Source organism: Lissotriton vulgaris, chromosome 2_1 (assembly GCF_964263255.1).
Source record: "Lissotriton vulgaris chromosome 2_1, aLisVul1.2, whole genome shotgun sequence".
Classification (NCBI taxonomy): domain Eukaryota; kingdom Metazoa; phylum Chordata; class Amphibia; order Caudata; family Salamandridae; genus Lissotriton; species Lissotriton vulgaris.
In genome coordinates this window covers 3,255,052-3,327,140 of record NC_141687.1, presented here as the reverse complement: position 1 = coordinate 3,327,140, position 72,089 = coordinate 3,255,052, and the positions used below count along the sequence as shown (strand labels likewise).

At 45.3% G+C, this 72,089-nt stretch overlaps 1 long non-coding RNA gene across 1 annotated transcript; it reads right to left on the bottom strand.

Annotated features, from left to right (window-relative positions):
• Positions 1 to 37,245: 37,245 nt before the first annotated feature.
• Positions 37,246 to 38,299, bottom strand: LOC147729444 (uncharacterized). Its single transcript, XR_015308545.1, has 3 exons — positions 38,199 to 38,299; positions 38,015 to 38,109; positions 37,246 to 37,512 (listed from the first exon to the last, which is right to left on the bottom strand). It is a non-coding gene; the product is annotated as an uncharacterized LOC147729444 (long non-coding RNA).
• Between the last annotated feature and the right edge of the window lie 33,790 nt (positions 38,300 to 72,089).

The following is a 72,089-nucleotide window of genomic DNA, read 5'->3' as shown; positions in this document are numbered from 1 at the left end:
AGTCAGTTCAAATATGCCGCTGTTTTCGAAATTACGTCAGATAGGAACCAGGAAAGGGATACTCGAAGAGGCCGTTCCCGTCCCGCCTAGGGATACTCCCGGACATTTTATGTACCATAAACATGGCTTAGATGCCATACTGTACTTAGATTTATGGGTTGACTACACTAAAGATCTGGAAGAAAAATATAGATGGCCTGTCTCAGGGACATGGGATGCTGATTGCATCATGAGAGTAGAGGAAGCACTATGGAAAAAGAAAGCCAGACAATCCCAGAAAGATGCCATAGAATTGTGGCGTTAAGAAGCGCATAGAAGAACAGAGAAAGAAATTAGGAAAGCAGAGAAAAAGCCCAAGAAAAAGAATTACTAGAAGAAGGTGAACGAGTTAGAACAGAACAATTAGACAGACAAAGAAATGCCCTTATTAAAGGCATGTACCCCCTTCTCGCCGAGGGCCTACCTAAGGCGACCCCGGAAGTACCCAGTAACTTGCCGCAACCACTGGTCCCGACTAAACTCCATCATAAACAGACCGCAGCGGACATTTTCCTTTCTTCCTATTTAGATGACGCTGCTCCAGAGTATGTAAATGTACGTGTACCACCTACTAATCGTCCTCCTCCCCCTGTTAATAACACGAATCCCCCTACTGTTTCTCCTGTTACCAATCCACCTCCCAATCCTTTTTCCTCAGCACCCGTAGTCCAAGATCAACCTGCCATACCAGTGACAACGTTACCAGTTGCTACAGCTACACTACCAGCGACAGCACAGCCAGTAAAGGTTGACCCAGGCCTAGGCGATCTCAGCTTAGGAGCAGCGGGTGGAGGCCCCTCCACCCCGCCTCAGTTAAAACGAACATCACTACGAGAACTAGCATTACAGCGCACGCCGAAAGCAGCTACTCACGCAACCCTTAGACAGTCCCTTACTGATTGTATATATGATCCAGTACCAGGTGAAGGCCAAATGCTCATATACTCATTACGTGTAAGACGCGTTTCAAACTATTTGAGTGTTCTACCAGACATGAAGGAACATTTAGATAAAATATGCCACTTCATTAGAACGGGGGAGGGACCAGAATGTATTCACGCGGCCATGGCACAAAGGAAAGCGGAGGTTCAACGTTTGATCTTACAGTTTTTGATTAATTGTTTGATAAGGGAACAAGATCAGCCAAGTAAAGATAAAGATGAGATGAGAACTCTGACAAAATGGAGTGATAACAAGCTGATGGTAAACATGATAAACAGAGTTGTATAGAAGCCATGTATAAAAAGATTCGTAAAGAAATCCTTGAGATACACGAGAGGGAAAGGGCAGAGAGAGAGGCCGAAAAAGAGGATGATGAAGTCTCAGAAGACGATGATATAGAAATTGAGAACCCGGATAGAATACAGTACGTAGGAAGGGCAAGACTCTTTGATAGACCTATACGCCTAGAATACAAGAAACGTTCTCTTTCTCCCATACCAGAACAGTATTCCCTCGAACACATATTCCAAGCCACTGACCAAGCATTAAAAAGACGAATAGGGAGTAGCGAACTTAGTACCATGCATGAACAGGAACTAGCCCGGTCAGCAGTACAATGGGCTGGCAATACTAGCGTATATAAAGATGATATAGTAGCGCAAACATTTTTGAGTCTTCCTCCGGAAGAACAGCGATTAACTGGTATGTACATGATTCAACATCTCATTATATTGTACGAGAGTCAGCATTATGATCCAGGTCCCCTATATAAATTATTGGACGATTTACTCCTAGCAAGATGGAGAGGTCTAGGTACTGAATTAATTAATGTCATCTGTGGTAAATATTTTACCGTATACGAGTTTGCCATATAATTTCAGACAGGTATAAAGAATAGCTCAATCAAATGAGAGGCAGAGTCCGTGGTGTCTGAGTCTTAAGGGCTCCATTCAGAATGACTCGAGTCATGGAAATCAATTCCATCAATACAAGGGCTCGGGGGTATATGCAATGATGGCAAAAAGATGTCAACGATTTATTAGCAGTACATGACATATATAGTAAAATGACACAATGGCAGTGAATACAGTAGGCGTGACAAGTGAAATGTATATGATAAGAACACATGTGCGTAGCAAAAAGGCGTGATCAAGGGTGTGCACAGAGGCGTGTACTAGAAACGTCACAGAAAAGTGTCATAAGTGGGTGGATACATAGAGAATTCTGCAGAGTCAGCTGGAAACTGTAACTTGGGTGCGCGCGCAGCTGGTATGACGTGTGATTGACGTGTATCTGGAGAAAGCTAAGGGTCTGACTTTTAGCACTAGTAGAAGGGACAGACGTCTGGCATGTCAGACCGACCTGTTCCTATAACATGTCTGATATCTGGTATTTGGGGTAGGCGTAATCTGAAGTAAAAGGTCTCTCGGGCAGAGGCTATTCTATACGAGATGCATATGTGTCTAAGTGCAATGCGCGGGCCATGGGCCTACCATGGTAACGGGAGCTATGAATTACATGAGGGAGACAGGGAGGCTTGGCCCTTTGTTCTGCAGCCGGGGAGCTGTTTACCTATTTCACTAGACAGGAAAGTGTTTGAGGAGGCTGAGCCGGCTACACTGATATCTTGAAGGCAAAATACTGTTTGGCAGGCAGGCCAGGCCGAGCCAGGCACCGCTTCGCTTGACAGGAAGTAAGGCAGAGGTCAGGGATGCATCTTCACGCTGCAGCTTTCGGAGAAAGACAAAAAGTGGTTCGAGGGCAGGAATCAGGGCCCAGCTCTGCAGAGCCAGGAAAACGTGAAAGTACACCATGTAAAGACGGTGGCACGGCATACTTAGGAACTGAATTATCAATCCATTCATGGTGGATCTGATAGAGGACATGTTAACATTGGACGCAAATGTATTTGCGTCTTCAAATTTGGTTGCGGAGGGAAGTTACATGCACCTTAATCTCGTACATGGAGACGATGGGGTACTCGTTAGGGGACATACCTGACCATAAAAATTTCAATTACCTCATTCCCTCCTTGTCCCCTACGGACCCATTAGGATATATCTATTTTCATGAGACCATCTATTTGTTCATATAACATCATCTGTTCTTCTTTCTTTAATCGGGAGTGGGAACGTGAACTCGAGCGGGGAATACAAGCTGTGGCGCACAAGCCGCAAATCGCTGGCCCACATTGGAGACATGGACAACAACTGAATACTATGGCCAATATAATCCCTAGGAATGACAATAGCTTCCATCCCCAGGCTGTTATTACACTCCAGAGCCAACCGGACCAAGTCCAGGAGCCTGGATTCTGGTGTATCTGATGGGCAATTTCGTGAAGTCTGGTGATGGCCTTATAGACTGATGGCGCGTTATTAGGAATAAACACGCAACAACTGGATCCGATGACTCTACAAGCTCCGCCCCTATCGGCCAGGATGACGTCAAGGACAAGGCGGTTCTGAAGAACAACAAGTCTCATAGCAGACTGCTCCTCTGTTAAGTTGCCCAAAGCTGAAGTAGTCTCATTCAGTACTGCTTCGAGAATTCTGGTTAATTTGCGTATCAGTTTACTATTGGAGACAGTGCCTAAATAGGGAAAGAATCCTTTATTGAAATCTGTATATTGTTCCCATGCGGTTTCAGTCTGATCTACTAATGGGAGATCTCTCTTGTGCCTAACAAGATTGAGGCGGGAATTCCTGTGATAGTCAGATGGGGCTAGAAAAACTGGTGGCAATAGGAATGCAATGAAACAAGTACCATCCCAGTCTAGAGGTAAACGTACATAAGCTGTATGGCCACAAACGAAATAGGAATGTCGGGTAGCTTTGAATGTAGACTTGCCTTCATCACTAAATTCGACCACAGTAGTACAGTCACTATGGCCTAGATGTACTGAACCATTCTTTCTGACGCATAATACACCCTTTGCTGGTAAAACTGATATAGATGGCAAGTCTGGACTAGTTTCTGACTGAACATTTAGAATCATGAGGTTGAGTGTAAAGTTGCCTAATCCATATACTTCATTTTCTAAATCGGTCCCTGTCATTTGTGGAAGACCTTCTTCATCTGGGAAACATGCTTTGTTCATGACTGTGTTCAGGTTTCCCCATATCCATTTGCCTTGGGAAACCCTTGATTCAGTGTCTAAAGAGGATATTAAACTAAACCATGCACCACAGGAACCATTATGTGTAAATGGGTAAGGAAAGAGGGGCAGAGCTCCCTTGTAATTCTGATAGGGAGGGAGTCGGCCACATATCCAACAGTTAGTAGCATTGTTGATCTGGTGTGAATGGTGTAACATACGAATGAATGTATTGTTGCGCAGCGCAAGTCGATAAGATAATTTGTGTGGGGGTAGTTCACTAAACGTGTGCTCTGCAGTGTCATTAGAAAATGAATGTGCAAGAGGAAAATACATGTATAACATCCAACTCATAGCAATAATCGTGAGACTCAGAAAAAACATAATAAGTAGTGTGCAGACGCATCTGCTCTGGAGACTTTTACGATATTTTTGTTTCTTGGTCTCCTGTCTATCTCTCTCTCTATTTGGGTCTAACTTGTACATTGTCAGAAACTGCCTAACCGCTTCACCCAGGAGGGGACTTAAACAATTAAACTGTCTGACTTACTAGACCTCAACTTCATGCGGAACTCCTGCTGAGAAGTTTTCTCTACCAGGGGGAGTTTAGTATCAGTCTCTGGAATGTGGCAGGGCTGGGAATCAGTCTTTGGCGGAAGTCCATGAAAGCGTTTCACATGACTGGAGTGAACCCAGCCCTTCCTCCCCTCCAATTTAACTGCAGTCCTGGTTGTTAACAAAACGATCTTCGGCTCCTTCCAGCGGGGCTCCAGAGGGCTTGACCTGTCGAAATTTCGGACTACAACGACGTCCCCAGGGACCAGTTCATGTGGTTTCACCTCGGTGTTTTCCGGGAAGGCTGCCGCAACCTGTGAACAACATGATTGTAGTGCAGACATCAAGGAAGCAAGGTAATCTGTCAGCATATTACTGTCCACATTAGTGATTTTGCGCGGCAGAGGCGTCCCCCACATATTAGGAGGTCTACCGAAGACCACCTCATACGGGGATAGCCCTGTCCTAGAATGGGCTACCATTCGCATATAAAAAAGAGCAACAGGTAAAGCTACTATCCAATCTACGCCCTTCTCGTTACATACTTTAGCAAGACGTGTTTTCAGAGTCTGATTATGACGCTCCACGAGACCTGCTGCCTCGGGATGTCGGACACAGTGGAATTTCCACTGATATCCCAAAAGAAGGGAGACCTGCTTCATAAGTTCAGATGAGAATGGCTGACCGTTATTTGAATACACGACACGGGGCAAACCGTATCGAGGGAAAAACTCACGAACCAGCTGCTTGGCAGTGGTCGGGGCAGTGTAATCTGGGACGGGATATGCTTCTGTCCATCGGGATAAGGCACATCCAACTACGAGGACATATTTAAAACCTCGACATCTTTCCATCTGGATATAATCCATCTGGAGGACTTCAAAAGGATGGTCGGGAGGATGAAATCCACCTCGTTCCACGGGAATACCTTTTCCTGGGTTGAACTGACAACAGATCATGCAGGTACGCACTTTCTGTTTTGCTGCTGCTCGTAAATGTTTGTTGAACCAGAGGTTCTGTAAACTGTCTAACATGGCTTTTTCTCCTAAATGTGCTGGACTATGTGCTGTGTTGATGATAACCTGCACCATAGGGTCGGGGAGAAACCATGTGGTATTGCCCCTCGTCATCCATCCCTGGTCTGTCTGGACCCCTCCTTGTTCAGCCCATTTCTTTATTTCGTCTGGAGTAGCATGTGTCTGTATGTAAATGACATCTTGTGTGGGGTCTCTGACTGTCATGCAATGTGTCAGTGATGATACGTCAGTCTTTGTCATGTCAGTCGTATGAGTATGAGTCTGTGCTGTATGTTTCGCTGTTCGATCTGCAAAGTCGTTGCCCTGAGAAATCTTGTCTGTGACCTTTGTATGTGCCTTGCACTTCATGATGGCTATGGCTATAGGCAGATGTATTGCTTCTAACAGAGCTTGAATGAGGGGCCCATGCTGGATTTTGGCTCCATGAGAGGTCAGAAAACCTCTTTCTTGCCAGAGGACACCGAAGTCGTGTACGACTCCGAATGCATAACGTGAATCTGTATATATGTTTACTTTAAGGTTCTTGGCTCGTATGCAGGCTTGGGTCAGAGCAATGAGCTCTGCTGCTTGAGCTGACAGGGTGTCAATGCGATGCGTTTCTAAGACTTCAGTTTCAGTGGTCACTGCATATGCGGCCACTAACTCTCCGGTACTTGTTCTCATACATGAACCGTCCACATAAAGTGTCAGGTCTGGATCGGGTAAGGCCACATCTGTCAAGTCTTGTCTGGGCTTCGTGATAGTATCAATGACTTCCACGCAGTCATGCGGAGTAGGATCTGAATTGTTCGATGGTAAAAGTGTAGCAGGATTTAGTGTATTGCAACGTCTGATTTCTATGTGTGGTTGGAATAATGTCAGTTCATAACCTGTCAGTCGTGCTATGGTCAAGTGTTGAGTCTGTGTTCTGTTTAGGAGGACTTCCACAGAGTGTGGAACTTGTACTGTCAATTGATGTCCTAACACAATGGAGTCACTTTGTCTGATTGCTAGAGCTGTTGCTGCAACTGATTTTAAGCACGCAGGCAAGGCCTGGGCTACTGGATCCAATGTACTCGAAAAATAAGCACACGGTCTGTGTTTGTCTGCTTGAAGCTGAGTGAGAACCGACAATGCTGTGCCATCGCGTTCTGTGACAAACAGTGTAAAAGGTTTGCTGTAACATGGTGTCGCTAAAACAGGTGCTTGACATAAGGCTTTCTTTAACTCGTCAAAGGCTTGTGTATGTTCCTGAGTCCATGGGAGGACAGCCGAAGCCGCTGCCTCTTGTGTTGTCAACTGTATAAGTGGTTTAGCTAGAAATGCGTATTGGGGAATCCATTGTCTGCAATAGGAAGTGAGTCCAATAAAGGCTCGTACTTCTTTCTGTGTCTTGGGTTGTGTAAGATGTGCTATTAACTGTATACGATCTGGTGTCAACTGTCTTCCTTCCTTGGATAGCAAGCGCCCAAGGTACACCACTTGCTGGGCACAGAATTGTAGCTTCGAAGGAGACACCTTGTGTCCCTTGTCCGCCAGGAAAAACAAAACTGTCAGTGATGCTTGTTCGCATTCTGGTTCACTTCGGGCGGTGATCAATAGATCATCGACATATTGGAGCAGGGCAGTATTAGGAGGCATGTGAATATTGTCAAGTTGTCGTTTCAATGCTTGGCTATAGATGCTGGGGCTTTCTGTGAATCCTTGAGGGGCGCGTGCAAATTTGAAGCTTCGGCCATTTAAACAGAATCCGAAAAGATACTGGCTTTCCGGATCAATGGGGACACTAAAGAAGGCGTTCTTGAGATCGATTACAGTAAAGAACGTCGCCTCTGAATCAATAGATGTCAATAATGAAGAGATGTCTGGGACCACAGGATACTGTGGTATAATGCATTTATTCAATTCTCGTAAATCAATCACCAGTCGATAAACTGGAGGTGCATTTGGATCAGTACGTTTAAGAATCAGGATGATAGGGGAATTACAAACATTGGAGTCGGTCTCTACAACCACTCCTTGTGCAATGAGCTCGGCAATGATTTTCAGTAAAGCCACTACAGCATCAGGTGGTAACTTGTATTGTCGGATTCGGGGCAGTACTACTCCTGGCTTGAGTGTGACACGGTATGGTGTAATGTGCATACAACCTACATCAGTGGGGCCTTGTGCCCATAAATGTGCAGGAACATTCTGTAACCTGGGATCAAAATCTCTCAACACATAATGGCCCTTGAAATCACGAAGAAACAACCTTACTCCTTCCGGAGAACAACAAATTACAGCTCCTAGAGCTTTCAGAGTTTTTATACCAAGCAAGTTTTCTGGACATGATTTCGTAAGCAACAGATCAGTAGTACGGGATAATGGACCAACTGCAAGGGGAACAGGTTTCGATACTTCGTTAACGATGGGCTTTCCTGAAAATCCAAGGGAAACGTTCTGTGAGCCTGAGAGGGGTGCCCCTGGGACCTCGTCATGACTGATGGTAGTTCTGCTTGCCCCTGTGTCAATCAAAAACTTTCTATCCTTCCCTAATACCTGACTATGTACATAAGGACCCTCTTGATCTACAGGAACTTCAATAAGAGGCAAGCCAACCTCCCTCTCTAGGCTGTTTCATGTGTACTGCTGATAATCAGGGTAATCAGATTGTGCATACTGGTACATCTGTTGTGTAACATGCTGGGTTGCGGCAATGGAATGGGGCTGTGGTACCGCTACGGTCTGTTGTGGAACATGCATAGGTTGTACATTTTGTGGAACATGTTGTTGGACCTGGTGTTGGACCTGGTCCTGTCTGAGCGGACGTGGTCTTTCTTTAGTTTTACCTGTAGCTATGTTGTGTTTCAAAACTGCACAGTCGTTTACATAATGGCCTGGCTGTTTACAATAATTGCATGTCCCTTTAACGGGAGCCGCCGAATTATTGGACTGTGTCGTACCCTTTTTCTGACCATCAGCTGGAACTGACTGAGCAACTAGCATTTTCATTTTCGTGTCTTTCATTCGTCTTTGTTCGTGATCATGTTCCTCCCTGATTCTGTTCTGGTGGTACTGTAACATTTGTAACATTTGGGAAGGTGTATTAGCTTGCCATGTGCTCTCGACTTTCAATACACGGTTCTTAACCTGGGGCAAGGAATTCTCGACTAATTTGGTTACAAACAGATGTGGGTATGACTCGCTACTTGTTTTCAGGCCACTATTAATGATAAAACATTTCTCGAATCTGGAGTAAAAGTCACTAGTGTCTTCATCGTGTTTCTGTTTACAGGCTGAGATCGCATCCCAGTCCTCCTTTTTAGTTGTCAACAATCTTGGTAAGACCTGTACTAATAATCCTGGTAAAGCTTTAGTTTTCTCCCCAAGACCTAAACCTGGGGTTCGACCAGTTTCTTCGTTTTCCAATTCAGTCCAATTAATCTTTTTGTCTCCCACCTCCCATTCTTTTTCTTTGAGTTTCTCGTAGATACCGGCAGGCAATAGTACTTTCAATATTTTCATAATGTCGGGATAGGTGTAATCTCCCATGAGTAACATGTCTTTTATTTCACGGTGAAAACCAGCAGGGTCTTTATCATGACTTGGCACTATTTTCTTTATTTCCAATAATTCCATTTTAGTTATGGGCGTGTATACAAACACGCGTTCCTATGTATTATCTGGTTTCCTGACTGGATGTACTTCTCGTAAAGGATTCTGTTTGTCTAGGTGATATGATTGCCTAACTGGGGGTGGGACGGAAACAAGATGTGGAGTCAATAAAGTTCTATATTTGTGACGTTGTTCCAAAATGATGTCAATTAAATCGGTACCTAGACCTCTCCATCTTCTCAGGAGCAAGTCTTGCAATAAATTATATAATGACCTGGATCAGATGCTTGATTTTCATACTGTACAATGAGATGTTGAGTCATGTATATACCAGCCAATCGCTGTTCTTCTGGAGTAAGACTTAAAAATGTTTGCACTACTGAATCGTCTTTATATATGCTGTCATCCCCGGCCAACTGGACTGCGGACCGGGCTAGTTCCTGATCACGTAAGGTATTGAGTTCTTGATAACCTACTCGTTCTTTCAGCATTTTATCAGTGATTTGGAAAATATGCTCAAGAGTACATCGCTCTGGTATCGGACAAAGGTAACGTTTCTTGTTTTCTAAACGAATGGGTCTGTCAAAGGGCCTATCAAGAGGATACTGTCTAGGGAGTTTCTCTCTACCTACGTATGCTAACAGGTCTCCCCTCGCCGGTTGCGAGGTTTCTGCGGCATCCTCTGGTTCTTCCTCATCTGAGGTTTCCTTATCGTCTGACTCGAGATGTCTTTCAGACTCTCGTCGGGCATGTATTGCTACTATTACTTTTCGGATTTTTCTAGTCATAGCCTCTATACATTTCTCTTTATCATGTTTACACTCTGCAATATTCTGACTCCATTTTGACAATCCCTCCATCTCTTCTTGCGGAAAATTGGGCTGGTCTTGTTCCCTTATCAAACAATTAATTAAAAATCGCATTATTAAAGTTTTTGTCTCGACTTTCTGATGTGCCATGGCTTCACGAATACTCTCTGGTCTCTCTCCTGTTCTGATAAAATGATATATGTTGTCTAGATGTTCTGGCATTTCTGGTAGTAACATCAAATAATCTGTAACCCGCCTTAAACGTAATGAGGCTAACATCATGGGTCCTACTCTGCCAGGCACTGTATCATATCTGCAATCTGTAAGATATTCTTTAAGTTTTTCGGCTGGGGTTGCTTTAGGTGTACGCTGCATTGCTAATTCTCTCATTGTCATACGTCGTACATGTGGCGGGGTGTGATAACCTCCTGTAGCACCTCCTGAGGCGGAAGCTTGAGCATAACCTGTCTGTTGGGTCGGTATCTGTAACGGAGTTGAACCCTGAGTAGCAGCGGGCCCAAAAGGATTAAGCGGATGAATACCAGGAGGAACAGTAGGGGCAGTAACAACAGGTGCGGGAAGTTGGTGATGTGGAGGGGTCATGGCTTGATCAGCAGGAATCTGCTGTTGCAGGTTATTATTAACAGGCGGAGGCAGATTATCGTTAACAGGTTGTACGGGTATATTGGTATATGCGGGAGCTACATCGTCTAAATAAGAAGAAAGGAAAATGTCTGTTGCGGTCTTTTTATGACGTAATTTAGTTGGAACCAATGGAGGGGGCAGATCTTTCGGTATTTCCGGGGTCGCCTTGGGCAGGCCCTCGGCCACAACTGGATACAGTCCTGTTATAATTGCATTACTCTGCCTGTCGTGTTGTTCCATTCTGACTCGCTATCCTTCTTCTAGTAGTTCTTTTTCTTTAGCTTTTTCAGAATCCTCTCTACTTTTCTCTGCTTTTCTGAGTGCTTTCTCTGTCCGTCTATGTGATTCTTTACGCCACAATTCAATGGCGTCCTTCTGTGACTGTCTGGCTTTCTTTTTCCATAACGCTTCTTCAACTCTCATGATGCACTCGGCATCCCATGTCCCTGTAACGGGCCATCTCTGATTCTCTGCCAGGTCTTTAGTATAGTCTACACATAAGTCTAAGAACAGTATGGCATCTAAGCCATGTTTGTGGTACATAAAATGTCCTGGAGTGTCCCTAGGTGGGATGGGAACTGCTTCTTCAAGTATCCCTTTCCTAGTTCCTATCTGTCGTAACTTCGAAAACAAAGGCATTGCTGCCTCTAAATTGGACGCAAACACAATGAACACAGTAAAATATGCAAACAATCACTCATACCACGACATTAAACACATTGAAACATTTTGAACAGATATTGACTACCCATAAGTTCTATAACGAGAACAAAACTGAATCGTTGAATAATTGTATTACTCGATGTACTGCTAAACAGCACAGACACTCTGCTAAAACAGTGCAGACCGGATCTGTGTACCCAAACCCGTCTTAACCGGATACAAATTAATGCACCCGTCTTGATGCGTCCCCAGCAACGGTACTCACCGGGAAGCACGGAACGGAAGGCCTCGGAAACTCGACTGGACTGGACCGCTACGACGTCACTGCTGCTGCTGCGCACTACGCATGCGCCTCGACACTACAGGTGGGCCTCTCGATACCTCGGACACTGCTCTCTCGGCTGGGCTCTGGTCGGGATCCTCCGCACTCCTCACCGTCTCGTCTGGATGTCGACCACAGTCTCCGTCACCTCCGTAGGCCTGAGGGAGATACAGGAAAACCTGCAGATGCGCATGAGGTCCGTCACGGCTGTAGTCGGGAGCAAAGCCTGCGACGCATCACCGGCGCGTGGGGTGGGGGAGGGGTCCCTGTTTGGGCGCCAAATTATGTGGTAAATATTTTACCATATACGAGTTTGCCATATAATTTCAGACAGGTATAAAGAATAGCTCAATCAAATGAGAGGCAGAGTCCGTGGTGTCTGAGTCTTAAGGGCTTTAATTCAGAATGACTCGAGTCATGGAAATCAATTCCATCAGTACAAGGGTTCGGGGGTATATGCAATGATGCCAAAAAGATGTCAACGATTTATTAGCAGTACATGACATATATAGTAAAATGACACAATGGCAGTGAATACAGTAGGCGTGACAAGTGAAATGTATATGATAAGAACACATGTGCGTAGCAAAAAGGCGTGATCAAGGGTGTGCACAGAGGCGTGTACTAGAAACGTCACAGAAAAGTGTCATAAGTGAGTGGATACATAGAGAATTCTGCAGAGTCAGCTGGAAACTGTAACTTGGGTGCGCGCGCAGCTGGTATGACGTGTGATTGACGTGTATCTGGAGAAAGCTAAGGGTCTGACTTTTAGCACTAGTAGAAGGGACAGACGTCTGGCATGTCAGACCGACCTGTTCCTATAACATGTCTGATATCTGGTATTTGGGGTAGGCGTAATCTGAAGTAAAAGGTCTCTCGGGCAGAGGCTATTCTATACGAGATGCATATGTGTCTAAGTGCAATGCGCGGGGCCATGGGCCTACCATGGTAACGGGAGCTATGAATTACATGAGGGAGACAGGGAGGCTTGGCCCTTTGTTCTACAGCCGGGGAGCTGTTTACCTATTTCACTAGACAGGAATGTGTTTGAGGAGGCTGAGCCGGCTACACTGATATCTTGAAGGCAAAATACTGTTTGGCAGGCAGGCCAGGCCGAGCCAGGCACCGCTTCGCTTGACAGGAAGTAAGGCAGAGGTCAGGGATGCATCTTCACGCTGCAGCTTTCGGAGACAGAGACAAAAAGTGGTTCGAGGGCAGGAATCAGGGCCCAGCTCTGCAGAGCCAGGAAAATGTGAAAGTACACCATGTAAAGACGGTGGCACGGCATACTTAGGAACTGAATTATCAATCCATTCATGGTGGATCTGATAGAGGACATGTTAACATTGGACGCAAATGTATTTGCGTCTTCAAATTCGGTTGCGGAGGGAAGTTACATGCACCTTAATCTCGTACATGGAGACGATGGGGTACTCGTTAGGGGACATACCTGACCATAAAAATTTCAATTACCTCACATCCTAGAACAACGACACAAATACAGGACTTTCCTGACTCCACATTTCGTTCCTGTTTCACACCCTGAACAGAAGACCTATTACATAGACAGACAGAATCCTTTACATGAGGTTCATCCCGTCAGAAATGACGCGGGTACGCTTCAACGAGTATTCGTATACACACCCTTGACGAAAATGGAATTACTGGAAATGAAAAAATTACTGCCCTGTCATGATAAAGATCCAGCAGGGTTCCACCGTGAATTAACAGACGTGCTCCGTATGGGAGAATATACATATGCTGATACACTTAAAATGTTAAAAGTCCTGTTACCTGCAGGCATTTACGAAAAACTTAAAGAGAAAGAAAGGGAGGTGGGAGAGAAAAAGATTAATTGGACAGAATTGGAAAACGAAGAAAATACACGGGTCCCTGGAAGTGGTCTCGGGGATAGAGCTAGAGAATTACCAGAGCTATTGATACAGGTTTTGCCGAGATTATTGATTACCAAAAAGGAAGATTGGGATGCCATTTCAGCCTGTAAACAGAAACAAGATGAAGACACTAGTGATTTTTATTCTAGATTCGAAAAATGTTTTATTATTAATAGCGGCCTAAAAACAAGTAGTGAATCTTATCCACATTTGTTTGTGACCAAATTAGTAGAGAATTCTATACCCCAGGTTAACAATAGAGGACTAAAGGTTGAGAGTACCTGGCAAGCTAATTCCCCTTCCCAAATGTTACAAATGTTACAGTATCATCAGAACCGAATTAGAGAGGAGCAGGAACACGAAAAGAGACGCATGAAAGACACGAAAATGAAAGTATTAGTTGCCCAAACTGTTCCGACAGCTGATGGTCAGAGAAAAGGCGCGCCACCTGTAAAAGGGACGTGCAACTATTGTAAACAGCCAGGTCACTATATAAATGAATGCGCCGTCCTGAAACACAATATAGCTACAGGCAGGACAAAAGGAAGACCGCGTCCTCCTAGCAGGAACACATCGCGCAGAACACGCAACCTCCTCAGACCGCCCAACAGACAGTAGCCGTACCTCAGCCCATAGCTGCCACACAACACGTTACACAGCAAATGTACCAGTATGCTCAGTCAGATTACCCGGATTATCAACAGTACTCATGAAACTGCCTAGAGAGGGAGGTTGGCTTGCCCCTTATCGAGGTTCCTGTAGATCAAGAGGGTCCCTATGTACATAGCCATGTATTAGGGAAAGACAGAAAATTTTTGATTGACACAGGGGCGAGCAGAACTACCATCAGTCATGACGAGGTTCCAGGGGCACCCCTCTCAGGCTCACGAAATGTTTCCCTGGGATTTTCAGGAATGCCTATTGTTAACGAAGTGTCAAAGCCAGTTTCCCTAGAAGTTGGTCCATTGTCCCGCACTACAGACTTGCTACTTACGTAATCATGGCCAGAAAACTTGCTTGGTATAAAAACGTTGAAAGAACTAGGAGCAGTGATTTGTTATTCTCCGGAAGGAGTGAGATTGTTTTTACGTGATTTTAAAGGACATTATGTGTTAAGAGATTTTGATCCAAGATTACAGAATGTACCACAGCATTTATGGGCGCAAGGTCCGGCTGATGTAGGTTGCATGCACATTACACCATACCGTGTCACTCTCAAACAAGGAGTTGTACTACCCCGAATCCGACTATACAAGTTACCACCTGAGGCTGTAGTGGCCCTACTGAAAATTATTGACGAACTCATTGCACAAGGAGGGGTTGTAGAAACTGACTCCAATGTGTGTAATTCTCCTATCATCCCGGTTCTTAAACAAACTGACCCTAATGCACCACCGGTCTACAGACTGGTGATTGACCTTCGAGAATTAAACAAATGCATAATACCCCAGTACCCAGCGGTCCCAGACATTTCTTCCCTATTGACTACCATTGATTCCGAAGCTGCGTTCTTCACTGTAATTGATCTCAAGAACGCCTTCTTTATTGTTCCCATCCATCCGGAAAGCCAGTATCTTTTCGGATTCTGTTTAAATGGCCGAAGCTTCAAATTTGCAAGGGCTCCTCAAGGGTTCACAGAAAGCCTCAGTATTTACAGTCAAGCACTGAAACGACAACTAGACAGTATTCACATGCCTACTGACACTGCCCTACTCCAGTACGTTGATGATCTCTTGATCACAGCACGAACAGAACGAGACTGCGAACGTGCATCACTGACAGTCTTGTATTTCCTGGCTGAAAAAGGGCATAAAGTGTCCCCTTCGAAGCTACAATTCTGTGGCCAGCAAGTGGTTTACCTTGGACACTTGCTGTCCAAGAGGGGTAGACAGCTGACACCTGATCGCATCCAGTTAATTGCGCATCATTCACAGCCCAAGACACAAAAGGAAGTACGGGCCTTCATTGGCCTCACTTCTTACTGCAGACAATGGATTCCCCAGTATGCATATCTAGCCAAACCACTTATACAGTTGACAACACAGGAGGCAGCGACTTCGACTGTCCTCCCTTGGACTCAGGAACATACACTTGCTTTTGACGAATTGAAGAAAGCCCTATGTCAAGCACCTGTTTTAGCAACACCATGTTACAGCAAACCTTTTGCACTTTTTGTCACTGAACGCGATGGCACAGCATGATCTGTTCTCACACAAGATCAAGCAGGAAAACACAAGCCTTGTGCTTATTTTTCTAGAACATTGGATCCAGTAGCCCAGGCTTCGTCTGCGTGCCTGAAATCAGTTGCAGCAACAGCTCTAGCAATCAGACAAAGCGACTCTATAGTGTTAGGACATCCCCTGACAGTACAGGTTCCACACTCCGTGGAAGTTCTCTTAAACAGAACAAAGACTCAGGACTTGACCATAGCACGACTGACAGGATATGAACTGACACTGTTCCAGCCACACATAGAGATCAGACGTTGCAACATATTAAACCCTGCTACACTGTTACCCTCTATTACAGCAGACCCTACGCCACATGACTGTGTGGAAGTCATTAACACCATGACGAAGCCAAGACAAGACTTGACAGACATTGCATTACCCGACCCAGACCTGACACTTTATGTGGATGGTTCATGCATGAGAACAAACACAGGAGAGTTAGTGGCCGCATATGCAGTGACCACTGAAACTGAAGTCATTAAAACACATCTTATTGACACCCTGTCTGCCCAAGCAGCAGAGCTCATCGCTCTGACCCAAGCCTGCATACGAGCCAAGAACTTGAGAGTAAACATATACACAGATTCACGGTACGCATTCGGAGTCGTTCACAACTTCGTTGTCCTCTGGCAAGAGAGAGGTTTTTTGACTTCTCATGGAGCCAAGATACAGCATGGTCCCCTCATTCAAGCTCTGTTAGATGCAATACACTTGCCTACAGCCATAGCCATCATGAAGTGCAAAGCACATACGAATGTTACTGACACTATTTCCCAGGGTAACGACCTGGCAGATCGAACAGCCAAGCTTACAGCTCAGACTCATACAGACATTCCAGTTGACACGACAAAGACCGAAGTACCATCACTGATGAATTGCATGACAGTCAGGGATCCCACACAAGATGTACTCGACATACAGACACATGCCACTCCAGACGAAATCAAGAAATGGACTGAACAAGGAGGGGTCCAGACAGATCAGGGATGGATGACAAAGGGAAAAGCCACATGGTTTCTCCCCGACTCTATGGTTCAAGTTATCATTAATACAGCACATAGTCCAGCACACTTAGGAGAAAAAGCTATGTTAGACAGCATACAGAACATTTGGTTCAACAAACATTTACGTGCAGCAGCAAAACAGAAAGTACGTACCTGTATGATCTGTTGTCAGTTCAATCCAGGCAAAGGCATTCCCGTGGAACAAGGTGGATTTCATCCTCCTGACCACCCTTTTGAAGTCCTCCAGATGGATTATATCCAGATGGATCGATGCCGAGGATTCAAGTACGTCCTCGTAGTTGTATGTGCCCTATCCAGATGGACAGAAGCTTACCCAGTCCCAGATTACACTGCTGTGACCACTGCCAAACAGTTGGTTCGTGAATTCTTCCCGCGAGTCGTGTACTCAGATAATGGACAGCCATTCTCTTTTGAACTCATGAAACAAGTATCTCTTCTGTTGGGGTACCAGTGGAAGTTCCATTGCGTACGACATCCAGAGGCAGCTGGCCTCGTAGAAAGACACAATCAGACTCTGAAAACACGACTAGAAAAGATCTGTGCAGAAAAAGGCGTAGATTGGATGGTAGCCTTGGCGGTTGCCCTCTTTTACATGCGTATGGTAGCTCAGTCCAGAACCGGACCATTTCCTTGAGGAAATAGAAATTTTATGGTCAAGAATGTTCCCTAACGTGTACCCCACCGTCTCCATCTACGAGCTTAAAGTGCATGTAACTTCCCTCCTGTGCCAGCTATGAAGACGCAAATACATTTGCGTCTAACGTTAACATGTCCTCTTTCAGATCCACCCTGAATGGGTCGGATATTCCGTTCCTAAGTATGCCTTGCCACCGTCTTTGTATGGTGCACTTTCTGTATTCCTGGCTCTGTGTGAGCTAGGCCCCGATTTCTGCCATCGAGCCTTTTTCTTTTTCAAAATCATCTTTGCCTCCTGAAACTGCAACGTGGGATGCCCCCATGAACTCTGTCCTACTCCCTGCGAGGCGAGCGGGGCCTGGCTCGGCCTGCTTGCCTGCCAAAGACAGTATTTTACCTTCACGTTATCAGTATAGCCAAGCTCAGCTTCCCGAAAACACATTCCAGTCTAGCAGGGTAGATAAACAACCCCTCAGCTGCAGAGCAAAGGGCCCGGCCTTTCTGTCTCCATGCAAGTAATTCATAGCCCCCGTTACCATGGTAGGCCCATGGCCCCCTCGCTTTACCCACAGACACGTAGGCACATATGCACGCATTCATAGTCAGTATAGGATAGCCTCTGCCCAAGAGACCTTTCCTTCCAGATAATATGGTTCCCAAACATCAGATATCAGATATGATATAGGAACGAGTTGATCTGACATGTCAGACTTCTGTCTCTTTCCTCTAGTGTAAATGTCAAGTCCCCTGCACCCTCCAGCTTCACGTCAATCACACGTCATGCAGCTGCGCCCGCATCCAGACCTCAGATTTCCGCTGACATTGCAAGATTCTGCTATGTACACACTCTCTTGTGACACTTTCATGTGACGTTTCTAGCACACACCTCTGTGCACGCCCTAGTTCACGCCTTCTGATTACGTATTGCTAACACGTGTGTGTTCTTATCTTGTTTCTCTCAGCTGTTACGCCTTCTGTATTGGTTTCCATTATGTGCTTTAAGTATAAAAGTTATGTATTGTCAATAAAGTATGCTCTATCCCTTCCTGAACCCCAGCGGTGTCAGGAACATGATATCCGGTTCTGAACCATTCCTTTTTAAGGAATAAAACCCCTAAGAACTCTAACACCACAGACTCTGTCTCTTTCTTTCCGACTGAGTTATTTTATAGTACTTACCTGCATAGAAATTAGGACGGTAATTAAATATTTACCACATTAATTTGGCGCCCGAATAGGGACCCCTCCCCCACCCCACGCGCCGGTAGGTGCGTTGCAGCCTTTGCCCCCTGCCACAGTCAAGACGGACAATTACGCGTACCCGCAGGATTTCCTGTATCTCCCTCAGGCCTACGGAGGTGACGTAGACTGTGATCAGCACCCAGATGAGGCGGTGAGAAGTGCGGAGGATCCCGACCAGAGCCTAGCCGAAAGAAACAAGGTCCGAGGTGTCAAGAGGCCCACCAGTTCCGAAGTTTTCACGTATCGAGTCGAGCCGAGTCCGGTCCAGTCCAGTCGAGTTGTCCGAGGCCTTCCGTTCCGTGTTTCCCGGTGAGTACCGTTGCTGGGGACGCATCTAGACGGGTGCATTATTATGTATCCGGTAAAGACGGGTTTGGGTACACAAACACGGTCTGCACTGTTTTAGACAGTGTATCTGTACTGTTTAGCAGTATATAAAGTATTCAAGGGTTCGATTTTTTTTTTGTTCTCGTTTTCTGGAGTTCAAGGATAGTCCATATGGGTTCAAAAAGTTTTATGTGATTAATGTCGTGGTATGAGTGACTGTTTTGATGTACATTATTGTGTTTTTGTATATTAACTGTGTCCGAGGTAGAGTAAGTAACAAGTATCAAGTATCAAGTACCAAACAACAGGATGCCATTATTCAATAAATTAAGACAGTTAGGAACTAGGAAAGGGATACTAGAGAAAGCAGTTCCTGTCCCACTTAGGGACACTCCCGGAAATTTTATGTACCATAAGCATGGCCTAGATGCCATACTGTATCTAGATTTATGGGCCGACTATACCAAGCACCTAGAAGAGAAACATAGGTGGCCTGTTACAGGGACATGGGATGCCGAGTGCATCATGAGAGTAGAGGAAGCACTATGGAAAAAGAAAGCCAGACAATCTCAGAAAGACGCCATAGAATTGTGGCGTAAAGAATCGCATAAACGTGCCGAAAAAGCATTCCGAAAAGCAGAAAAACATAGAGAAGAGTCGGATGAGGTCCGAGAAAACGAATTAGTTGCTGAAGGTATCCGAGTACAACCAGAACAAGTAGACCGTATGCGAAACACTCTTGCAAATGGCATGTATCTAGTGGCCGAGGGTTCGCCTAAAGCCACTCCAGAAATACCGAAAGATCTGCCGCCACCATTGGTTCCGACTAAAGTAAGGCACAAGACCACAAAAGACATATTCCTTTCTTCCTATCTAGACGATGTAGCTCCCGCTTATACAAATCCACGTGCCCACGTACCGCCTACTGACGGTGACGGAGATAGCAACCGACTCCAAGACAATGCCCAGCCAGTACCGCAACAAGCTACACCCGTTCATCATCATGTACCACCTATTCCCCCACCACTTCCCGCTCCTACTATTAATCCACTAAATCCTTTCGGGTCTGATCCTGGTAAAAGACAAGTTCAGTTACACATACAGACTCCACAGACAAGCCATGCTCAAGCCTCCGCTTCAGGAGGTGCGACAGGAGGTTACCAGACCCCGCCACAAACACACAGATTAACCCTTAGGGACCTAGCAAAGCAATGTACACCCCAAATACAGACTTACAACTTCCTTAAAGAACCCCTTCCAGATTGCAGATACGATCCAGTACCCGGTAAAACCGATAGAATGGAGTTAGCATCACTACGCCTACGACGAGTTACAGATTATTTAATGTTATTACCAGGAATGACTGACCATCTAGACAGAATATACCATTTTATCCAGACAGGGGAAGGTCCTGAAAGTATTAAAGAGGCCATGGCTCATCAGAAAACTGACACCCAAGGTTGTATATTACGTTTCTTCATAAATTGTCTAATAAGAGAACAAGACAGGCCTGGTGTAGACAAGGACGATATGGATGCACTAAACAAGTGGGTCCAGAATATAGCCGAGGGAAAGCATGATAAACAGAGCAGTATAGCAAATATGTACAAAAGAATCAGGAAAGCAGTAATAGAAATACATGAAAGAAAGGAACCAGAAAAGGAAGGAGATAGCGACAAGATTGAATCTTCAGAGGAGGAAGAACCAGAGGATAACGACTCGACCAAAGAAATGATAGCATATGTAGGTAAGGGAAATTACCTTAAGAAAGGCATCCGTCCAGAAAGCAAGAGAGTTTTTCTCTCTGGCATCTCAAAAACGAGCTCTCCTGAATATCTGTTTCAGGTTACTGATAAAATACTTCAAGAACGAATGGGGTACCATGTACTCAATTCTATGGATGAACAAGAACTAGCCCGGTCAGCAGTACAATGGGCTGACAATCCCAGCACATATAGTGATGATACAGTAGCTCAGACATTTTTAAATCTTCCCCCAGACGAGCAGAAATTAGCTGGTATGTACATGATTCAGCATCTCATCACGTTATACAGAAATCAACATTTTGATCCAGGGCCCCCTACCTGATACATTAGAAGCACTACTTTTGAATAGATGGAGAGGCCTAAGTACCAAGTTAATTAAAATAATTCTAGAACAACGGCACAGATATAACGCTTTCTTAGGCCCACAATATGTTTCAGCTCCGCCCCCAGAAAGAAAAATGTTTCACCTCGACAGACAGAATCCTTTACGAGAAGTACATCCAGTAAGAAAAAATGATGACACGCTAGAACGTGTATTTGTATATACACCTTTAACTAAAATGGAATTACTGGAAATGAAGAAACTAGTACCCTGCCACGATAAAGATCCGGCAGGTTTCCACCGAGAAATTAAAGACATGTTACTCATGGGAGATTACACGTATACGGATATTATGAAAATGTTAAAAGTACTGTTGCCCACAGGCATTTACGAGAAACTCAAGGAAAAAGAATGGGAGGTGGGAGATAAAAAGATTATTTGGACTGAAATAGAGGACGAGGAAAAAGGTCGCACTCCAGGGCTAGGCCTTGGGGACAAAGCTAAAGCATTACCAGGTTTAATAGTACAGGTTTTGCCAAGACTACTGACAACTAAAAAGGAAGACTGGGACGCAATCTCAGCCTGTAAACAGAAACACGATGAAGACACTAGTGATTTCTATTCAAGATTCGAGAAATGTTTTATTATTAATAGTGGCCTGAAACCAAGTAGCGAGTCATACCCGCACCTTTTTGTAACAAAATTAGTCGAGAATTCCCTGACACAGGTTAAGAATCGTGTATATAAAGTCGAAAGCACTTGGCAAGCAAATACGCCATCCCAGATGTTACAAATGTTGCAATATCACCAGAACAGAATTAGAGAAGAACAAGATCACGAACAGAGACGTATGAAAGACACGAAAATGAAAATGCTAGTTGCTCAGTCAGTTCCAGCTGACGGTCAGAAAAAGGGTCATACACAGACAAGTAATTCAGCGGTTCCCGTTAAAGGGACATGCAACTATTGCAAGCAGCCAGGTCACTACGTACATGAATGTTCGGTCCTAAAATATAATATAGCAACAGGTAAAACTAAAGAAAGACCACGTCAGCCTAGACAAGATCAGGTCCAGCAACAGACTTCCCAGAACATACAGCCTACGCATGCTCCACCTCAGACAGTACAGACTGTAGCGGTATCACAGCCACAGCCTATTGCCGCGACGCAGCAAGTTTCACAGCAGATGTACCAGTATGCCCAATCTGATTATCCCGATTATCAGCGATACACATGAAACAGCCTAGAGAGGGAGGTTGGCTTGCCTCTTATTGAAATTCCTGTAGATCAAGAGGGTCCTTATGTACATAGTCAAGTATTGGGAAAAGACAGAAAGTTTCTAATTGACACAGGGGCAAGTCGCACGACGATCAGTCATGACGAAGTTCCAGGGGCACCCCTCTCAGGCTCACAGAATGTTTCCCTTGGTTTTTCAGGACAGCCTATTGTAAATGAAGTATCAAAACCTGTCCCCCTAGCAGTAGGTCCATTATCACGTGTTACAGACCTGTTACTCACGAAGTCATGTCCAGAAAACTTGCTAGGTATCAAGACACTGAAGGCTCTAGGAGCAGTGATATGTTGTTCTTCGGAGGGAGTTAGACTTTTCTTACGAGACTTTAAAGGTCACTATGTACTACGAGAATTTGATGTCAGATTGAAAAATGTACCGAAACACCTGTGGGCACAAGGCCCAACCGATGTAGGTTGTATGCACATCACACCATACCGTGTTACACTCAAACCAGGAGTTGTATTACCCCGAATCAGACAATACAAGTTACCACCCGATGCTGTAGTGGCTTTACTGGAAATCATTGAAGAGCTCATTGCCCAAGGAGTGGTCGTAGAAACCGACTCCAATATCTGTAATTCCCCTATCATTCCGATTCTTAAACGTACTGATCCCAATGCACCGCCTGTATATCGGCTGGTGATTGATTTACGAGAACTAAATAAATGCATTGTACCACAGTATCCTGTGGTTCCCGACATCTCATCATTATTGACTGCTATTGATTCAGAGGCGACGTTCTTTACTGTAATTGACCTCAAGAACGCCTTCTTCAGTGTACCCATTGATCCGGAGAGCCAATATCTCTTCGGATTCTGTTTAAATGGCCGAAGCTTCAAATTTTCACGCGCACCTCAAGGATTCACAGAAAGCCCCAGCATCTATAGCCAAGCACTGAAAAGACAACTTGATTGTATCCAAATGCCAGTTAACACTGCCTTACTACAGTACGTCGATGATCTGCTGATCACCGCACGAAGTGAACCCGAATGTGAACAAGCATCACTGACAGTTTTACATTTTCTGGCTGACAAGGGACACAAGGTGTCTCCTTCGAAGCTACAATTCTGTGTTCAGCAAGTGGTGTACCTTGGGCACTTGCTGTCCAAGTGGGGGAGACAGCTCACACCTGATCGCATTCAGTTAATTGCACAGTCACCACAACCCAAGACACAAAAGGAAGTGCGGGCCTTTATAGGCCTCACCTCGTACTGCAGACAATGGATTCCTCAGTATGCATTTCTAGCTAAACCACTGATACAGGTGACAACACAGGAGGCAGCGACTTCGACTGTCCTCCCTTGGACTCAGGAACATACACAGGCTTTTGAGGAATTAAAGAAAGCTTTATGTCAAGCACCAGTTCTAGCGACACCATGTTACAGCAAACCTTTTACACTTTTTGTTACAGAACGTGATGGTACAGCGTTGTCTGTCCTCACACAAGATCAAGCAGGTTCACATAAGCCTTGCGCTTATTTTTCAAGTACATTAGATCCAGTGGCCCAGGCTCTGCCTGTGTGCTTAAAATCAGTTGCAGCGACAGCCCTAGCAATCAGACAAAGCGACTCAATAGTATTAGGACATCCATTGACAGTACAAGTTCCACATTCTGTAGAAGTCCTGCTAAATAGAACACAGACACAACACCTGACTATAGCACGACTGACAGGTTATGAACTGACGTTATTCCAGCCACACATAGAAATCAGACGCTGTAACATACTCAATCCTGCCACATTGTTACCCTCGATTATGACAGATTCAGCCCCGCATGATTGTATAGAGATCATTAATGCAGTAACAAAGCCCCGATGAGACTTGACAGATGTTGCACTGACTAATCCAGACCTGACACTTTATGTGGACGGTTCATGTATGAGAACAAGTACAGGAGAATTAGTGGCCGCATATGCAGTGACCACAGAAACTGAAGTCAAAGAAACACACCGTATTGATATACTGTCTGCACCAGCAGCCGAGCTTATCGCTCTGACCCGAGCCTGTATACTAGCCAAGAACAGGAATGTTAACATATATACAGATTCACGTTATGCCTTCGGAGTTGTACACGACTTCGGAATGTTATGGCAAGAACGAGGTTTCTTGACCTCTCACGGAGCCAAGATCCAACACGGTCGCCTCATTCAAGCACTGTTAGAAGCAATACATCTGCCTTCAGGCATATCCATCATGAAGTGTAAAGCACACACTAGAGTTACAGATTCTATTTCCCAGGGTAACAACCTGGCAGACCAAACAGCAAAACATACAGCATTGACTCACACCCAGACAACTGATGTGACAAAGACAATAGTACCGACACATTGTATGACAGTTAGGGATCCCACACTAGATGTAATTGACATTCAGACACATGCTACTCCAGACGAAATCAAGAAATGGACTGAACTAGGAGGGATACAGACAGACCAGGGATGGGTGACAAAAGGGAAAGCCACATGGTTTCTCCCCAACTCTATGGTTCAAGTCATAATTAATACAGCACATAGTCCAGCACACTTAGGAGAAAAAGCTATGTTAGACAGTTTACAGAATCTCTGGTACAACAAACATTTACGAGCAGCAGCAAAACAGAAAGTGCGTACTTGCATGATCTGTTGTCAGTTCAATCCAGGTAAAAGCGTCCCTGTACAGCAAGGTGGATTTCATCCTCCCGATCACCCTTTTGAAGTCCTCCAGATGAATTATATCCAGATGGAACGTTGTCGAGGATTCAAGTACGTCCTCGTAGTTGTTTGTGCACTTTCCCGTTGGACAGAAGCATATCCAGTCCCAGATTACACTGCCCCGACCACTGCCAAGCAGCTGGTTCGAGAATTCGTCCCACGGTACGGCTTGCCTCGTATCGTGTACTCAGATAACGGACAGCCATTCTCATCCGAGCTTATAAAGCAGGTTTCACTCTTGCTAGGATATCAGTGGAAATTCCATTGTGTCCGACATCCCGAGGCAGCTGGCCTTGTAGAGAGGCACAACCAGACACTGAAAACACGCCTTACTAAAATATGTAAAGAGAAAGGGGTCGACTGGATAGTCGCCCTGCCAGTTGCACTATTCTATATGAGAATGGTCCCACATTCGAGATCAGGACTATCCCCGTATGAGGTGGTCTTTGGCCGGCCACCAAATATTTGGGGGACGCCCATGCCTAAGAAAATAACCGATGTTGACTGTAATATGCTGACAGATTACCTTGCCTCCTTGATGTCTGCACTCCAATCATGTCATTCACAGGTTGCTGCAGCCTTTCCCGACAACACTGATGTAAAGCCACACGATGTCCATCCAGGAGATACTGTCCTAGTGAGAAATTTCGATAGGAGGAGTCCGCTGGAGCCCCGCTGGCAGGAGCCGAAGCTCGTCCTTCTGACCACGAGGACTGCAATCAAAGTTGAAGGCCGTAAGGGGTGGATTCATTCGAGTCATATTAAAAAATGTAATGAACTGTTGCCAGAGACTGACTCTTCCACCCCTTCAAAGGACTGCCCAGATTCTAGTGACTCTAAACTTCCCATCGTAGAGAAAACTCCGCAAGAGGAGTATAAATCAAAGTTGCGGTCTAGCAAGTCAGACAGTTTAAATGTTTAAGTCCTCCCCTAGGTGAATCGGTTAAATAGTTTCTGACATGTATCCCCTAGACCCCAATAGAGAGAGAGATAGAGAGAAACAGATCAAGAAGCAACGATATTGCAAATCCCTCAAAAGTTACTGTATTGTTACCTTATGAATCATGTTTTCTTTAAGTCTTACGATTATTGTCACAAGTGTAATTTTGCATATCTATTTTCCTATTGCTACACGTGCACATTCTTCTTCTAATAACACTGCCGAGCATTCTTTTAGCGAGTTACCCCCTCACGAGTTGTCTTACCGACTTGCGCTGCGCAACAATACATTCATTAGTATGTTACATCACTCTCATCAGACCAGCAACGCTACAAATTGTTGGATATGTGGCCGACTCCCCCCCTACCAGAAATATGAGGGAGTTCTGCCCCTCTTCCCGTACCCGTTCACACACAATGGTTCATGTGGCGCATGGTTTAGTTTGATTAATTCTTTAGATTCAAATTCCGTAGTTTATCAGGGTAACTGGGTATGGGGAAACCTGAACACAGTTCTGCATAGAGTATGTTATCCTGACAAGGAGGGACTTCCCAAAAGGACAGGGACTGATCTAGAAAATGAAGTATATGGATTAGGAAATTTTACACTTAACCTCATGATTCTGAATGTTGAATCCGAAACCAAGCCAGACTTGCCCACTATGTCAGTATTACCAGTCAAGGGTGAATTATGTGTCAGAAAGAATGGTACAGTACACCTGGGTCATAGTAAATGTACTACTGTGATCGAATTTAGTGATAAGGGCAAGTCCACATTCAAAGCCACTCGTCATTCCTATTTCATTTGTGGTCAGACAGCATACATACGTTTGCCACTAGATTGGGATGGTACCTGTTATATTGGATTCTTACTGCCACCTGTTTTCCTAGCCCCACCCGATTATCATAGAAATTCCCGTCTAGTTCACAGACCCAAAAGAGATCTCCCAATTGTCGACTATACTGAGACAGATTGGGAACAGTACACAGATTTCAATAAAGGTTTCTTTCCCTATTTAGGTGCAATCTTTAATAGTAAGTCTATCCGTCACTTGACCAGAACTCTCGAAGCAGTAGTGAAAGAGACTACTTCTGCCCTAGGTAACTTGACCGAAGAACAGTCTGCTATGAGACTTGTCGTTCTTCAAAATCGTCTTGTCCTTGACGTCATACTAGCCGATCGAGGAGGAGCCTGTAGGGTCCTCGGGTCAGCTTGTTGTGTTTTCATTCCAGATAATGCTCCGTCCGTATATGAGGCTATTACCCGTCTCCATGAGATAGCTAGTCAGATACATCAGAACCCAGGCACCTGGACTTGGTCCGGTTGGCTCTGGACTACTATTTCAGCTTGGGGATGGAAAATACTGTCACTCCTTGGAACAATACTACTTATAGTATTCAGTTGCTGTCTATGTTTACAATGTGGGCCAGCGATTTGCGGCTTGTGCGCCACATCCTGCACTCCCCATTCAAGTCAACGTTCTAAGTCCCGTTTGAGAAAGGATGAGCAAATGATGCTCACTACACAGATAAATGGATTAATGAAGATTGATATATCATGAAGGGTCCGTAGGGAACAAGGAGGGAATGAGGAAATAGAAATTTTATGGTCAAGAATGTTCCCTAACGTGTACCCCACCGTCTCCATGTACGAGCTTAAAGTGCATGTAACTTCCCTCCTGTGCCAGCTATGAAGACGCAAATACATTTGCGTCTAACATTAACATGTCCTCTTTCAGATCCACCCTGAATGGGTCGGCTATTCCGTTCCTAAGTATGCCTTGCCACCGTCTTTGTATGGTGCACTTTCTGTATTCCTGGCTCTGTGTGAGCTAGGCCCCGATTTCTGCCATCGAGCCTTTTTCTTTTTCAAAATCATCTTTGCCTCCTGAAACTGCAACGTGGGATGCCCCCATGAACTCTGTCCTACTCCCTGCGAGGCGAGCGGGGCCTGGCTCGGCCTGCTTGCCTGCCAAAGACAGTATTTTACCTTCACGTTATCAGTATAGCCAAGCTCAGCTTCCCGAAAACACATTCCAGTCTAGCAGGGTAGATAAACAACCCCTCAGCTGCAGAGCAAAGGGCCCGGCCTTTCTGTCTCCATGCAAGTAATTCATAGCCCCTGTTACCATGGTAGGCCCATGGCCCCCTTGCTTTACCCACAGACACGTAGGCACATATGCACGCATTCATAGTCAGTATAGGATAGCCTCTACCCAAGAGACCTTTCCTTCCAGATAATATGGTTCCCAAACATCAGATATCAGATATGATATAGGAACGAGTTGATCTGACATGCCAGACTTCTGTCTCTTTCCTCTAGTGTAAATGTCAAGTCCCCTGCACCCTCCAGCTTCACGTCAATCACACGTCATGCAGCTGCGCGCGCATCCAGACCTCAGATTTCCGCTGACATTGCAAGATTCTGCTATGTACACACCCTCTTGTGACACTTTCATGTGACGTTTCTAGCACACACCTCTGTGCACGCCCTAGTTCACGCCTTCTGATTACGTATTGCTAACACGTGTGTGTTCTTATCTTGTTTCTCTCAGCTGTTACGCCTTCTGTATTGGTTTACATTATGTGCTTTAAGTATAAAAGTTATGTATTGTCAATAAAGTATGCTCGATCCCTTCCTGAACCCCAGCGGTGTCAGGAACATGATATCCGGTTCTGAACCATTCCTTTTTAAGGAATAAAACCCCTAAGAACTCTAACACCACGGACTCTGTCTCTTTCTTTCCGACTGAGTTATTTTATAGTACTTACCTGCATAGAAATTAGGACGGTAATTAAATATTTACCACATCCTTATGAGGTTATCTTTGGTCGACCCCCGAATATTTGGGGTACACCTATGCCTAGGAGAATAACGGCTGTTGACAGTAATATGCTGACAGATTACCTGGCTTCCTTGATGTCTGCACTACTCTCTTGTCGTTCGCAGGTTGCCGCCGCCTTTCCAGACAACACCAAGGTTAAGGATCACGCCATTGTCCCGGGCGACGTCGTTTTTGTACGGAATTTTGACAGGTCAAGCCTCCTGGAGCCGCGCTGGAAATCACCGAAACTTGTGTTGTTAACTACGAAGACGGCAGTAAAAGTAGAAGGTCGCAAGGGCTGGATCCATGCCCATCATGTAAAAAGATTCCATGGACTTGACTCAGATTCCAAAGACTGTTTTGCGAAGGTTTCTGAGAACATTTCTGATAATGACACTAAACTCCCTTTGTTAGAAAAAACTCCGCAGCAGGAGTACAGAACTATGCTACGGTCTAGGAAGTCAGGCAGCGTTTAATTGTTTAAGTCCCCCTCGGGTGAAGCGGTTAGACAGGTTCCTGATATGTATGAGACTGTAGACCCAAATAGTGAGAGAGATAGACAGGAAATAATGAAAATGAAATATTGTAAAAATCTACGTAGTAGATGCATCGTTACCTTGCTTATTATGTTTTTTCTGAGTATTACGATTATATGTATAAGCTTGATGCTACATGTTTTCTTTCCTCCTCTTGGTTCACATGTACATTCTTCTTCCAATGACACTGTAGAGCATACATTTAGTGACCTGCCACCTCACGAACTATCCTATCGACTAGCACTGCGCAACAACACTTTTATCCGTATGTTACACCATTCTCACCAGACCAGCAATGTCACGAATTGCTGGGTATGTGGCCGACTCCCATCTTACCAGAAAATGAAGGGAGCTCTGCCTCTCTTTCCTTATCCGTTTTCACACAATGGTTCGTGCGGAGCATGGTTTGCTTTAATGTCCTCACTAGGCAGTAAGTCCACAGTTTCCCAGAGCAATTGGATATGGGGAGACCTGAATACAGTTATGAATAAAGCCTGTTTCCCAGACAAAGACGGTCTTCCCCAAAGGACAGGGACCGATCTAGAAAATGAAGTGTATGATTTAGGTAATTTTTCCCTTAACCTCATGATTCTGAACGTCCAGTCCGAGACTAATTCGGACTTACCGTTTATAACAGTTTTACCCGTGAAAGGGGAAGTATGCGTTAGGTAAAATGGTTCAGTACACCTAGGACACAGTGATTGTAATACTGTGGTCGAATTCAGTGATAAAGGAAAGTCTACTTTCAAAGCTTCCCGCCATTCTTATTTTATTTGTGGTCTGACAGCTTATGTACGTCTGCCCTTAGATTGGGGTGGAACGTGTAATATTGCGTTTCTACTGCCACCAGTCTTTCTAGCCCCATCCAATTATCATCGAGATTATCGACTCGTACACGTCAGACACAAGAGGGAGATCGAGTCCCCAATTGTCGATCAGACTGAGACCACATTGGAGCAATATGCAGATTTCAATAAAGGATTCTTTTTTTTCATAGGTCCCATTCAAAATAGTAAATGAATACTTAGATTAACCAGAAATTTGGAAGCAGTAGTGAATGAGACTACTTCTGCCTTAGGTAACTTAACCGAAGAGCAGTCTGCTATGAGACTTGTTGTTCTTCAGAACCGCCTTGTTCTTGACGTCATCCTGGCCGATAGGGGCGGAGCTTGTAGAGTGATCGGCTCCAGTTGTTGTATTTTCATTCCAAATAATGCACCATCAGTGTATTCAGCAATAACAAGGCTTCATAAAATAGCTCATCAGATACACCAGAATCCAGGCACCTGGACTTGGTCCGGTTGGCTCTGGAGTGTGATATCAGCCTGGGGATGGAAAGTACTGTCATTCTTAGGACTAGTATTGCTTATAGTATTCAGTTGCTGTCTCTGTCTACAATGTGGCCCAGCGATTTGCGGCTTGTGCGCCACGGCTTGTATTCCCCGTCCACGTTCACGTTCCCGTGCTCGAATGAAAAAAGACGAGCAAATGATGTTATATGAACAGATAGATGGTCTCATGAAAATAGATATATCCTAAGGGGCGCAGTAGGGGCCAAGGAGGGAATGAGGAAATAGAAATTTTCAGGTAGTCAGTGTGTCCCCCCCTCGCACCCTATCCATGTACCTATGTCCCATGTATGTCCATATTATCATGTAATTCCTTTTCCGTGCCTGTTTTTATAATGCTCCTGCATTTCCGTCAAATGTTAGCATGTCAGCTAGTAGGCCCGCCATGGTTTTAATGTCAATTCCGCATCCAGGCCTACGTTTCCAATGCATTTACATGGTGCACTTTTAATATCGCGAAACACACGTTTTTGTGGCTCAATGGAGCCAGACCCTTAATTCAGGCTCCGAGCCTCTTCTGTGTCAGAAAGCTGCAGTTTAGGTATGCATCCCTGACCTCTACCTTACTTCCTTTTCAGCCAAGCAGTGCCCGGCTCGGCCTGGCCTGTCTGCCAAGACGGTATTTTGCCTACAGTTATCTGCTCAGCCTCCGCAAAAACACATTCCAGTCTAATGAAATAGGTAAACATATTCCCGCCTGCAGAGTAAAGGGCCCGGCCTTCCTGTCTCCTTGCAAGTAATTTACTGCACCCGTTGCCATAGTAGGCCCATGGCCCCGCGCATTGCACGAAGACACGTATGCACCCACTAGCATTCAGTGATGAACGGCCTCTGCCTGAGAGACCTTTTACTTCAGACAACACATCCTCCAAACACAAGATACCAGATATGCTATAGGTGCAGGTCGTTCTGACATCCCAGACACCAGACTCCTCTACTAGTGCTAAAGTCAAGCCCCCCAGCTCTCCCCAGTTACACGTCAATATACGTCATGCTCAGTTGCACGCGCATGTATGTTAAAGGTTTCTGCTGACCCTGCAGATTTCCTCTATGCATCCACCCACCTATGACACTTCTGTGACTCATCCAGCACACACCTCCGTGTATGCCCCTTTACACGCCTTCTTTTACGCCCATGTGTTCTTATCTCTCTCTTTTCACTTGTTACGTCTACTGTATTCATTGCAAGTGTAGTTTTACTATATATAATGTGTGATGTTAATATAGCATTAGATATCCCTTCCTGAACCTTAGTGGTGATGGAACCCGATTCTCAGTGACTCGAGTCATCTTAATTAAAGCCCGTATGACTCAGATACCACGGACTCTGCCTCTCATTTTTATGAGCTATCCTTATTGTCATTTAATGTATAGAAAAATAGCCCCGGTAATTTTATTTACCACAGCTTGAATATTGATTTCTCCAGGAACTCAGTTATTTTGCAATGAACATCTATGCCTTAGGGGTTCATTCATGATGTTCATATGCCCGACTTTACGTCAAAGGTGGCATTCCTAAACACCTTCAAGGTATAAATATACCGTCACTTGCTATAGCAAAGCACGGTGTGGTTCGGTGTAGTCCGACGACCTACTTGCCAGACGCAGCTCGCTACAGAAGGTGCGAAAGGAAGCTGACTCTCTAGCTAATGCACTGAAAGGAAGCTGTACTCCTCTGTCGAGATTCCAGCTTGAGTGTTTTTGACTCCCCTTGCGTGGTGTTGGGAAATCTAGTCCGAGACAGAGATACCAAACCTCCTTCATTCTAAGGTATGAAGCTGATTAGAACCTAGAGAAACCTTTTTCAGTTCTTGTCATAAACTAAACCTATGCTAAAGACAATACTTACTTCTTCCCTCGTACTAGACCTAGGGTAGGTATATTAGGGTGGGCTTATTTTAGAAGCACCAGTTGAATATGTTAGCCTGTGTTTTTTTATGTATGTATTTGTATATGGCTTAGAAACCATACAATGCTATTAAAGTGGAGAAGTGTGGCTCAATGGTTAGAGCAGCAGACCCTGATGCAGAGGTCTAGCCCTGGACCAGCGTTCAATCCCCCGCCTCGGCGGGTCTTGGGCTCAAAATTCCACTGATCTGATAATTCTCGCCTCGGTGCCTATTCCAATCATGGAGTCCCACTCTGCAACTTGCTTAATCTCCACAACAGCCCCCACAACGCTTAGGATGCCTGGCATCCACCTTGGGGGTGCCCAGGAGTAGACGCCTCACAGGGAAAGCCAGGATGGGTTCTACAGCGGTATTCTTACAAGCGCCTTGAGACCCTTGCGGGTGAGTAGTGCGGTATACAAGTATCAATTTACATTACAGTATAATTTTATATTACTGTTTACGCTGTACGCATTATACTTTGCAATCTGTCTAACGATTGTAGCAGTTCACCTCTCTTGTATAAGAAAGAAGACTGTTCAATAAACCCTTTTTATTGAAACACCTGTCTCTCTATGTTTCTCTGCAACTCTGTAGAAACGAAGCATGCACGATTGACTTAGTAAAATAGTTATGTTATTTCCACGACTCTCAAGATATTTGTTCCAGTCCTCGGGAAACAAAGTGGTCATGTTTATGCTGTTGTCAGAAACTAATCCCTTCTTGTGTATTCGAGAAAGTTTCTAGTGACCTCTGAGCTAGCTGGCACTCACAATTAAGTTTAGTATATTCGATAGAGACATACAGACCTCAGTCCTATGTCACATCTAGAGGACATATTATTCCAATGTGCAGAGCCTATTGAGAATATATAGAAACTACAGCACAGTGCAATCTGGTGTCCTTGCCGAGGCAGCCGCACATAGATTGCCCGTTGCCATCCATGCCATTGCAGCCTCTCACAGAGTGCACACTGCCATCCCTGCCATGGCAGCTTCACACTGAATGCACTCTGCCATCCTTGTCATGGTAGTCTCACACTCAATGCACTCTGCCAACCTTCCAATGGCATCCCCTCACTGAATGCACTCTGCCATCCTTGCCATGGCAGTCTCAAACAGAGTGCCCTCTGTCATCCATACAATGGCAGTCTCACACACAGTGCCCTCTGCCAACCATCCCATGGCAGCCTCACACTGAATGCACTTTGCCATCCTTGCCACAGCAGCCTCATACAGAGTGCACTGCCTTCCTTACCATGGTAGTCTCACACCGAGTGCACTTTGCTTGGCAGTTCGGGCTAGACCTAGGAAGCTTGTTTCAGGTCCAGGGAAGGCATGGCTTGGCAGTTCGGGCTGGACTGTTCCCATAAGGCACAGGGTCACACTGATTTGCATATGGCCATGTCTGAACTGGGGTGGCAGAGTGGGCTAAAGAACGATGATAGATTAAACCCAGTCTGTTGACTGGATGTGAGCGTTTGATTGGTTCAGATGCTCCGTCCATCACCACCCCCTTTTTACCGCTTTGTTTGCCATAAGTTGGCATGGTATGCTCCAGACGTGAGTCCCTTGCTCACTTTGCCACTGGATTCAAGCAAGCCTGGCAGAAGACGACTGCAATGCCCAAAACCGGTCCTAGGAAGCTTGTTTCCGGTCTAGAGAAGACATGGCTTGGCAGTTTGGGCTGGACTGTTCCCATGAGGCACAGGTCAGACTGATTTGCATATGGCCATGTCTGAACTGGTGTGGCAGAGTGGGCTAAAGAACGGTGATGGATTAAACCCAGATCTGTTGACTGGGTGTGAGCGTTTGATTGGTTCAGATGATCCGTCCATCACCACCCCCTTTTTACCGCTTTGTTCGCCATAAGTTAGCTGGGTATGTTCAGACGTCAGTCCCCTGCTCACTTTGCCACTGGATTCAAGAAAGCCGGGCTGAAGACAGCTGTAATGCCAGAAACCGGTCCTAGGAAGCTTGTTTCCTGTCGAGGGAAGGCATGGCTTGGCAGTTTGGGCTGGACTGTTCCCATGAGGCACAGGGTCAGACTGATTTGCATATGGCCATGTCTGAACTGGGGTAGCAGAGTGGGCTAAAGAACGGTGATGGATTAAACCCAGATCTGTTGACTGGGTGTGAGCGTTTAATTGGTTCAGATGCTCCATCCATCACCACCCCCTTCTTACGTCTTTCCATGGCAGCCTCACACAGAGTGCTCTTTGCCATCCTTGCCATGCCAGCCTCACACAGAGTACACTCTGCCAGTCTTTCCATGGCAGTCTCAAACAAAGTGCACCCTGCCATCTTTCCATGGCAGCCTCACACTGAGTGCCCTCTGTCATCCTTGGTATGCCAGCCTCACCAGAGTCCCCTCTGCCATCCTTCCATGGCAGCCTCACCCAGAGTGCACTCTGCCATCCTTGCCATGCTAGCCTCACACTGAGGGCACTCTGCCATCCTTGCCATGCTAGCCTCACACTGAGGGCACTCTGCCATCCTTGCCATGCTAGCCTCACAGTGACTGCCCTCTGCCATCCTTGCCATGGTAGTCCCACACTGAGGGCACTCTGCCATCCTTGCCATGCTAGCCTCACAGTGACTGCCCTCTGCCATCCTTGCCATGGTAGTCCCACACTGAGTGCACTCTGCCATGTTTGACACTGCACCTTTACATAGTCCACAGTGGTGGCACATCGTGCCCTCTCCACTGGTTGTCCGGCCTCACCTTCCATGTATCCCTGAGTTAGCTGCTACCCCTGGCACATGTAGAGGCAGTACCTGAGATGTCTCTGCCAGCCTCACGCCCACCGTCCGTGAAGCCCTAATTCTGACAGCACAAGCAGGAGGCTGAGACAGAGATGCTGAGAAAACGTAGAATAAAGTCTACATCCCTCAGGAGCTGATTTTTTAGATTTTGTTGTGCCATTAAAAGTGATAGAGGATTATGTTACCAATTTTAAAAAGACCAATAAACGGCGAGGTGCAACATGCAGTGCGCAGGCGAGGTGGTCACTGGTGCCCTCTTACCAGGCCTACGTCCAGGTCCCCACAAGAGCCTGCCTTCTTTCCCAATCTAAGACTGTCAGTCAACAAAGGAAAAGAAAACCAGGAAAATACCTCCGGATTCATGAACCATGAAATACCATGTGGAAGATAGAAATTACGTCAAAATATTTACCTCTGCATGGGTAAAACCTCTCTATGCTTCCACCATAGTGAGAAGTGGACTCTCCAGGACTTGTAACCTGGCCCGCTGCACCTCACTGAACTCTACTCACAGCACCAAGTGTAGGACACATTACAAAGTACTCACTGTTCTAGCTGCAAACACAGTCATTAACAAAGACTTTAAAATCAATTAATCAATAAATCTCAAGGAGGCTGTCATATCACCTCCTTTGAAAGCCAAAACCACAGGGCACAGCAAACACCCTCATAAAGATCTGTATGTACAAAGGCTTTGATTCCATATTAAATCACTGTGAGCTCAGTCAAGGCTCAGCCAAGGTAACCTCTAAGGAGCTACAGAGGAGAACAAAGAGAAGCAGAAACATCAGGGAACAGAGAAGGAAATAATTTCTAATGCAGGAAGAGGCCCAGCGGCCTCAACTACAGCAAACAATGAATACCAGCTGCTCTGCATGCTATCCGCTGTCAGGGACTCGCGTTCACTGCGTATGAGACCTGCAACAAAGTATGGACAAAGGGTTGGTACCCTCAACACAAGTGGGATGGTGGGGTTGAGACATAGTCATTAGCGCAGCATCACTACTGTAGGTCAATGCCACGGTTACTTACTGGTAAACTTCATTACTCCGAGTCCTGGTCTCCCTTGATACAGTCCTTATGCTTGAGGTGTTTCTCCCCTCCGGCAGAAAGAACGCGCTAGCTGAAAATACAAATGTTCCTCAAGAGGACCGCGCTGCAATGCCCAACTGGGACCCGCGAAGGGGCTCTTTACCAGAGATCTTTTGTTCCTTAGCCGTTTGATGAGGTGAGGGTGTGTGGCCAGTTATGGTGTAGATATTGTGGGGTGCAGTGAGTGCATATTAAAAAAAGGTTGGAAATTCCAAATAAAGTTTTATTCTGGCTGCTTATCCACCTTATTAAAAATGTTTTAGAGTGGCAGCGCCCCTATGGAGGGGTAGTCATTTGACATTATGCTCTACTCTCTGGGTCGACATGTTTCTTGCCCTGTTGGATATAAAATACCATGGCAATTCTTCAGGACGTAAAAGCAAGTTTAATGGGACCCCTCAGAATTAAGTACGGCCAAGGAAAGGAGGGGCATGAAGAGATACAACAAGGAGAACAATTTTCCCACAATGGCCACAATATTTCAAGATAAGTATATATCCAATTTTTAATAAAGCGTTGGTGACAGATGTACAACCATCTTATTCAGTTTCTTCAAAAAGTGTAAAGTTTTATTTCATTTTATCATTTCTTTTTTGTTTAAATCTTTTTTCATAGTTATTCAGAAATGGAAAAAATTATTTTTTTCATAAAAAACACATATATTAAATTCATGAACAATTTTATGGTTTATACAAAAGAGAAAAAAACACAACAAAGTAAACACATATATGGCAATATATAAACAATGCAATTCACCCAAATAGTTATGCCCCTGGTAACTGACAGTCTGTCACAACATTCAAACACAATCATACCCTCACTACATACATAGCCAAAATATCTGAAAAAAGGAAACTGAATCCAAATTAGCAGAGACACCCTGCCAATCTGTAGATCTCAGATCACAGTATGAGACCCGCACTTGGTCGACGCGCGTTTCGGCGGCGCAAAGCCACCTTACTCAGGACCTCTTCCAGATAACAAAACCCATATGACCAGGGGACCTAAAATATATACAATAAATACAGTTACCATATATAATCCTAAAAGCAAAGAGAAACAATGTGTGCACCAATTCGTATCATTACTAGGAAATAACATGACACAACCCCACGTGACCACACAACAATGAGATCCTCAAAAGTTAAACATTCACCCAGAATGAAGGAAGAAATAGATCAAAAATAGAAGGTATGACAATGTCATAGCACTGGGGATTCATATTTTATCTTCCTAATATCCCTATTTACTACCAAATATCTCACATAGTCAGCATGCTCCACATTGTTAATTAATACTAAGCTACTCATGTTAAAAACAACAGATTACTAATCTTTGCCCAATAAGGAGGGTTTCAACAAATAAACCGTGTATAATTCTGAATATCCAAGATCAAAAGGATTCTGCTGTGGCTCCCTAAAAGTCAAGAGATCAAAGTAACTGACGTGATCTCCATAATGGTTATGCATTCAGAATTAAGATCTAGATATTTAAGACTTATCTTACCTCCAATAAGGAGAAATTTTGTTTATGCTGGTATGATGTTTACTGAAGGATCGTATCAAATATCCTCGCCAGTTCAGATCGTGAAATTCCCTCAGCTAGAAAAGATAGTTATAGGAGAATGAGATCTATTCATATCTCCAACGGTGTCTCGCGTCTATGGGTGTGTACGATAGAGTAAACCCACCTTTTTATTTTACAATTCAGGAGCATCATTCTCTTCCATCCAAAGCTTCTATCCCTTTCCAATCGATTGTGAGGCTATACCTTCCGACGTGTACGAATTACCTATCATGAGAAAAATTCATATCTTAACCTTCACGTTTAAAAACAGGTCGCATATGCGAGAAAAGGCCCTGCTTCTAAATGCCCAGATGCTTGTGTATTGGTCGCAGTATCTAAGTGAGCAAAGTCAATACAGTCACTTGCATAAACACTAATCTAAATATGCGAGTAGGTCTAATAAATATGCAAGACTATATATTATATATTTCGAAGTCACATATTTATAATGTGAGCACCCAAAGTAACGACGATTCGACTAGTGTAGCACCTACTGGGAGTCATATCCTTGTTCATAAACACCCCCGAGGCAGTGTGAACGACAAACTATAGGCCCCCGTACCATGCACTCTCTATATGCACATATAAGCTCTAATTGTTGAAAGGGGAGAAACTACCATTGACATTATATTCACATAATGAAGCGTCTATGCAAAAGATTTACTCCTTTAAGACCCATCTCCTGTTGCTGTCGATCGAGCAATGTTTCTAAGATATTACTCAAAGTCGCGGAATATTAGCAAACTACCACCGCCTTATGTTCCAATATGCCGCGCTTAGCGTACGCATGCTGGTACTTACTTGATTTCACAGTGATTGCCAAACGCCCAGAGTAGCTGTGTTTTTAAACACTAAGGGTACGTAGAAGTTCCCGCGATAACGGGTTGCCGCCGGAAGAGGAAGTCTTTGAGGCAAAAGAAAACTAAAAATAATAAAAATAAAAGACGGACTACAGTCCCGACGGCAACAGAGAAAATAGTCGCAATCGAAGCATTAAATAACACGTAGTAGCAGTGCATATGTTACAATTGGCAATGCTTGGAGAAACGACAATGCAGGGATACAAAATGACCCTTGATGAATACCAGGATTCCTAGATATTTAATGAATTAAAGTCTTCATTCCGTACCCGTCCCGACTTTAGGACTATGCATAAGTGACAAATCGTGATGTGTCACGTATTTAAATCATACAACAGCAATGTCATATGTAAGACATGATAATGAAGGAGATAGCAGTTTGTAGAACAAAATTTTTTTTACTTATTAGTTCTCTCATACCAATCACATCTATTCTGATAGAGTAGATCTAACACTTAAAAAATGTTCAAGAACTGCTCACACCAATATATGGTGGAGATGAGCGTTCCCCATATGGACGTACGCTTAAGGAAGAGACAAGTCACAATATGATTTGTCTATATCAAGTTATGGTTAGTGTCCACTTGATAAAAGAAAAACAGTGTAACCATAGATCAATACACAGCCCAAATGCTGGAATGACAGATAACAGCTGTGTATAAGTTGGCAACATCTATTTCGTGACATACCAGGCTATCTTTTCGTTCAGGTCACATTTAATACAGTCAAGGTGGTAAATCCAGAAAGTTTCACTTTTTTTTACGTGTGATTTATATTGGCTGGCCTAATGTGGGTTGCACTTTCTCTAAAATTTACCATTTCAATTCCTGTTCACTATGGTTCATATTCAGACAATGTTGGACCAAAGGTGCCATCAATTTTTTAGTTCTGATTGCTGACTTGTGTTCACTGAATCGTAGGCGAAATTCACGACCTGTTTCTCCTACATAAGCCAGCCCGCAAAGACAGAAAAATATATATATGACATTACTGCTGCGACAGTTGGTTAAATGGCGGAGGTTGATTCTCTTGTCATAGTTGATTACATCAGATATCATTGCTGAGTCACAGGCATGGCAAGAACCACATCTGCGATTACCCAGTATGACCGTTAAGCCTGTAATGGATAGTTGGCCTTCTAGGGGTGATTTTTTAACAAGATTCTTGTTTCTTCTATAGGCCAACAGTTGTAATGGCATTGGGGGAACATTCTCATCCAAGTTTAAAATTCTCAAGTTTTTATTTATGATATTCCTGATTTTGAAGTTAAGGGTCGAGTGGTTTATCACACATGTGATCCGATTCTGGTTCAAATGCTTCCACCCCTGTAATAGTGCTTCTCTATTGTAGTACTTCGCTCTTTTGTAGGAGTGTCGTACAAGTCGATGGGGATAGCCCCTCTCCAGGAGCCTATATTTTAATGTATCTCCATGTTCATGGAAGGCAGCCATGTCTGTGCAATTACGTCGAATATGTAGGAACTCACCAAAGGGAATGGATTGTATTCTTTGCCGTGGCTTTCCTGAAGAGACTCCCTTTTAGTTGTCCACTAGTACCAACAATTCTGATGTCTAAAAAATCAACTTGAGAGTGGCTGTAATGCACTGTGAACTTAAGGTTTGTATCGCTTTCATTAAGCCAAAGAACAAATGCCTGTAGCGTGTCAACAGATCCGCTCCAAATAAAAAAAATATCATCTATAAAGCTTTTCCAAATAGATATATTTTCAAAGAACGGGGCCATTTCATTGTAGATGTTCCGTAGTTCCCATTCCCCCATAAAATCATTTGCCACACTAGAGGCACAAGATGCCCCCATTGATGTGCCCTTGATTTGTTTATATAAAGAGCCGTTATATTCAAAGAAGTTGTTCAAAAGAACAACCTCAAGACACTGTAAAATAAAGCCATGTGGTCGATTGTCTGGGAACCTTTGCAGAAGGGCTAACACCGCAAGTAACGCCCGACACTGAGGAATGTTGGTGTATAAAGCCTCAATGTCGAGCGTTACAAGGATGTCTGTCACTGGATTGAATGGGATCCCCTCTATCTTGTTAATGACATTGCCAGTGTCACGAATATAGGAGGCATATTTGTGTGTAAGAGGGCATAGAAATGTGTCGACGTATTTAGATAGGGGCTCAGTGCAGGACCCAATAGTTGATATTATGGGTCGCAAGGGGGGTCGGTTTCCAATTTGTGGGTCTTAGTAGACCATAGAGAGTAGAAGTTATTGGACAAGATTTATTCAAAAAGACATATTCATCCTCACAGATGAAACCATCTGTGAATGCAGCTTGGGTCATTTCCCGAATATGAGTATTTAGTCTCTCCAGCTCTCTTCATTGTGCTGGTCTATAATGGTCTGTCACTGCCAGCAACTCAGACATCTTTTGGTCATAGGTATTTTTGTCAAATATGGCAATCCCGCCACCTTTATCGCAAGGTTTGATAATTAGAGTAGGGTCTGTTTTCATTCTTTCTAAAGGTGCATTCTCCATTTTAGATAGGTTAACTTGTGATTTGTAAGGATTTTTGATAACCCGAGCAATGTCCTGAAGGACACTTTGTTCAAAAATCCAAACATCAGTACCTACCATATTCAAAGCCGGAGTAAATGTAGATGGAGGTTTACATCTAGACAGGTTATTGTCCTCATCAGTCATAGGTCGGTCTAGAAAGAATCTATTCAGTCTAACCTTCCTAAAAAAATGCAAACAAGTCTTCATGTAATTTAAATTTGTTCAGACTAACACTAGGGACAAACGATAAGCCCTTGCTCAGCATCTGGATATCTTCATGTTTAAGTGTGACTGATGAAAGATTAAAGATGGGAAGACTCTGCTAATTTGGATTCAGTTTCCTTTTTTCAGATATTGTGGCTATGCATGTAGTGACGGTATGATTGTGTGTGAATGTTGTGACAGACTGTCAGTTAAACCCTTACAGAAAAAACCCCTTCCTGACCCTGCGACTCTTTCCAATCTGCGACCTATCTCACTTCTCCCAGCATTATGTAAGATCGCTGAATCACTGGTTAACAAACAGCTGACCATGTTCTTAGAAGTCAACGAGATATGGCATCCCAATCAGGCGGGGTTTAGAGCCCAGCATTCAACAGAATCGGCTCTACTGTACACGACCGACTCCATTCGTACTGCCCTAGACCAAGGAAAGAAGGCCGTCCTGATTTTATTAGACCTGTCGGCGGCCTTCGACACGGTCTCCCAAGCCATCCTATTAGATCGGCTAAAAACATCGGGCGTGAAGGGGACGGTACTAGAGTGGTAGGAAAACTACCTAAGGGACAGGAGACAGGTGGTAACCCTGGGGGAATTTACCTCCACGGAAAGACATCAGACGATGGGAGTACCCCAGGGGTCCAGCCTTAGCCCGACATTATTCAATGTCTACACTGCGCCTCTGATTAAACTAATATCATCCTTTGGCATAGAGGTAGTAGCATATGCCGATGATACGCAGTTAATACTGGTTACGGATAGGGACAACCAGTCATGGGAAGAAACGTTCAAGGAATGTTTAACTGCCACCTTCGATTGGATGCGGAAGAATCACCTAAAATGTAATACAGGAAAAACAGAGATCATTCCACTAGGCCCAAATAATGACTTTATTCCCAGGCAATGGTGGCCAGAAAGGGCAGAAATACCGCCTCATACAACCATAGTTGCTCGGAACTTGGGGGTCACGTTTGATTCCAATCTTGCCTTCAAGCAGCTGGCAATAAAAGTGGCAGGAATGTGCTTTGGCTTAATCAAAAGCCTGAGGAAATTCTTTGATATACTCCCTTTGGAGGCGAGGAAAACTGTTGCAGTAGCGTTGGTAACGTCGCGCTTAGATTATTGCAACAGTTTGTATGCTGGCACAAATAAAGAAGTAACTTACAGGCTTCAGCTAGTGCAAAGCGCTGCTGCCAGATTGGTGCTAAAATGGCCAAAAAGATCGTCAGCCTCAGGGGCATTAAAAGCTCTTCATTGGCTTCCCATTTTAAAAAGGATCCTGTTCAAGGTTTTGATTATAACATTTCGAGCAATGCACAAAACAGGACCACTATATCTACAGAAAAAATTCAAGAGATACTGCCCAACCAGAAGCCTACGATCATCAAATTCCAATACTCTGGTGGTTCCTAGGTTTCGTTTAAAAACCCGTGGAGGAAAGTCCCTGGCAGTACTGGGTGCAAAGGCTTGGAATACTCTGCCTCCTGCCCTGAGAACTCTGGATAAAGTAACAGAGTTCCGCAAAGAATTAAAAACTTGGATATTTAAACTGCAAGATAGCATGGCCAGAACTCTAGTTTGATACTTGCCTTTATTTTTGGTCCAACTCTGAGTCACTTTATCATCTGGTAATTTGCCGGAGGTAGCGCCTAGATGCTCCATTGGAGCGATTGCTGCGCGATATAAATAAAATTTTACATTACATTACATTTACCCGGGGCATAACTATTTGGGTGAATAGAATTTTTTGTATATTGCCATATATGTGTTTACTTTATTGTGTTTTTTTTCTCTTTTGTATAAACCATACAATTGTTCATGAATTTAATATCGATAAAATGTTTTTTATGAAAAAAAGACATTTTTCCATTTCTGAATAACTATGAAAAAAGATTTAAATAAAAAAGAAATGATAAAATGAAATAAAACTTTTCACTTTTTGAAGAAACTGAATAAGACTGTTGTACATCTGTCACCAACATTTTATTAAAAATTGGATACATACTTATATTGAAATATTGTGTCCATTGAGGGAAAATTGTTCTCCTTGTTGTAATTCTTCAGGACCTAACAATGTGATAAAGTGAAAATGGAAAATAAGGTAAATATCTACACTAAATGGTGCTGCTAGTAGCTAACTTCCATCCAGGAGGCACTCGTAGGTTGGTGGCAGCACTTACGAGGTCCCGCTTGAGCATTTGGGGGCAGATTGCGATGCTTACTGGAGGTGTGTAGGTCTTCTGCCTCCTGCCACACTGTGAATCTTTTTTAACCTTGTTTTAACATTTTTAATAACTTTGCTATTCTTGCTAAATTTTCCACCGCGGCTGTCGTGCCGATTGAGTGGAGGGCGGGCGCCATCTTGAGTGAGGAGCTGGATCCCGGTGGGGCCGTTCGTTGTGGTCTAGCTGGGGGTGGGGCTAAGCTACTTATTGCAAATGGCTGGCCGGTCGCGCTGCCTGCGCGCCAAAGGCGTGCCTTAGGCAAGCCCGTCTGTGCCCGTCCTCGCCCCAGTAGCACCCAGTGCCAGCCATGCTGCCCAATTGTTGCCAGATAGAACCAAGAAAAAGCTTACCTACTCACGGGAGGCCTTGCTGGCTGTAGGTAAGCCTGGTGATACGGCGAGTGGGCATGGGGTGGATTTTGATAATCTAGCCGCGAAATGTCCCACTTGTGACTTCTGTCTGGTAGCTCCACTGCCCCCTCCCTCAACCAAAACCCAGAGCTTCTTAAGAATTCAGGCAACTCTTATTAACGCTCAGTCCATGGCCAAATATTCAGCTGATATTTTTGAGCTTCTAGCGGATTATACGCTGGATGTTCTGTTCATCACAGAGACTTGGCTCAGTGAATCGAGTGCCCCAGTAGTGGAACTGTCCATACCCAGAGGTTATAAAATCACAAGGGCAGACTGGGGCAATGGCAGAGGTGGTGGGATTGCAGTGGTGCTCAGGGAATCGTGGCGCTTCACTAGTGAAGCCATTAGAGATGGGACGGGAGAAGAGGCCCTCGATTTCGTGTCAACCATCTCTCCACACTGTACATTAGGGGGAACTCTGGTGTATCGCCCCCCAGGTCCTCCGGGAGCTTTCCAAAAAACTCTGGAGGACATTATTGTACCACGTTCCCTCCGCTACCCCAAATACCTTTTATTAGGCGATTTTAACATTCACCTTGACATACCTTCTACCCCGGAGGCCATGTCCCATGCGGATGCCTTGCTCCTCGCCCTGCATACCCAACATGTGTCACTCCCGACCCATTCGGGAGGCCATCTCATCAAGCTGGTTTGTTCCAATTTCCCTATTTCAATCTTAGACCCTGAGCCCACACCCTGGACGGACCACTTCCTGATCAGGTTCTCCTGGGAGGATACTCAATCTGATAGAGATGCTACACTGCCTTTTGGCCTATTGGCCAAGAAGGTTAATCTCCCTGCTTTCTCTGAGTTCCTGGGTCAGTCCCGCCCTTCGCCTACTACAGATCTAGAGGCGGCTGAGGCTAGCTTTGACCACTGGATTAGCCAGGGAGTTAAGTCCTGTGCCAATGGTTAACGGAGCGGTACTCAGCGCTCCCTTCCCTCGCAGCAATGGTACTCCTCCACTATTAGGGATCTGAAACTGGTCTGCAAAAGGTTGGAGCGCTGCTGGTGACAGAACTATGGTGCTTCTGCTAAGATGGCCCTACGATCAACACAGACTGAATACTACACAGCCATTCGAAAGGCTAAGAGCAAGTACTTCACCGGGAGGATTATGATGGCCCGGAACAATAGCAAGGAAATCTTTGCAATTGTGCGGAGCTTTCTCTCCCCCTGTGCGGAACAAAGCACACTACCATTATCGAACGAGTGGTGTGAAGAGCTCTCATCCTTTTTTATCGACAAAATTCCGAAAATTCAAGAGAGTGTAGGTTCGGTGGCGAGGCCCAAAGGGATTTCCCCCCTGAATCCTCTGTCAACTCACCGAGTCGGCTCGGAGGTGTTTTCATCTTTTTTACCTACCACTGAGGCAGATGTACTGGCCCTATTACAGGCCCTCAAGTCGGGCTTCCCTGTGGACCCTTGCCCGGCACTGGTCCTAGCGGGTGTAGCTGATGTAGTCTGCCCAATAGTAGTGAATCTGGTAAATTCCTCACTTCAGCTAGGTCACGTTCCCTCTAAATGGAAACGTGCTAAACTTCTGCCCCTCCTGAAGAAACCTACCCTTGACCCCCTGCAGCTGGTTAAATATCGCCAATATCACTGCTGCTGGCACTTGCTAAGGTATGTGAAAAGGTGGTCTTCCGGCAGCTTGAGGCTTTTGTTGAGACTTCGGGAGCTCTCCACCCAGCGCAGTCATGCTTTAGAGTCTCATATAGTACGGAGACTGCCCTGGTGGAGATATCGGAGGCTATTATAGAGTGCCTGGACTGGGGCGGCAGAGCGGCCTTGATTTTACTAGACCTCTCTGCCGCCTTCGATACGGTACCCCACCAGAGACTGCTCGAAAGACTCTCCGCTATAGGAGTTTCGGGTCTGGTCTGGCAATGGATTAAATCTTTTTTGGACTCCCGCTCTCAACAAGTCTGCTTGGCCTCATGCTCCTCTTCAGTCAGGAATCTGGAGACAGGGGTGCCACAGGGCTCGACCCTCAGCCCCCTTCTTTTTAATATCTACCTGACGCCACTTGTCTACCTGGCTGAGGAATTGGGGGCCAAGGTAATTGCTTACGCAGATGATATGCAATTACTCTTTACCTGGAATGATGCCACCCTGAACACCGGCACGGCTCAACGATGCTTAGCCTTGGTCTTTCAATGGATGGCCGAGGCTTCCCTCAAATGCAATGGGGATAAGTCAGAAGTCCTTCTCTACGGCCAGTTTCCGGAGGACTTTAGGACTCATTTGTGGCCGTCAGTCTTCCCTTGCCCGGTTGCTAAAGCTGGGCCAGCAAAGAACCTGGGTATTAGGTTTAGTGAGGATCTTGGCTTCTCCGACCATATAAAAAAGCTCACGGGCACATGTTTCGGGACCCTCAAAATGCTCAGGAAGTTTTTCCCTCTGCTCCCGAGGGCAGCAAAAGAGATAGTAACCTGCACCCTGATTATTTCCAGATTAGATTATGCTAATGCTCTGTTTCTGGGGCTGCAAGCCTATCTGCTGCCTATCTGCTGCACAGGCTTCAAATTATTCAAAATGCGGCAGCTTGGCTCCTGTTCAATCCCCCTGGGCGCTCTAGTGCGCGCACATATCTACAGGAGCTACATTGGCTTCCAGTAGTTCAGAGGGTGAAATTTAAAGCTCTTATACTGGTCCACAGAGCACTGCATGGAGTAGGCCCTCTCTACTTTAGGAAGCGCTTTGCCTTCCATGTCCCCAAACGCCACTTCCGTTCAGCGGCCCAACGCCGGATGGTGATTCCTCGCTTCCGCAGAGTCCGACTTGGTGGCAGCTCTCTCTCGGTCAAAGCGGCAGTTGCCTGGAACTCACTTCCCGCTGCTCTCCAACACATCACAGAGTTCCGGATCTTCAAGAAGCAGCTAAAAACACACCTCTTCAGCATATCTTTCTAAAACTCTCTGCTGCCCTCCTCTGACTCATTCCGCGCCAGGACACTCATGAGTAACAGTGCGCGCTACAAATACCGCTATAACATAACATACTTATGTAATGTAGTGCAGTGTCTGTAAGAGGACCTAGGGAGACAAACGTACGGCGAAAAAGAACATGAAATAAGCCATGTAACAGGGTCAGTCTGTAGGGCAGGAAAAAAAGGGGGAAAAGGCGGGACATACTTAAAGCATTTACCAAGTAAACCAAAGGAATTTTTAAAGGCAGGCCAAGGAAACAATGAAAGGGATGTGTATGGTAAACGTGTTGACTTTATTGTATCTGTTGCAGGGATTCTGCTCATACACAGAACTGTGCACAGAGACCCAGGACCTCAGTAAATTGTGGTGGACCAAAAAACTCACCTCAGTACCTAGAACCCCTAACCAACTAGCATCAGTGTCACATTAGCTCTTCGACCTATAGCAAATCAACCATGTAACTTAGGTTATACTCAGGAATGGTAGGAAGCAAGAACACTCTTTTGTTTGTTATTCTCATACCAATCCACAACATGGGTAAAAAAGAGACACGGTAAAGTTTAAAATGTTTATTTTAACAACATGGTCTAAGATGCAGAATTTATGAGAGCATAAGTAGGGTTATGATTAAAAGTAATACGATCAGCATTGTTAAAATTCCATAAAACACAAAAGGAGAAATCATATTATAATGATGGTGGAAACTGGTCCTATAGTGCCTTGTATGCCACCCCCCCTGGCTAGGAACTATGTTTTATAAAATATTAAATGTCTCGTAGGCTTGAATAGGGGACCCCATACCTCTAAGATCAACAGAATGAATCACATCAGGATCTGCAAAAGCTCTCTGTCTCTCTGGAAACGTAATTCTTCCAAGTGCCTAAAATCATGTATGCAGTGCAATATTAAAGGTGCCAGAATTTCAGTTATTTGCAGCTGCGTGTATGTTGTGTCTAAGCGTGAGCCGATCAGCCCGAATAACAGCTAACATTGTTGTGATAACCTTGGAGGCTTTAGCACTCACTGTGCAGACTAAGTTTGCGGTGTAAGTCTAGAGATGTTGAAAACAAGCCATTCTCATGTGAAGATATTCACTACCTGCAGTGTCCAAAAGCGGCAGAAGGGCAAAATGGCGTTGAAACTACTAATACGCTTATGCTTATGCTTATGCTAAAATAGCAATTTGCGCAAGCACAGGTCTGCCTTCACTACATATTGGTGAGCTTGTTTCTCTGATGGCAGGATTCTCCAGCAGGTGGTCATATGCCTTTCCAATGATGCATTAGGTAGTAGCTGCATTTTACTTCCTCGAAAACTTGAACGCTCATCCTCCCTTGCTGTATTGATTCTTGACGATCAGTCGTGTTCTTCTTCTGGATTTACTTCAAGTTGATCTGTATTTTAAGGAATCTGCTTCTCTTTTATTATTTATTTCCCTCCAAAGACTACAAAGCTGTACTGTGTACTGCTACATGGGGTTTGTAAGTTAGATCTCAATCATGTATTACATTGTTAACGTGTATGTCTTACAGTTGTCATTTTGCTGTTCAGGTGGCATTTCATTTGGGCATCTTGATGAGTGCCGTAGTGCGCATTTGTCTTTTATTTATTCATTTACATAAAACAATGTTTACAGTTTTTGTACAAGTAGAATACCGCACTACCATCTTTGATTCTTCTGTCACTTGGAAAACCAGATTGTTTACATTGGTCGAAGTGGAAAACAGTTTTTATAAAAAGTTAAAAGTAGGTAGTTTGTAAGACCTGTCATCCCCCCCCCCCAATTTCGTCCCTGCTTACCTTAACTTCTTGCAGTAGCTTTTTGTTGACCGTAGGACTTTGAGCACTTAATCACTGCCGAGCAGTGCATGTTCTTCTCCCATAAAATTTGGTGACATTGGTGTATACATGATCGGCATATTATGTTTACCTGTAAGTCCCTTCTAAAGTGGTATCTTCTAAACCCAGGGCCTGTAATCTAAATGCCACTAGTGGGCCAGCAGTACTGATTGAGCCACCCTCATTAGTAGCCTTTCAAACTGGTCTCAGGCCTACCACTGCAAGGCCAGTGTGTGCCGTTTACTGCCACTTTGGATTAGCATTTACAAGCCCTTGCTCAGTCTTAAACTCCCCTTTCATTACACACAGGTCACCCTTAAGGTAGGCCCCAGGAAGCTCTAAGGGCACTGTGTAGCTAAAAGTTAAGACTTTTAAGTTTTATATCTCCTGGTAGTAATTAACAGGTAAATTCGTTTTTCAGTACTGTGAGGTCTACTACTCTCATAGGCTAGCATTTAATTTGTAATTCCTGTTGAGAAAGGTGTAGCTGCATCACATTTCATATCTTTGGAGTGGTGGTGATAAGCAGGATTTAACATTACTATTTTAGAAATGACACAAGCATGTTTATCTAGGGTGCAAGCTGACAGAGCATGCCGGCTGCAACAAGGGTAATTTAGCTAAACAAGAGAGAGAAGAAGACTGCTCTACTACATAGTACCTAGCAGTTGTGCCTAGTAGTTGTAATGACTGAAAGTTCCACAAATGTTAGAGGCAGAGGAAGTGGGAGGATACCACAAAGGTTGTGTACTGTGCTTGCTAGTGCTACTGTGCCAAAATGTGTCGAATTAATTTTGTGTGACTGTTTTGCTAACAGTATTGGTTACATTGGTTAAAATTGTATACGATCATCTACCATATTAAGGGCAAAAAATGTTGGATCTTAAATTTTTTTCTGTGCCTGTCCACAAAATTAAAATGTCGTCTATATAACGCAAATATAGATGTAGATGGTTTTTGCAATCATCAAACTGAAGAATATGTTGGTTCTCATACTCATGTATGAAGATGTTCGCATAGGTTGGAGCTGCACAGATGCCCATCGATGCACCACTCTTTTGAAGATACCAATGCTCCTCCCATTTGAAAAAACTGTGCATAAAGGTAAAATCGAGAAGTTCCATCAAAAACACTTTCATTTGTTCATCATAATACATCCCTAGAAGGGCTTTTTCCAAGGCTTCTATACCTAGTTTATGAGGTATAGAAGTGCATAGGGATTTGACATCAATGCTGCACAAAAATATGTTCTCATCTTTGTCTAACACTATGCTGCCAAGTTTATTTAAAAAATCCAATTATATTTCACACCACTTCTGACTTTTGGTTCTCTCTGCTACACACTCTATGCTTTTTTCTCGTTTTTCAGTCACCATACTTTATTCAACCACTTTTTGCATACGTCTTGGTGGTGGTCATGCTCAGTGGTCACTCAGGTATACTCATGGATTTCCCATTTGATTTCCTTCTTAGATATTCCCCTGATGAAGGCACAGGTGCCGAAATGCATTAGGAATGGATTAATTCATCAATGTTATTAATTGTGGATTATTGATATCTATAATACATGTGGATTTGAGATTCAAGAATTATTGATATTCTCTACACAGATTTTGGATTTGAGAAAATTAAAAGAAATTTGCATCATATCATTTAGTTTTGAAGAATTTATTGTTGGAACTTTGCTGTGTGACAAAACACCACATAAATCTGTGCCCAGGAAGACACTGACACGTCTCTGCAGGTGCGACCTTTTTTGTTGTTCTTTACACTCCGGAGCGGGGAGTGATTTTCTGGAGCATGAGAAACATACACAAATGTGTTTTATCCATGAGTTGTGCACAATCGCATCTTTTTTGGTTTCCCAAGATGCCATGGGGGTGGTGGTAGTAGTAGTGAACACTGGCAGTAGCATTTGCTAAAAAAGAAAATAAGGTAGTCAGTCTCCTGAGAGAGACTCAGGAAGGAGTAGTAGAATGAAGTACAGTACTCAAGAAGATTGCTGAACAAAAAACAATAATGACTAGCAATGCAAAATTAAAATAAAACATAATGCTTTCGGGGATAGCCTAGTACAAGTTACTGTCGCCGAGATTTCTGCTCTTACACAAAACTGTGCATAGAGACTTGGAACCTCAGTGAATTAGGGTGTGCCAAAACTCACCTTAGTATCCAAAATCCTATACCAGACTAGCAATCAGTGTCTCATTGGTTCGTCCATACCCCCAATTATTAGACAACCCAGAACATGGACTTAGAACACCTCAGGTAACATGGAACACATAAACACTCTTTCGTTATCCTATCATAGCAGTCCAAAACGAGGAGTAAATGAGGACCCGTGCAAGTTTGAAATATTTATTTCTAATGCAGTGTTCTCATGTGCAGTATCTTAGCTAATACAAGCAAACATTTTATAAGCAATAAGGTTAACAGCATAGTTACAATTCCATAAAATACAAAGGGAGAAAGCATGTTAAAATGCTAAAGGGAAGAAGGCTAAATAGCACCTAATTCTTACCCTCTCTTGCTAGTATATTATATTATAGTTACAGATGGTCTCTTGAGATTACAAGGGCAGCCCTATACCTCTGGTCCTAGTAGAAAGGGATCACATAATTTTCTACACCAGCTCTCTGCATGCAAATGTTCTCCAACTATGTCTGCATGCCCTGCGCAGTGTATTATTAAACGTGCCAAACCTGCATATGTGTTATGTCTAGAACGGGCGCTGATCAGACCGAACAACAACCACTGTGTTGAAATAACCTTGAAGGCCTCGGCACTCACTGTTCAGACATACCTTACCAAGCAAGGCTGATACTATAGGAAAAACATATTATTCTCTTGTGAAGCAAAATATTCTGCTAGACTCTAAACATTTATAATATCATGTGCCGTGTGCAAAAGCAGCAGAGAGGAAAAATGGCGTTTAAACTTCTAATAAGCTCATGATAACTTAACACAGTGTAAAGGCAAAAGTCATCACCATGACATTACAAACTGTAGTTGACTCAACCTACAAAGTTGACAAGCATAACCTATAGTGCTGTAAGGATGATGAAACAATGCCAGCAATTAATTATGATGGATAATGTTCCTTTGGGTAAAAATTGACTTGCAAATACTGAGCATGGGTGGGCAAACAGAAAATACTAGCCCTGCCTTGACTTAGTGTTGCTTTCAAAACATCTGCCTCAGCAAGTGTGTGATCAATTATTGGTGTAAATTAATTTAATGTATTCACACCTCAATTTAAATCACACAGCCCGGGGGGAAACGGTTAGGGTTTGATGACCCTGTTCCAGGCAAGTCACTCCCCACACCGCACAGCACCACCTATTGTGCCTGTGTCCCTGAGCTTGCCGCTACTGCCCTGAATTTGAGGCCCTCCTCCACTCACAAGCTACCACCTGTGCCTAATCCCTGGTGGCCCAGTGGTGAGCCGTAGGTATCTGGGTGCTCGCTCCACCCCTTTTTCCTGCCTGCCTTCTGTTTTGTTCTCTGCATTCTGATTTTTACTGTAGTATGTTGTATTCCTTTGTATTCCCTTTTGTACTGTTATTGTGCCCTCCTGCCTATGCATACTCCACCCGTTCTCCTCTCCTATTTCCAGCCGCTGCATCCCCTGCGACCCCGCCTCCCCTCTCGCCCATTCGTCCCTCTCTGACTCCCTGCTGCTCCTCTCTACCACCTCCCCTTCTACTGGCAGCGGCTGGGTGGGTCCGCTGCTGGCATGCCGAAGGTGCTCCTAAGACAAGCCCGTCTGCGCCCGTCAGCACCTGAACCATACCCGGCGCCATACCCCCTAGGCCCTGTGAATTCCACGATGCTTGATGCCCCTATTACGCCAGTACCCTCCACGCACAAAATACCGGCTGATCACACACCTGTTTCTGGGCCACCCCAAAGCGCTCCTAAGGACCCTTCTCCTGCCGAAACTGCAGCCACACCAGCCTCCAAGCCACCACCACGCTCACCAGGGTCAGACGCAACAACTTCCAATGCATACTACTCAACACCTGCTCCACCCGCAAGCACGCCATCGAACTCTGGGACCTACTTGATTCCTCCTCCCCGAACGTCACTTTCCTGATGGAGACCTGGATGAACCCCTACTCTGCACCCAACATCACTGTAGACATCCCGAACAGCTACAAGATCACCTGCAGGGACTGCTCCAATGGACCAGGAGGAGGATTCGCCATCATCCACAGAAACACCCTCAGAATCTCGACCAGCACCAACGACACCCTCAGTGCAGCCGAAAACCTACACTTCCAGATCCACATTCTACCCCAACACCACCCTCAGAGGAACCACCATCTATTGACGCCCCCGGCCACAGTTCAGCGACTCCATCGCCGACTTCGTCAGCACTCATGCCTTTGCATCCACGGACGACATCTTCCTAGTGGACCTGAAATTCCACCTCAAGAACACCAACGACAGGAACTCCACCAGCCTGCTCAACAACCTCGAAACCTCGGACTCAAACAGCTCATCATGTCCCCCACCCACTCCGCCGGGCACATGCTCAAACCCATCTTCTCTGCCAGCAACCATGTCACCTTCAGCCACACCACCGAACTTCACTGAACCGACTACCACTGCATCCACTTCACCTTCGAGAAGCCCATTGGGCACCACCACACACAACAGGCCCCCCTCCAAAGCAGGACCAAAGTCAGCAAAGACCTGCTAATCCCCACCCTCACCCGAAACCCACCAACTGACACTACTGACACCGCCACCCACAACCTCAGGCAATAGATCGACAACTGCGCCTTCACTTTCGCCCCGATCAAGAAACCCTCTAACAGACCCACCGACAGCAAAGCTACCTGGTTCACCACCGACCTCCAGGCATCCAAGCAGGCCTGCTGTAGGCTTGTAAAAAAGGGGCACCAAAAACAGACACCGGATAGCAATGCAGCCTACAAAATTGCCATCCGCAGACACCACCTATTCATCCGAACCACCAAAAGGACCTCCTTCAAAAAATGCATAGAAAACAATGCACACAACAGCAAAGAGCTTTTCAACATTGTGAAGGAACTCACCAACCCCAGCTCCAGCTCCAATGGCATCCTGCCCTCGCAAGACCTCTGCGACTCCCTAGCCAGCTTCTTCCACAGCAATATCACAGACATCCTTATCAGCTTCAACAACCAGGCCCCCCGATAAATACCAAAACCTCAGATTTACCGCCCCCCAGCCACACCAACCCCCTGCTTTCCTGGTCCCACGTCAACGACGATGACACGATCAAAATCATGAACACCATCCACTCCAGCTCACCATCAAACCCCCACCTGCACCACATCTTCAACAATGCAAGCTCTACCATTGCACCCCATCTTCGCAAGATCATCAACAACTCCTTTGAGACAGGCACCTTTCCGGAGAGCTGGAAGCATGCTGAGATCAATGCCTTACTCAAGAAACCCAAGGTGAAACCCAAGGACCTCAAGTAGTTCCGGCCCATCTCCCTTCTCCCATTCCAGGCGAATGTCATTGAGAAGATTGTCAAAAGGCAACTGATCTCCTTCCTCGAAGAGAACAATAACCTGGACCCGTCTCAATCTGGATTCCCCAGCAACCACAGCATTGAAACAGCCCTCATCGATGCCACCAACGACATCAGGGCCCTGCCGGATAATGGAGAAACTGTGACCCTCATCCTCCTGGACCTTTTTGGCTGCCTTTGACACCTTCTGCCACCACACTCAATGCACACGCCTCCACAACGCAGGAATCTGCAATAAAGCCCTGGACTGGACCACCTCCTTCCTCACCTGCAAAACTCAGTATCTGACTCCCTCCATTCCAATCTAAAGACACTAAGATCATCTGCGGCATACCCTAAGGATCGTCCCTCAGTCTGACACTCTTCAACGTCTACATGGCACCTCTCCAACATCGTCCGAACGCACAACCTCAACATCATCTCACACGTCCACGACACCTTGCTGAACCTCTCGCTCACCAAGGACCCTACCACCACCAAATCCAACCTCCACAAAGGAATTAATGCCATCGCCAAATGGATGAAGAACAGCCGCCTGAAACTGACCTCAGACAAGATGGAGGTCCTCTTCATCGGATCCACCCCCTCCGCCTGGGACGACTCATGGTAGCCGGCCGCGCTGGGAGCTGCATGACATCCAATGACCATGCTCGAAATCTGGAGGTCATCCTGGATTCATCGCTGTCAATGACCCAGCAAGTTAACACCATCTCCTCCTCCTGCTTCAACACCCTCCGCATGCTACGCAAGAACTACAAATGGATCCCCACTGGAACCAGAAGGATGGTCACCCATCACCTTGTCAGCAGCAAGCTGGATTACGGGAATGCCCTCGACACGGGAACCTCAGCCAAGCTCCAGTATCGACTACAATGCATTCATGAAGCCACCAAGACTTGGAACACCCTCCCTATCTGCCTGGGACAGATCCAGGACCTGCTGACCTCCAGGAGACTACTCAAGACCTGGCTGTTCCAGCAGTAGCAGCACCCACAAAACCGTCCGGTGAACGCAGCGCTCTACAAATCCTTTTTACATTACATTTTACATTACATTTTACGTTGCACTCATTTGGAATGTATGCATTTTTTCTCCTTGATTTTTCAATATGCCTTTTGTGTTTCCATCTACAATTATAGGCCGACCTTTGAACTGTGCTATACTGGGAAAAACAACTCACACTTACCTTACCAATCTGCATCCACCAGGCAGGCAATTGCCCCTATTGTTGACAGATGGAGAGTCCATGGAAGGGAGGACTAAGAGGAATGCTGACATGCAACTCCCCAATTTGACCATGATAACACATACACTAACTTAGGGGCATAGGTAAGAAGCTGTTTGCGATTCGCAAATGCTGGAATGTGCAAAATTCCAACTCTTGCGAATCGCAAACGGCGTTTTGGTATGTATGGGCCACATAGCAAAATAAGGAATCGCAAGAATTGCGATTCTTTATTTTGCTCAAGCATTTAAGGAATCGCAATTTAGTGATTTTTTAAATGCTATTTAGGGGTGCCTTGGAAATTGCGGTTTAGGCTAAAGTAATCGCAAAATATTGCCTACTCCAAGTAGATGGTATTTTGCGATTTCCTGTTAAAATGCATTTAAAAAAAAATCAAAGTGCCTCTTTCTCCCATACCAATACAGGAAAGATTTTTGATCAATTTAGACCTCTATTGCGTCATTCAGATAGGCCTGGACTGTTTGCTCAATGCTCAGGGGTGCTCTGCTTTGCTTGGCCTCTTTTACCTTAGCTTAAGCACTGGACCTAATAAGCCCTTGCTGTAGAAACCGTTCCTGTGCCAATTTAGGTGGGGCTGATGCTCCTGTTCTTGTTGATATTGTTCTTGGTGGTGTTGTTGGTTTTGGCAGCTGTGAGACAACTGCACTGCCCCCAGGCCCCGAAGTTGAACTTTATGCCGGCTGCCCTGCAGTACTTGTTGTGGCCTGGAGTATTGGGTTTTTAATTGACGCCTGTTCTTTTTTAAAGCAACTGGCTTCCCTAGCTTTCCAAGTTTTGTAGTTGGCAACATCCACTTCTCAAAAAGGAAAAAATGTGTTAGTGTTCAGTACTGCTTTGTACCATAGATGCAGAATTGTGGCAGTAATGCAATGGTTGGATGACACAATGTCTCTTTGCACCCTTATATTTTCAGATAAGCTAAGGGTTAAGCTCTCCATCAACTCATATACTTCTATTTTTTCCTCCACATCTGCGTACATTGCAGACACCCCTTCAGCTGTTCCTGTAGCATGTGGAACAATGGGATAGCTTGGCCCATAGCAGTGCTCCTTGCTGAATTCATGTGTGAAGAGCTCTAAAGGAGGTAGCATTTCTGTCAGGCATTTAACTAGGCCCCATTGGTCAATCTGAACAGTCATGCCTTTCACAGTAGCATCCCCTCTTTGCATGACAATTCATTGATTGGTCTGAACTGCTCAAACAGACGTTCAAGCATGTAATAGGATGAATTCCAATATGTTGGCACTTCCTGGATGAGTGTTTTGACTGGCATTCTATACTCACGTTGAATTATGATCAGCTGCTTCCGGGTTTAAAAGAATGCCTGAAGTGTGTGCATATTTTTCTGCAGGTTGTCAATAAGTTCTCCATGGCCTTAACTATATTACTGCCATTTTTTGTGGCAACAAAACCAATGTTAGGCCCTCTTGAGTGCAGCCATTCAAAGACCCTGCTTTTAAACACCTCCAAAATGTTTGCAGCATTATGAGATTTCTCCATGGCGAACATGGCTACAGTTGTGTTAGAGCTGACATCATTGACGTGAGTCTCCCTTGCATTTTGATGGATTGCCTCCTCTGTTTTTGACATGTTTTGCTGGTTAAATGTTTTGGGCACTGTGGCACTGCTATTCAGTGCCACATTGCAAGTGCTCCCTATGTTAAATTGATGTACTGATTTGTGACTCCATGATGGGGTTATTTGATTTACTTGTCAGACCCTAGTACAGTGCCCCATTTGTGCCCAGGGCTTGTAAATCAAATGCTGCTGGTGGGCCTGTAGCACTCGTTGTGCCACCCACAGAAGCACCTTGTAAAATGTGTCTCAGGCCTGCGATTGCACAGCCTGTGTGCAGTCTGTGACTGCCATGTCGACTTGGAGAGTGCACCCACTTGCCAGTACCTCAACCTTCCCTTTTCTTCATATCAGACACCCCTAAGGTAGGCCCAAGGGCAGGGTGTATTGTAAGGATAAGGTAGAACATGCCCTGGGTGTGTAGCATGTCCAAATAATGGATTACATCCATTTTCGTTTTTCACTGTTGCAAGGCTACCTGTTCTCCATAGGCCAGAATGGGCAGTTAGATTATTACAATTTATAATCCCACTGACTCAGGGAAAAATGCAGAAATTTGAATCTAGTATGCCTGAACTCAAAATGATAAAATACATCTTTTAGTAAAGTTGGTTTTGACATTCTGTGTTTGAAAATACCACTTTTAGAAAACAGGTATTTTCTTTTCTAACTAACCAAGTCTGCGTCTGGTAGGTTGTGTATTCCTTGTCTGTAGTTTGAGTGACAGGGCTGGGGGATTTTAGGTGACAGGATGAGTTAGCCCAGTGGAGAATAGAGAGATCTGCATCTAGATGAGAAGGAGGAGTTGCACCTGGGACCTGAATAGGGCTGTGTCTTGCCTCCACAATGCTGGCTCCACCTCCTGTGGTGTGCACTGTGAAAGGAAAGAAGGAATCATGTTAACAAAGTGCTCCAGGACTGCCCAGAACTGGCTTGGACTAGGCAGAGGCCTCTTTGCCTTCAGAGAACAAAGAGAAAAGTAGTGTAAATAGTTTGACCCAGACCCAAGAACTTTACTACTGAGAACAAGACAAACATTTTGCCAAGGATAAGAACCAAGGAAGCTTCAGGAGTTTGGATTGCCCCTCTGCCAGTGTGCTGTTTGCTGGATTGGCCTGCAATGGTTTCTTTATTGCCAAGGAAAGGACAAGGAACTTTTACAGAACTTTCATCATCTTGAAGAATATTGCTCCAAGGGCTTGAACTTGTGCTTGCCTCTTGCTGAAGTCTCAGGGACAAAAAAAAGACTTCACCTCCAGCTCACTTAGAGTTTGCTTGCTGGGACTTCTGCCTACAGAAGCCTGTGTGTCGCTGGGAGCTGGAAGCGCGATGCATCGAGAGAAGCATTCCGCAGTCGCAGCTGTTGCCATCACATCGCTGGAGAAGGGTGTCACTGCCGCAAAGGTGCCCGCCGTAACACTAGAGAAGCATGCCTTCGTCAAAGCTGTTACCCGATGCATCACCGGAGAAGCGTGTCACAGGGCCTGTCTCTGCTTCAAAGCTACAGAGTTCGCCGCACGGTCGCTGGGCATGAGCGCATCGTCTTCACGTCATCGCATCAAGGGTGCCATCTAATCGCACCCGGATTGTCGCTTCGCATCAAGGTGCCATCTTGCTCATCGCAACCAGGTCGCAGGACGAGAATCTACGCAACATCTCCGCTCTGGGTCGGATCACGACGCATCCCCTACTCTGTGCAAGCATTTAGGGGTGACACATCATCTCCCCCCGAAGCAGGGAACCAACACATCTCCCACTCTGTGAGCCTTTAGTTTATTTTGCGTTACGCATCCAAGGACTTTGTTTAGAACTTGGTAGCATTTATCATCAACCTAAATTAAGCAGCTTTTACCTTCTTTAAGTCAACTTTAAGTACAGTATTGTGAATTTTTGTTGTTTGTGGTCTTTTATTAAGTCTATATAAAGAATACTTATTTTTATTAAACCTGTGTGGTGTCCATCTGCAGTGTTTTCACTGCATTATTGTGTATATTCACAAATGCTTAACCCACTGCCTCTGAAATAAGCCTGTATGCTCATGCCAAGCTACCAAGGGGTTGTGCATAGATTGTCTAGGAGTGTAATTCCCTTTTCCTGACTTAGAAGCAAGGGTCCCTATTGGATGTATGTCGTTACAACACATACTTTTACAATGCATACCTTTACAACACATTTTTTACACCGCAATATCCATTACAAAGCATTCCATTACAACGCATGCCATTACAATGAATTATTTGAAACTACCTTTACAACGCATTCCACTACAACGCATACTACATTTAAAACGCATACCATTACAATGCATACCATTACATTGCATGTATGGTAAGTATTGGATAGTGTAGGGGTAAAAATTACTATACTAACTCCAGGGGTGCAACAGTAGGTTAAGTTTTGGATAGTGTAGGGGTAAAAATTACTATTTTAACTCTAGGGGGTGCAACAGTAGGGTAAGTATTGGATAGTGTAGGGGTAAAAATTACTACTCTAACTCCAGGGGGTGCAACAGTAGGTCAGTCATAAGCTTTTATTCGATATGCAAGATATCTTATAAGCACATTAAAAATACAATCATTACAGTGTTCAAAAAAACATTGCTACAAGAAGCCAGTATAAAACTCATTAGAAAAGATAAAAGGACATGAACTGCCCGTTAATAAATTAGCTAAAAAATGAATTAAACAGCTACTGACAATCTCTTACAACGAATAAGCCAAGACTGCTTTAAAAATGTTGCTGTTCCACACACTATAGGGGGGGAAGTGTCCGTGGTTAGGATACGCAAGGCTACTAGGTGGCTACGTGTGCCCATATTTCGACAAAGAGGTTTCAACCAAGAACTCCTAGGCCTTGCATAATCCGGGCATTCAAATAGGACATGCGCAATGGACTCAACCCTACTCGGGCAACATGCACAGTTGGGAGAAGTACGGGCCGCTGATGTCCAATTCGATACCACAGCACCTAGCGGGAGGGATCCAACTCTAAATTTAAAATAAAGGGCTCGGTCAAAGGGGAGGGTGATCAGGTCCAGGTAGGGTTCAAAGGCCACAGTATCTTTGATTTGTAAAAAGGCGACAGTGGACTTGCAGTGGTTAGAGTTTGTAATTAGACGCTCCGCAGTCCATTTCCAGTAAAGCGCCTTGACAACTTCTTTTGGAGGGGCTGAACGTGATGACCAACAGTCTCCTAGTCCGATCTTCTCCAGGAGCTTTTTAGTTTCTTATCTTAGCCTAACCCCCCAGACTCATTATTTCCCTCAGTGCATCAGCATAGGATTTTAGTTCTTCACCCCTCCAGATTCGTGTCCATAGCAGGAGCGGGCGAAGCTGGGCCTGATCTTTGATGTTTTTACAGCCCGTGTCCAACCACACTGGTACAGATGGTGTGCTCAGTGGAATGGAGATAATGGATTTCAGTAGCTTGCTCTCCGCTGACACTAGGGCGTCCATTCGGCAGTGGCCCCACAGTTCTGCCCCATACAAGGCTGATGTCACTACTTTGGCCTTGTAGATATCAATTACTGGGGTAAGTGATCTCCTAGGTGAGGCCCTGAACTCCTTCATGAGAGCTCCTACTACTCTCCTATGATTGAGGACCATTTTGTCAATATGATTTGCCCAAGACATCCTATCCGTAATCCGAATACCGAGGTAATCGAATTCGGCTACTTTCTCTAAGGGAACCGAGTTAAGTGTAGGTGGGCGGCCCAGTTTCTTAGGAGGATTTAGGACTAGGTATTTTGTTTTGTCCACATTTATTATTAAGCCTTTTGCAGCACAGAACTCCTGGAATCGCGTTAGCAATTTCTGCAGGCCTTGTGGGGTCTTCGAGATGAGGAGGGTGTCGTCCGCAAAAAGTAGGGTGGGGATGCGGACTCCTCCGAGACAGGGGGCGTCGGCTGGTTCTTGTTGAAGATGTTTTACCACCCCGTTCACATATAGTGAGAATAGGGTGGGAGCCAAGACACAGCCCTGTCTTATGCCCCTGGACACTGGTATCTTCTCAGTGAGCTCTCCGTTTTTACCCCAACGGACCTGTGCAAAGGTATGGGCATGAAGGCTAATGAGAAGGGACAAGATGTAAGGGGGTAATCCCAACTCATAGAGCACCCTCCAAAGCTCTTCCCGGGGGACCAGGTCAAAGGCAGTCTTCAGGTCTATAAAGGCCAAGTAAAGACTACCCTTGCCTAGTTCCACCACCTTCCACCCCAGTAGTGCCAGCCTAAACACCTGCTCTATTGTCCCCATACCAGCCCGAAAACCTGCCTGAAAGTCTGATAAGATTTTATTCTCCTCCACCCAATGGAGAATCCTTCCGAGGATAGCTTTACCAGCTATCTTTTGGGTGGAGTCTATCAGACTTATAGGGCGGTAGTTCCCCGGTGTTTCCCTGCACCCTTTTTTGTAAATCGGGACCACCACCGCCCCTTTCCAGGATTCTGGCACTGCCCCTCCCATCATGATATCGTTTAGGAGAGCTGCTATGACCCTTGCCCATTCCGCTGGGAATGCCCTCATAAGGTCCTCCGGAAGGCCATCTGGGCCCGCTGCCTTGCGAGGCGCTACCCAACCTATAACCCTCTCAATCTCTAAGGGAGTGAAGAGATCATAGGCATGAGGTTCAATTTCTCATGTAAGGTCCATCCCCACGTTCAGTTCCCCATCTGGAGGGAGGTATAGGGTCCCAAAGTGTTTTACCCAGCTTTGAGGCGGAATGTTGCAGGGTCTCACAGATGCATCGGGTTTATTCCGTGTGCTTATGAGATTCCAAAAGGCCCTTGAATCCCTAATCTTACTAGCCTGGAGCAGGTCTTCCCAGAATTTGTCTTCCCACTCCCTCCTAGCAAGTTTATGGGACTTATTATAGGCCTTCCTTGCTTCCTGTATCACACTTTGGGACTTGAGTTTAACCGCCTCAACTAACTTTGCCTTGTGGACCCTACATGTTTGGGTATACCAACCATTGACTGGTTTTTTTAATTCTTTGTTTCCCGACTTGTTTGGGTATAAGGTAAACACGTTAGTTAAGGCTTCTACCAGGGAGACAAAAAGCCCACTCGCTCTACCCACCCCTTCTAAGGAGGTTCCGAGGGTTGTTACCGCTTGGTTTAAAAGGGATTGAACTTCCCCTACCTTAGCCTCGGATAAAACCAGTTTCGCCCATTTTATCCGTCTACCACAAGGGGAGACTTCAGTCTCATCCGGGGGTGCGGCTACCAGGTTAATATTGTCCTTCTTTAAGGGGCGCCACCACTGGACCATGCTTAAGGAGAGTGAATTGTGGTCACTTTCAGTCGAGGGGACCACCTGCATGTCCCTTACATAAGACCATAAGAATACATCTATTAGGAAATAATCTAGCCTAGAGGTGTGTCCTGGTCTATTGTACGTGTGGGCACCCCCCCTATCCGAGGGTGTCCTCCCATTAGCTGCCCTTAAGTTGAATTCGAGGCTCAGGGAGTATATCTGGAGCGCCACTTCTGTCCACCTTCTGATCGGTGGGATTTCCAGTACCGGGATCCCCAACCTGGAATCCTCCTCGTCTTGGTCGAGGGAGACGTCCGAGCCCAAAGGCTCGAACGTACAGTTCATATCACCTGCAACCAATGTACGTGTCTTATATGGGGTATTATTTAGCAAGGTCTCGAGGAGAGATATTACAGGAGACTTTCTCCCACCCTTGGTTCCCCGGGCATAAACATTATAAACATTTAAGACAATTCTTCCCCTTTGATATATTAGGGTGATGTTTTGTATGTCCGGGGAACCTGTGGGAAACTCCACTACTCTGCAGTCTAAAGAAGCCGCGACCCAGATGAGAAGGCCACCCGATGGTCGCCCTCTCCCTGTTTCCGAGACTTGCGCAGGGGAGGAATAGGAAGAAAATCCCACCCTATGGACCGGCACCAAGCTCCATGTCTCTTGGAAAAGACACAGGGAGTGCTCATCAACCCAGGCAGTAAAATCCGGTAGAGCCAGTTTTCTTGCAATCCCTGCGACATTCCAGCTGAAAACCTTAAAGACTAGGTCCGTCACAGCTGAAGTGTCGTTGGGCGCTAGAATGCCCCTATCAGTGGACCTCCTCAGAGGCATCTGAGGGGAACATGGATCTTGTGGGGTGGCTATAGAGACTCCTATTCCACTTGCGAGGTTTGTTTGGGTGGGTGATACTCCTGCTGGCTCTACTCTGCTCCCAGTTTCCAGTCAGTGAGGCCCTGATGCCCACAATTGGTTCTCCCTAGTACCCCCCGAGACCCCAGCCCAGTTTTGACCAAAAATAGGGAAACTTAAACTTCCTCCAGTTGGGTTAACAATTTGCCTGGGGTAGAAATAAGAAAGATCTACCACTTTAACCCCCGGAGCCCCCATACTTTTAATAGGAGTACAAATCGATGGTACTACTCTTGGGTCTTGGAAATTTATAATTATACAATCCCCCTCCTGCGTTTTTTTCCCCTGCCCTACCCAACCCACTCTGCGGACACTTAGAATAACACCATCCACACCCATCGGGATTGGCTTGTTTGCCTTCAGCCAGTGGATACACTTATTCTTAAGTGATTGGTGGTTTTCCAACTGGCCTTCCTTAAAGGGGGCACGTTAACCATGACAGCAACAAAGGGTTGACAGTCTGGTGGGAGGTTTACTGGGGGGATCCGTCGCACTGGAATACTGGGGACCGGTGAGGGGATAAAAGGGGCAGTAGGTTGGGATACAGACCTAAGGGCTTTCCCTGACGCTAACCCGTTGGGTTTGCTGCGTGCCCCTGGTTTTTGGGAGTCTTCCTTTTTGCCACTAGCTATCCGTGGCTGTTTTTGTGAAAGAGGCTTAGGCTTATTTTTCTCAGGCTCTAAGTCTGTTGATGGTCCCTTGTGTTTTGGCCCTGCTTTGGGACGGGGAGGAGATTTAAGAGCTGGAATTAATGGGCTATTGGGAACAACTTTGTTTAGACATGTTGGGGGCTTAGGGTCTCTATGAGATGGTGGTTCATTCCCCTTTGCGCCCAAGTCCATATTTTCAGTCACTCTGGTTATTTGTTTAAATGTTGTTTTGAGTGAGTGAAACCCATCAAGGGTTGATTGCTCTAGTTTGTCTATCCTCTCCCCTAAACCCTTGACTTGTGATAGTAACGGTTTCAAGAGGCTGTATACCTTTTATAAAGATATTTTCAACTGTTACTGAGTCAGAGAGCTTCGAGACCTTGGCAGTGTTAGCGTCTGGGTGTAGCCCCTTGGTAGAGATCGAAACATCCCCTTCTATGTCAATTTCATTCACTATAGGCGTACCCCTTATGGTTCTCGTACCAGATCCAGAAGGATTTCTTACTCTTTGGTAAAGAGCGGCCTGTCTCACTAGCCTACCCTTTTTGCGATTTCGTGGCTTTTTGCTTAAGGGCCTGTTCTCCTGCCTAGTTTCGGGAGTTTGAGTGTTGGGGGAAGCCCTAACTGACTCCCCTTCTGATATAACTATGGAGGGAGTGAGCGGGTTTGGGGGCGCAGGATCACTGATGGCTTCGCTTGGGAGATTGGGTGATAATGGTGTGGACAGCTTACTAAGGCCACCGTCTTCCACTGTAGCTATAGGGAGAAGAGCGACCAGGTTTTCCAGCCTATCTATATTTTGCTCTATACCAGCCAACTGGGGGGGGTCTGTGAAAACACCAGGCACACTAGGTGGGGAAACAGATTGAACCCGGACACTGGCCGGTGTAAGCGACTGAGCGGCAGCCCCCAGGGATGAACGTCTTGAGGGTAGGTAAACCTCAGATAAACGCCGCTCAGACATAGCAATCTCCTTTTCAATCACCGCCGCCACCCTGGTGATGAACCGGTCCATAGTTCCTATAACAGGGCTCGCGGCATTTGACCCCCTTTCGGCTTCGCTCCTAAGAAGCTTCCCAGAACGAGTAGACATAGTTTCGGGAAACAGAACGGGGAGACACACCAGGCGTATGTACTCACTGTTGATAGAAAGGAAAGGGACGTGGCCCAGCCCAGCCTTGACAGCCCCTGACTGCCACAGACTGCCCGCCCTTTGCTCGGGCTTCGCTCGGCGTCCCGCTCGCGTCCCGCGGAGCACCTGACAGAGCGTTAATCAGAGAGCGTTGCAGGCGGGGGCGTGGCTGGTGGTGGGCGCGTCCGCTCGCGCACCTGTGAGAGCAGGGACTCCTGGATCTTCGAGTCCCTGCTACAACGCCAACGCCAGTTCGATGTTGCCCCAGCGCCTCCTGGAGCCCAGCGCCTAGAAGCTGCTTTCACCTTCCTGAATCCGCGAAGCGGCACCCGCGGAGCGGGTGCGGCGAGGGGCAGCGGCTGGAACACAGAAGACAGTCTCTGGGTCAACGGGACGTGCAAAGGCTCCCCAACACACCGCAACTCCACTGCAGCTCACAGATAGGGTCCCGGGGAGCACAGGAGACACGCGCCTTTTCTGGCTGGCCAGGCGGGGGGCGTGGCTGGTGGTGGGCGCGTCCGCTCGCGCACCTGTGAGAGCAGGGACTCCTGGATCTTCGAGTCCCTGCTACAACGCCAATGCCTGTTCGATGTTGCCCCCAGCGCCTCCTGGAGCCCAGCGCCTAGAAGCTGCTTTCACCTTCCTGAATCCGTGAAGTGGAGTTCTGGACTTTTTGGTTCCGTCCAGAGGTGTCAGGGGACAACACCCAAAGACCCCGGAGTTCTACCTGTCTCGGTGCACGAATAAGCAGAAACACGGGCTTCTCGATGGTGGCGTCAAAGACCAAAGGTTTATTACTGCAGGGACACAGAAGTCACAGAAACTACACATGGGCAGTATCTAGGAGCCTGTTCGATTTGTACAAAGAGGGTTGCTCCTTATATACTAAATATTAGGCTTCGGGCAAATTCTTTACATGTTAGTACATTCCCAAACCTTTGTGTCCTAAACAATAAATATTTGGCGTTGCACAGGAATCGTCGACAATATCTGATGTCAAAACATTACGAACGAGGGGTTCCCATTTTTCCATCATAATCTCATGTCAACTTTTCATTCAAGACCCGGACCGCCTCATCGTAAATTTTGTTACCTCCCCCTAATAAAGATTCAGAAAGAAAGGAACGGAGCCAGGTGTGGAAGATAGGAAAGTAGGATAAGGGATGTTTGTGGGTTGTAAATGGGCAAGGCTACCAGCTTCGGCCGCCTAATCGTGATCAGGTCCAGTATAGCAGGGCTGGCCTCGGGCAGAAGGAGCAGCCTTTGTCAAGTCATGCAACTACAGCGTGTTCTGATCTAAGGTGCACGTGTCACTAGAGAGGTGAATCTCCGGCTAAGCCTACGTGTCCTTAATTGAAATGGAGAAATCAGAGGTTATTGCGTATGTGAGGGCAAGAAACACAAAATGGCTGCCATGTTCTAAGATGGATGCCATGGGTAGATCGGAAATGTGTTTGTAACAGGAGTACTCTTGCTCGTAGCATAGCGAAAACACCAGGATATGCTAAATGGATCATTTGCGGTTCGCTGATACCAATATTATGTATTTCCGACAATATTGAAAACACGGGTTCCAATTGTCACGGAACCTCAGACCCTCCTTTTGCCCTTACATAGGCAATTACTCAGTCTATGTCAGAATCTAGTTCTATGCTCATCAGGTCAATGACATGTTGTTGTATCATCATCCTTTCTCGTGCCTTTTCCCCAAACGCAGGTGGTTTTCTAAAACAGGTTGCAGCACAAAGACTACACAGAGCTGGACCACACTGGATAATCAGGCAACATGAGAATAGGAATACTAAGATGACACCAATGACCATCAGAACCTTCCATCCCCACGCTGATATCAGAGTCCACAACCACTCTATGAAGGACCAGTTTCCCTTGTCTACATGAATAGAGTCGGAAATCTTGTGTAGCTTAGAGATCGCCTCATAGACTGTTGGAGCATTATTGGGAATAAAGACACAGCAACTCGATTGGATCATTCTGCATACCCTACCTCGATCTGCAAGTATTACGTCTAAAACCATACGGTTCTGCAACGTCATGAGTCTATCCGCCTGAAGCTCAGCTGTCAAGTTGCTAAGGGCACCAGCAGTTTCGGTAATAGTAGATTCAACTACCCGTGTTAGCTGACGTATGTTTCTACTATTGGCCATAGGCCCCCAGAATGGAAGGAAACCTTTGAAGAAGTCTCCAGCTTCCTGACCAGCAGTATCTTCCTTGCTGAAGACACCTCTTGCTACTCTGGTCTTGTGATAATCAGATGAAGCAGTGTATGTTGGAGGCAACAACCGAGCAATATAACATGACCCTGAAAAGTCAGCAGGCAACCATGTATACGCTCTGTCTTGACAGATGAAGTAGGTACCCCTAGCAGTGAGAAAAGCAGGGGAGGAGTTAGACGGAAACACGTAAGTTTCGACGCACTCACTCCTCCCTAGCTGAGCTCTTGGATTTCTCCCATTACCTTGCAAACAGACCTGACCTCGGTGAGGTACGACCCAGATTGGAGTTGAGCTTTTACGCTTGCTTTCTCCCAAACTAAGGCGGTACTCTGAAGAATTCCAACTCAAATATACTCGCAATTCGTCTCTAGGGTAAGATGGAGTGTTATTGACATCCTTGATCATATCAATAATACCCTGGACTAAAGCTTTGTTGACAGAGTTATATTTAGTGGAACGTGGTGGACGCGGAGGATAGGTTTCAAGGGCATAGGCAAAGATGGTTTGAAAGGCCTGAAATGATCCATTATAGCTAAAAGGCAAAACCAGATAGGGAATGCCTTTATCCATAGTGTGGGGTATCAAGCCACACACCCAGCAGTCTGTAGTGTTAACTACCAGTTGGTGTTGGTGCAAGAGCTGTACAAAAGTGTTATTGATAAATTCTGAGCGTCGAGCTTGCTCATGTTCAGGAAACGAGTGAAAAGAGTGTATAGAAGAAACAGTAGAAGTAGCAGGATCAGGGGGAGGTACTGTAGTTACTGGCACAAAGATCAAATTTATACCAAAGACGATTCCACCCACCAACGTTATTAAAACAATCAAAAATGTAATGGCACATTGCATCAAAAAGCATTTGCTATGAAGAATTCTGTAAAGTCTGTTTCTGCGGACATAAATCACATTTTCTCGTTGCAGCGCAGGAAGCTCCATCTTCTACAATCCGCTCGCGACCACTGATGATGTGTACGTAGATGAAAATGCCTCTATCAGCCCTGGGAGTTCCCAGAACTAACAGAAAGGTCGACCTTGTGTCAGACCCCCGCAGATTCAACTAGGCACACAGCCACGACCCTACGGCTACCCAGACGGCAAGGCAATTGAAAACAATAAAACAATAGCAAACTTCCTGGCTGAAGGCAAAGTGTTAAAATTTCAAATGTGTAGAAAATTGGCAGTTTCCTGCTTTATTTGTCCATATTGCGAGATCGTAAGTTGTATCTTAGTTTTGCAGGAACTGTTTGATCAGGAAACAGTGTAGTGTCGGTAAAGTTTGCAATGTTCAAGTTCGCAGATGGCAGAGTTTCTTCTGATGCAGAGGGCAAGTGTTCAGGAGTCAAAGAAGTATTTTCAGGAGGAGAGTCAGAGTTCGTAGTGTCAGTTATCACTTCGGCATCGCCAAAAGGGACAAACTTTGGTGTTTGCTCGCATTCAGAGGCACCAATTCCCTTCTTAACCCAGTCGTCGTAAGGAAGTGGCAGAGGTACACGTTTGACGTGTGTCGCATGGATCCAATGCTTGCGACCAGCCACACGAACGGCAGTTCTTGTTGCAAGCAGCACCTGGAAGGGGCCAACAAATCTGGGTTGAAGGTTCTTCGTCCTCGCGAAATTTCGTACCACAACGTGGTCACCTGGTTTCAGCTGATGGCCTGGATTCTCCGGAGGCTTTGGCAATGCATCGAAAACCTGTTGGTGAATAAGACTCAATTTAGCAGTCAAGTCGTAAAGGTAATCAATCAACATTGGATATTCTAGAGAACAAAACTCCTTTGGCCTTGGCACTCCCCAAATATTAGCGGGACGGCCAAAGACAATTTCGTATGGACTAAGCCCTGCTCTAGAATGCACAGTCGCTCTCGTGGATAACAAAGCCAAGGGTAATGCGTCTGGCCAGGATAAACCCGTGGATGCCTGTATTTTAGCTAGTTTTAGTTTGAGGGTGCCATTGTAACCCTCAACTAAACCAGCAGACTGGGGATGGTTTGCACTGTGGAACTTTTGTTTAATGCCCAAACCGGCACACACACTCTGCATAACTTTCCCTATAAACTCACTTCCGTTATCTGACCATACAATCCGTGGCATTCCATACCTAGGGAAATATTCTTTGAGAAGAATCTTGGCAGTTGATAGGGCAGTATTGTCCTTCAGTGGATATGCTTCGATCCATCTAGAAAATGCACAGACTACCACCAGGACGTATTTTAGATTATTACAACGATCCATGTGTATGAAATCTAGCTGAATTACCTCAAAGGGGCAGGAAGGAGGAGCGAAGTGACCAGCAGGTGTAGGAGTTCCCTTGCCAGGATTATGCATCAGGCATATCATACAATTTTTCACCACTCTTTCTGCACATTTACTGATCCCATCATTCTTCCAGACTGGAGCCAACATCTTACAGATTCCTTTAGAACTTATATGCGCTACTCCATGCGCCATTGTCACCACTGCAAGCACATACGCATCAGGCAACATCCAACGCTGTTGTTCCGACAAATCAATCCAACACCCACTTGAATCCAACTTACCCGTACTTTCTTTCCATGCACGCTTTTCCTCCTCAGTTGCCTCTTTCTGAATCTCTTTCACACTTTCCACTGTATCCTCACACATTCCAGACTCGGAAATCCATCTTGTAGACGTAGCAACATACATTCTACTCATCATATCTCTAGCAGTCTGTTTAGCGGTTTCATCAGCAAAAGCATTCCCACGACCAACATCATCCGTGATTGCTTTATGAGCACTGCATTTCACAATTGCAACTTCAGTCGGCAAGGTTAGAGATTCCAACAAGTCGTTAACTAGCTGACCATGTTGAATCTTAGTCCCATGGGACGTAATGAAACCTCTTTCTTTCCACAAACGGCCAAAACTATGGGCCACGCCAAACGCGTACTGACTATCTGTGAACACATTCACTCTCTTTCCCTTTGCTAAAACACACGCTCTAGTTAGAGCAATTAATTCTGCAGCTTGGGCAGAATTCTGACTCACTCTTGCAGTCTCTACAATCGTACTCAAAGTCGTTACTGCATAGGCAGCAGTCACATCACCATTCTCCAATTTAAAGCATGATCCATTCACATACAACGTGCCATCTGGATCTGACAACGGAGTGTCTTTTAAATCAATTCGTCCCTTTGTCTCTTCCTCAGTTCTAAAACAGCAATCATGGGGCTCAGAATCACTCGACTCTTGATTAGTCGGCAACAAGGTTGCTGGATTCAATATGTTGCATCTTTTGATTTGAATATGACTTGCTAGCAGTGTCAGCTCGTAGCCAGATAATCTAGCACTGGTAAGGTGTTGTGTCTTGGTTCTGTTCATGAGTGTATCCACAGCATGAGGAACCATAACCACTAGCATGTTGTTCATCACCAAACCAGCAGATTGTCGAATGGAAGCCGCAGCTGCCGCTGTAGCTCTCAAACAACTAGGTAACGCTCTAGCTACCGGATCTAATGTTGATGAAAAATACGCACAAGGGCGTTGTTTATCACCGAATTTCTGTGTCAGAACGCGCAACCTTCTCTTTCGTGAACATAGAGCGTGAATGGCTTACTGTAATCGGGTGTACCCAATACAGGAGCTGAACACAATGCTTTTCGTAACTCAGAAAAACTCTCCTGACATTCAGCGGACCATGGCACCGGACTTGGAACACCTTTTCCCAGTCAAAGCTACCAATGGTTTCGCTAAAAGAGAAAAATTTGGGATCCACTGCCTACAGTAAGAGGTAATACCTAGAAAGGCACGTACTTCTCTCTGAGTGCGGGGAACACTCATCTGAGTAATTGCTTTTATTCTCTCTGGGGTCAACTTCCTTCCCTCCTTTGACAAGAGATGACCTAGGTAGGTCACTTCTTGGCAGCAGTATTGCAATTTCGAAGGTGACACCTTGTGATTCAAATTGGACAAATGATGCAATAACGAGATCGTAGCTGCTTTGCAAGTTTCCTTGTCATCGGCAGCCACTAGAAGATCGTCTACATACTGTACTAGGACAGAACGTTGAGGAAGTACAAAAGAATCTAACTGACTTTTTAATGCCTGACTGTAAATGGACGGACTCTCACAATAGCCTTGTGGAGCGCGTTTGAACCTGAAGCTTCGACCTCCTAGACAGAAGCCGAAAATATCTCTGCTTTCTTCGGCTATCGGAATGCTGAAAAAGGCATTCTTCAAGTCGATGACTGAAAACCATGTAGCTGTTGCAGGAATCAATGCTAACAAGGCAGTAATGTCTGGGACCACAGGAAACTGTGGAATCACAATATTATTTTCCTCTCTAAGATCGATAACAAATCTATATACTGGAGGCTTTGAAGGATCAGTGCACTTCAAAATCGGTAATACAGGACTGTTACAAACATTTCCTCTAGTTTCTTCGACCACACCTTTCTTAATGAAATCTTGTACAATCAATAAAAGTGCACGTTCACCTTCACTAGAAA